The sequence below is a fragment of the Tursiops truncatus genome, chromosome 5 (assembly GCF_011762595.2).
Source record: "Tursiops truncatus isolate mTurTru1 chromosome 5, mTurTru1.mat.Y, whole genome shotgun sequence".
NCBI classification, from domain to species: Eukaryota; Metazoa; Chordata; class Mammalia; order Artiodactyla; family Delphinidae; genus Tursiops; species Tursiops truncatus.
This window is the reverse complement of record NC_047038.1, coordinates 106,430,116-106,502,204: the sequence shown is the minus strand read 5'-3', so window position 1 is coordinate 106,502,204 and position 72,089 is coordinate 106,430,116. Positions and strand designations below refer to the sequence as shown.

The window sequence follows — 72,089 nt, the reverse complement described above, 5'->3', positions numbered from 1 at the left end:
GGGTATTTTCTTCATGCAGCAGTACTTAGCAACGGCTTCATCCGTCCTGATTAGAGCTGCTATTAGTGAAATGATTCCTCAGCACCATGAGTCAGCTCAGATCCTGACAACTGTAACCATTCCAGATGGTGAGAACATCAGCGACGATAACGGTCCTACCTGTCAGTGTCTGCGGTACATTATTCTCGGAACCACGGAGACAGACGCAAGCTTGTAGCCTGCAGAGATTTACAAGGTGTGGCTGCAAAGTCACAACACCCACTGCACTAGCCACAGGTGGAAATCAGTATCTTTTTTGGTTTCTTTTCAGAGTCACAGCTCACCAGAGGGGCCTGAGCACAGCACCAACTGTGAGAATCAGAGAACAAAAAGACTCGTGCGACCCAGGAAAATGCCAAGGACGAAGTAAGAAACAGGCGCTCAGGCTGTCTCGGGGACCGTGCTGGGGACAGGAAGGCTGTTTCTGGGCTTCTTTCCTACTGTCACCTCAATAGACTCGCAGACCTTCGAGGAAAACACAGGCGTCCAATACGTACGTCTTTCGGTGTGAAGAAAAAAAGGCCCCACTGCTGTTGCTCACGGGGGCAGCAAAAAGCCCAACATCCTGGCATATCGGTTTTTCAGGGGAAGATATGCTGAGTCAAAGAGAAAGAAAATCAGTTTTTAGAATGCATGCAAATGACTTCACGAAGCTGTTTGAGTGAAGCAGGTCCCACCTCCCCGCCCCCACCCCCCTACCCGAATATCTGGTTTCTTTGGAGAGCTGTGAGCGTGTACTAAGCACAGCTAAATTTACTTTAACAATTTTCAGGCTTACGTTATAAAACATAGTCCTGGGCGAAGCCCCATCATCGCTATGGCTGAGCCAAGCGTTCGTTTCACAATCGGTTGTTTAAAGTCAATAATAGATCAAGCGAGCAACTGCTAAAGAGATGATGCATTGGCTTCATTCCGTGTTGTTACAGAGCCCAGCATCCGGAGTTAATATACACACGGAGATGTTGGCAGACGGCTCCTTTTGGTAATAATCTTCATTTTTATGAATGGCTCATTTATTTTTTATATGTTCCTCTTTAGCCCTGCCCTCATTTCTCCCCTCTGTACCAAGCCCGGCTCCCAGGACTCAAAGGTAGAAGAGGAGACATAGATCCATCTGCATTTTAATGGGGACAGTGAGCGGGCTGCTGCTGACTGCAGCTCCACAGCAGTGAAAAACAATGAGGAAAAAAATCAGGAAAACGAACGTGAAATTGGTCTCAGAAGCGCCAGTCAGCTGGTTATTTCCTGAACCTACACCCTGTGCATCTTTGTAGGTGTTCGCTTCAAATCCAGTGGGTGACTCATCGTTACAGCGCATTCTCTCCCAGCTGCTCACCTCCTGCAGGAGGAAACTTTATATGCACAAGGCGTTTTATCTCTTTCTTTTAATCACCCGAAGACTAAAGGAGCATAGTTACTCGGTCCGAAAAAAAAGTACAGCCCTCAAAGGAAAATGCATCAGACCTTTGCCTTGAAGGTGATTGGGGCCGGGTGTAGAGGGGCTCGCGGTGGCTCCAGGTTTTCTTGCAATTGCCTGTGTGTTTATATCAGAGCCCCCAAGGGTCTGATCATGGCTGTTGAGCTGTCCTGTATTTTTTCTGCCCACCAGGCTCTCTGCTTTCCCCAGATTTCTGAATGTTTACCGCCAAGGAGGGCATGAGGCTGCCCTCTGTTATTCTCCAGAGCACGGATTTCTCTTTGACTGGTCCCCCCTCTGCACAGCCCTCCTGCAGACCAAAGATGCAGATGGGCAAATTGAGAAAGGGATGGCTAAGCAGCTCTCTGGGGTCATGAGCTACAGCCAAGGGAGAGTTGAGACTCCTCAAAACATACAAGAAGTGGTAGGGCCAAGGGTAGGACTTTGGCTGCAGAATCGGACTGCCCTGCCTGGAATCCTGGGTCTTCTGCTTAGTAGCTGTGTGACCCTCAGTCTCTAGAAAGTGAACACAATCATAGTTCCTCTCGCAGGGGGTTGCTGAGAGGCTTAAATGACTTAGTGCAGGTAGATCACTTAGACTGTCACCTGGCACAAAGTGAGTTCTAGCCACGGTTGTTATTTCAACTATTGTACTAAGCAGTTCCCGCTTTAAATGCCCCAGAGCGCCCGATGGCGCCCATCACCCTAGATCAGCAATAAGGAGACCTCGTCGGGGGAAATGAAGCCTCTCCCCTCCGCCTCTCAGAGCCTTCGTGAAGGGAGCTGGTCTCTGAAGGTGATTGCTCCTGGGTGCTGATGGAGCCGTGCTTGTGTTTTCCTCCGGGTGAAAAACTGAAAAGATCTCCTCTCCCAGGACTCACGGTTGGTCATGCCTCACTTGTGTTGGTATCTCATCAAGTCCTGGGGGGCTCACTGGACACTGTGGGGGGCTGTCAAAGCAGACCTGCTGCCGGAGCACTCACACTTTGAAGCAGTGTGGGAACAGTTGGATAATGTAAAAGGCAGCCTCTGATCAGGCCTCCCCATCGTATGGTGGGGATGGGAGCGCCCGGGTGCTCAGGGCAGAAAAAGATCAGGCAAACAGCTCGGCCCTGGAACCGTAACACCTGCCCTACAGACCGCTCTTCTCAGGGCTAACAGGCTCCTCTCTTCCCTTTTCTTTCTCTTCCTCCTCTTCTTCTTCTTCGAGAATTTATTTGAAATATGTTTCCGAGGAAGACCCAGCATATTGAGGTGGTATCCAATATGACGTCACAGTGGATTTCACAGTGTGGTCCTCAGATTCCTGCTGGAAAATGATCTGGTGTGCTCATTAAAGCTGCTGAGGGGCTTCCCTGGTGGCGCAGTGGTTGGGAGTCCACCTGCCGATGCAGGCGACGCGGGTTCGTGCCCCGGTCCGGGAGGATCCCACATGCTGCAGAGCGGCTGGGCCTGTGAGCCATGGCCGCTGAGCCTGCGCGTCCAGAGCCTGTGCTCCGCAACGGGAGAGGCCACGACAGTGAGAGGCCCGCGTACTGCAAAAAAAAAAAAAAAAAAAAGCTGCTGATTCCCAGGACTATGAATTTTTAAGAAACTGCTCAGATGCTTTTTATGCACAGTTTAGTGTGAGAACTGGTGACTTGGAAATGGTTTAATCTAGTGTCTTGATATTGCAGATGGGGAAACTGAGGCCAGGGAAGGGAAGCAGCTGTCCCAAAGTCACCCAGCTAGCTAGTGGTAGTTGCAGAAGTCCGTAGGAGAGGAAACTCGGGGGTGTTCTCACCGCAGAGAGGACGTCAGGCTCTCCGGATGAGAGACCTTCCCAGACAAGCAAATACAGAGTTCTGTTTCCTCTCCAGCTGGCATCCAGTCCTGGCCACAGCCATAGGAGACTTATTGCCATATTTTACAACAGACGTAAATTCTGTGTTTCCAAATAAAACTCAAATCCAGTATATGCCCAATGAAAATAAATTAATTTTAATGAGGATCTCACAGTGTTTATGGATTTTGCATGTTTCATTTAGTAGTTTTATGCTATTTTTCCTTGAGTGTTGATATTGAATTGATGAAGTGTTTTTTTTTAAGATAGGAAAGAAAAGACCATAAATATAACTGTATTTCCCAGCCTTTTATTAGACGAGAAGTACTAATGCTAACACAAAACTATGTAAAGTAGCAAAGAGTGGATCATGACAGAGTTGGGAAATGTCAGGGATAAAGGGGGAAGGTGGGGAAAACATAGCTACAATACAGGTGTCTGTATCTTACCTCCAAGTCATGATGCTTTAGAGACTTGGGCATTTGTCATCAGATTGGAAGTAATTCAAGGCCAGAGTCTGTGACTGTTGTCTTCTTTATACTGTCCTGCAACACTAAGCTCAGCCTCATGGAAACACTCAAAATATGTTGCCCGATGAATGGAAGAGGGAGTTGAGGTGAAGGTGAAGTAGTGGGAGAGGAGATATGTGAAGGTGAGAAAGGAAAATGAAATCAAGGCGTGGAGGAAGCCTTTATAGGATTGGTGTGTTTGGAAGGGGATCGGTGTCACAGAGAAGAGTGGCATGGTTTGGCAGGCAGGCCACAATGAGTCCAAGGAAGCAGAGATGCTAGTAGGACAGATGCGGAGAACTGGAGTGATGGAATTTAAGGCTGAGGCCCGTGAGGAGCTACCTATCCAGCCTTACATTGAAAGCATCTCAGATGGCTGGCTGGCTGTTCTCATTTCATTCATTCATGTTTTATTTATTCACCAATTCATTCAATGACTCCAAAAAAGATTTGTTGCTTTCTAATAACACCGATAATAATGACTACCAATTGTGGACTGCCTACTGTGTGCCATTCCCCCTTCACACAGCAGAGGAGCTGGGGTTCAGAGAAGCTGGGTGACTAGCCCAAGGTCACACAGCTGGGATTCAAATCCAAGCCTGCTCCCTGCCAGCTCTCCTCTGAGTCACTATAAAGTTGTTTAAAGTGAGCCCTTATTCAGGCAGGTTCAGGTGCAGCTGCTACGAACGCTTCCCGCTGACTCTTCCCTCACTTCCTCCAGAGGCTCTGGCTCCGCCCAGCTCTGCCTCCTACTTGCTGTGTGATGTTGGCCAAGTCCCTTCGTCTCTAGGGGTCGTCTCTTCATCAGCAAAATGTGGGGACTGACTAGGTGATTCCCAAACTTCCTTGTTGCTCTAGCATTCCACGCGTCTGTTACTGGACCCTCATGCATCTCAGCTGGGCGAACATTTATGAAACATCACATTCCTCTCATGACCTCCACGGTCTCCTCTAGGCTGTTGCTTATTGTGGTAGAATCAGCCCTCACCCATCTGATACACATTATTCTTAGTAGAAGAATCCTTGACTTTCTTCAATGTAGCAGTGCGCGCATCTCAAAGGCTACATTCCCAGCTTTACTTAAAGCAAGAGGCACCTCTTGCCTAAGCTTTGGCCAATGAGATGGAAGTGGGTCGGGCTTTCAGGGGAGTCCATTTCACCTCCCTCTTCTTCCTTCCTGCTGCCAGAAAGACAGCTTTGATGACTGGAGCCCCAGCAGCCACCTGGGGACAAAGGCAACTCTGAGGATTGAATGGTGCCACAGAAAAGAGAGGGAGAGTGTGGGCTCAGGGGACCATGACCCACCAGACCAGCCCTGGACTTCCTACCTCCAGACTTCTTTTAGGGGAGAGAAAAGTAAGCCTTTACAAATTTAAGTCTCTGTCTTTAGATTTTATTTTGCTATGTGCCCGCAAACTCTCACAGATATACCTACAAACTCTTCATTCTTTCTCTCTTTCCCTCTAGCTGTAATAGTTCCCTTAAGTTGTAGTGTTAAATTTGCTACATCCTGCTGGACAAATTCATGACCTGCTGGCCCCTCCAAATCAATATGTACAATGCCGGCTTCATAATCATCCCTAGAAACTTTTTCTCCTGTTCCCTTTTGCGGTAAGTGGCAGGGCCACTTTTTCTGTCACTAGTGTTCAAAAGCCTCCATTCCTCTTAATCAGTTATCAAATCCTATCGTTTCTCCACTCATTGATCTAATGTTTTGAGGGCATATTATCTCAAGAGATGCTTGGCACTGGGGTACGATGGTAAGCCAAACAGATATTAATCTATTCTCGTGATGCTTACAATCAAGGGCAAACATTTATCTGTTCTCATGACGCTTATAATCAAGGCAGGCATCAGTTGGAAAAATAAAACACAAACAAGCAAGTGTTACACACACAGAAAAAGGTGCTGAGGACACACAGTGAGGGCCAGGGAAGGCTTTGACTGAGCTGAAACTCAAAGGATGAGTGGGACCTTGGGTATGGGGGCCCAAGGAAGGAAGGGCAGAGGACAGTCCATGAGCTGAAAGAAGGCTGTTGGCTGAAGCACCAGGAGCCTTGAGGGATCCAAGAGGCAAAGGCAGGGTGCAGGCATATCAATGACTGTTTTTTTTTTTTTTTTTTCGGTACGCGGGCCTCTCACTGTCGTGGCCTCTCACTGTCGTGGCCTCTCCCGTTGCGGAGCACAGGCTCCGGACGCGCAGGCTCAGCGGCCATGGCTCACGGGCCCAGCTGCTCCGCGGCATGTGGGATCTTCCCGGACCGGGGAATGAACCCGCGTCCCCTGCATCGGCAGGCAGACTCTCAACCACTGCGCCACCAGGGAAGCCCTGCCAGCATTTATTAAACACCCATTGTGTCTAAGTTATTACATATTCCAAAGGCTACCTGTATGATAATGTATGAGATGTATAATAATACACTGAAGATGCAAAAAGTACTTTTAAACGAAAATGAAAAATAATTTGATAAATAGAAAAGAGGACTTTACTAGGACATTTTAAAAATTCTGGAATTAGTATAGATATTACTGCCTGATAGGTAAAATTGTGTGATGTTAATTTAGCAAGTTAGTAGTCATAAATTCAAAGTCATAGTTTGCTATGTATTGATTAAAATGTTATAGCACAGACATAATCTTGGCACTGCCCGGCAGTAAACAAATGTATCCTGTGGAGATTCAATATCTCATGTGTAAATATTATTAGATCTATATTTAATGTATCAAAACTTATTATAGATTTTCATATTCACTGCTATTACATTTTAATAAACTTTTTTTTTTTTTAGTTTGGAATAAACTTCAATTTCCAGAAAAGTTGCAAAGATAGTACAAAGAGTTTCCATATGTACTTCATCTAGTGATAGTACCATAATCATGATATATTTGTCAAACCAAGAAATTATCATTGACTGCAATGTCATTTTCTTGAATGACCATCTGTAAAAACCTCCTGTCCTTCAAGACCCTGCCGCAAGTCAACTCTTTCCCTGAGGTGTTGCCGGCTTTCCCATCCCAAAGCCATCTTTGCTCCTGTGTCTCTGAGCTCTGTACCTGCTCCTTACCAGGAACTTGTCACTCTCTGCCTTTGGGCACAAGCCTTATCACCCAAAACACCTTGATGGGAGGATCCTAGCTTCTCTTCTGCACCCAACAGGTCTCACTGTGCCCCATTGAGAGCAAGGGGCTCAGCAAATGGCAACTGAAGGAACAGATGAATGAAACTCAAATAAGCTTGCAAACAGCATCCAGGGTCACACTTTGCAAACTTTCTCTGAAGTCAAGAAAAATGGCACATCTGCACGGCGACCCTGGTGAGATGCAGGCTGATTTCGGAAACAGATGATCTGGGTTCAAATTCCAGCTCTACCACATACTACCTGTATGACCATGAGCATCTTACCTCACCTCTCTGTGCCTCAGTTGCCTCATCTGTAAAATGGGGATAATAATATCCCTATCTGGTGAGGTAAGTGAGTTAACTCACATGGACACTTAGGAAAGTGCCTTATTACAGAGGAATTACTCAATAAAATCGTCATCATCGCCCTGTCACGATGACTTAGAAGGACTCTCCCTTTGTGAGAAATGCCTTCTGTGACCCAGTGACCTACAAAATGGCACCTGGGGCCAGAGCCCTGGGCTCCCCACAAGCTGTTCATCGGGGGCGCCTCCCAGCAACTCTGTAACTTGACGAAATAAACCTGGCAGGTCTTTCATCTTGTTTCATAGACTTCCAGTTTGTGCTGTTTCGGCCTGTGGACTGAACTCCTGAAGGGCAGAGACCATGAGAGCACCAGCCAGTACTATACAATCGTTAACACACACCAGGCACTCACTGTTCAGAGCATTCACCAAAAAAATCTCATGAGGCAACTAGGACACAGAGAGGTCAGGTGACCTGTCCAGGGGCACACAGCCAGCATGTCCACCCAGGTCATCTGGCTCCAGGGGCTCTGGGCTTTACCAGGCCCCTCCACCTCCCTTCTGCGTCTCTAACACCTGGAGCATAATAGGCACTCAATACATGTGTGCTGAATGAAGGAATCCCAGTGGAAGGGAAGCCTTCCAGTATTTTCTCTATACAGGATTTCTGACTGGCTTCCTCTCTCACTGACCCTTTTTTTAAACTCTCCAATAGCAGCTGGAGAGTGAGCCTGCCCTTTTCAGGAAACCCTGCTCGGCTGCTCGAGGGAGTCACCCGCGATCGCCCCACCAAGGTCCACCCCCAGCCCTCTTCTCACTTCCTCTTTCTTAGAAAGAGGATTTTAACTGGAGTTTATTTTCAATAACTTTTTACTCTATCAAAGTTGTGTGTATTCATTGTGGAAATTTTGGCTGCTGCAAAAGTGCATGAGAAAGAGAATTTTTTTTTTTTTTTTTTTTTTTTTGCGGTACGCGGGCCTCTCACTGTCGTGGCCTCTCTCGTTGCGGAGCACAGGCGCCGGACGCGCAGGCTCAGCGGCCATGGCTCACGGGCCCAGCCGCTCCGCGGCACGTGGGATCTTCCCGGACCGGGGCACGAACCCGCGTCGCCTGCATCGGCAGGCGGACTCTCAACCACTGCGCCACCAGAGAAGCCCGAGAAAAAGAATTTTAAATGGAGAATATTTTTGCTCTTTATTCAAAATCTTCTTCAATGTTAAATGATCCTTAGGGCAAGAAAATGAAAAGAACCCTAGTGATTAGATATTATGCATTATGGGGAGAGAACATCTTTCCCGGTCTGCCTCAGTCTTGTTTAGCTTCTCAGGGTCCTGACGATCGCCTTAGCCTCCCCTGCTCCTGTCCTGAACAGTAACTTCATCCACAGGGTCTATACAGAGTTCCAGAAAATGCCCTGCTTCTCCCATAGTCTCCAAGGAGAGAGAGGCGAACTGCCTGGCTTACAGGAGAGCATGTAGAAAAATCTATATATTCTGCCTTATGGAGCAAGTTTTTGAAGGTCTCTTACCTTTTTCTTTTTTTCAGTATCCTTTTTCCTACCTACAAAAAAAATGGTCCTGGTCATGTACACCTAAATATAGTCAGTCAGCTTTGCAACTAAGTTTCAAAAGACATTTATGCTGCAAGAATATCAGACCTAAAATTAGGATTTTTCTATGTTTTGGTTCCTAATAGTTCTGCCTTGGTTAATGAAAACTTACCCACTCTGTTCTTTTTTTAGAAACTTATACTACAAAGGTAATAGATGTTTACTGCAGAACATTTAGAAAAGACTTTAAATGCACAAAGAAGGATGTGAAAAGCATCGGTAAATCCACCATCCTGAGAACCTGGATGGTTCTGGAGCTCTGACTCTCTGCATGGGTAAATGAGTGGAATGGAAAAGAAAAGCATACCTAGTAGTAAATAACTGTGTACTTGGCTGGGCCCGAATGCCCTTCATCTGGTTGCCACGCTCTGATTCCCCTTGGAAACTGCTTCCCCCGCATCCTCTTCTCCTCCACCAACCAACTAACCAACCAACCAACTAGTCAACCACCCACCTACCCATCCACCCATCCACCCAAGCAACCAGTGCATGCGCAGACTTCAGCTTGTGGCCAGAGAAAGAAATGTCCATGGCAGTCAGTCCCAATCCCCATTTTCACGGGGTTAGACATAAAACCCAGGTGGTCTAAAATACTTCCTTCTGGGGGACTTTTCTTAATTTGATGCAAGGAAAGAGATTCCCTTCTACTCTGATGGACAAGATGGAAAGATGAGCTCCCTGGAGCTACTAGCTGCAATCGTTATAGCCCTGTGGAGAAAGTTGGTCTCAGAATGAAGGATAGAGAGAAAACTGGAAGCCTGGTTGTGTTGCAGTCCCCGGGCTGGCGTCCCTCTTTCCAGACACTCCTGGCACTGGCTGTCTTCCTGCCTTTCCCCAGTTTGGGTCCAGGAGTCCCTAAGTTTCTTGGTCTGAGCCAGTTTGAGTGGGACATTTTCTTACTGGAAACAACAGTCTTGTTTAAACAAACACACCAACATTTAAGAAAAAAAATAAATTAGGAGAAGTATGTTTATTAAGGGTAATTTTTTTGTTTATTCAAAGGAAAGCATTGGGCCTTGCCCTGTCCACACCTCATGTCACCGCTCTGGATCTGGCCAGAGACATAGGTGGCCCGCCCCCTCCCTCAGGTGGCCCTGTCAGCTCTGACAGGAGTCGGGTATGTGCCCTGTGCTGTGGGGACACTAGTCCTAGCCCAGGGTCTGCTGTTCATGCTGTCTCCCTGGAGCTGGGGTCCCTCACCTGACAGGGAGGGTGTGCAACTCTGGCGAAGAGAAAGCATTAGCTCTTCGGTGTCTTTCCCGCCCTCCCACCATTAGGCCAGGCTGACCACCACTCCCTGTGCATCCAGGGGCCAATAGAGGCAGGCTGTGGACATCTCGGCTCCACTGTGGAATCACCCAGAGCCCCGCATCCCACTCCCATCCCTTTCTAGCCCACTTCTAACTCCTGCCTCTAATCTGTGTGCCAGGCTTTGACTCCTCTCCTGCCTTTTTTTTTTTTTTTTTTCTTGCGGTACGCGGGCCTCTCACTGTTGTGGCCTCTCCTCTCCGGTTGCGGAGCACAGGCTCCGGACGCGCAGGCTCAGTGGCCATGGCTCATGGGCCCAGCCGCTCCGCGGCACGTGGGATCTTCCCGGACCGGGGCACGAACCGGCATCCCCTGCATCGGCAGGCGGACTCTCAACCACTGCGCCACCAGGGAAGCCCTCTCCTGCCCTTTTTTGATCTTCACAACGAATCCTGGTTTCTCCTGTTTAACCAGAGAACTCCCTAAGAATTTTTTCTCACATTCTCCCCCAACCCCCAGCCCACTAAGTTCTCCTTGCTCACTTCCCAGCCCCACTGAGAACACAAATCCTGACATTAATCCCTGTGGCTGCTTCCTCAGGTATATCTATCCCAACTCCCTGAAGATGGAAGTTGGGTGGCATAAGCACAGAGGAAGAATGGAGGTCCATCTGGAATGAACAGCGGCGGGGATACGTCCACACCAGGTAAAAAGTCATCAGTCACCACTTGGAACAAGATGGAGACATTTCTGTCCAGATTCATGGAAGTGTGAAATAAATGGGTCTCCTACTTTACTATCTCGCCCTGTCAACTGGCTTGGCTGCCTTCACCGACATCCGGCGCTGGCTGGAGAACATCTCGGCAAGAACGTATAGCACCTCTTATCTAGTTAATCTGTCTTCCTGCCCAGAGAAGAAACAACCCGTATCTTGTGCTTGTATCATCACCTTAAATAGATTATTTACTCTTTGATTAATAAAACCTGTATTTCTTTTCTCCATGGACCCTCCAGAGGGCAAAGAAGAGACGCCCAGAGCTGAGGCAGAAAGAACTGTGGAGAGGATCTTAATGATCTGCTGGGCTCCTTCCCCAGGATTCCTTCACCCTCCAAATTGGGGCCACTTTATCTCCTCCAGCTCCACTTGCTTGTTAGTTCAGTTATGATTGTTCTCTGCCTCCTTCCAGAATAGATTTAAGGTAGCTAAAAATAAAACACACATACAATAGGACAATTTCAAATAAAGATAAAAAGTGATATCAGAATCTGCTAGATGGAAGGTGAGAAAAAACACAAACTGGGAAACTTGGAGAGAAAATGGTGATGGAAATTGAGTAATTCTTTGGGTTTTGCTCTCTCTGCTGATAAAGACTGACTAGGTACCAGAGTAAGGGTAGTACCGTGACTCTTAGCTCAGTAGGCGATTGGTTTTTCCATGATTATTGAGCATCTACTAGTGCAAAACACCGTTTGGGGTACACTTGCCTGAGACTTTTCCACTCCTATCCTCAAGGTGCTCACAGCCAATCCGGTCCCGTCATAACCTTATGTACTGACAATAGTCATACATTTCTATGTGTCTGACCCACCCACAATCTGTTCTGTGCCACGGCTCATGCCTCATGAAGTGGGTGAAACCAGTTCTACCACCTACCAAAAATTATTGGACCAGGGATGTATATCTAAGCCAAAGACAGCCATAGGGGCACTGGTTTCAAGAGATGTCATATATTCCTGAGGACACTTGATGTGAGACCACCTAACATATTTCCTCTGTAATGCTTAGGGCTACACCAATTTGGGCAGATCGTATTTTCCAAAGATGCCTACAGCATATCTCTTATCTCACTTGTCTTCTCACAATGTGACCTTGGCAACCCTCCCACTGAGGGGTAGAGTGTATGTCCTCTCCGCCTTGAACTCTTTACTGTCTCAGAGTATGACGGAAGTGATGGAATGTGACTTCTGAGTCCAGCTTAGTTGCGGCATGCATGTGGGATCTAGTTCCCTGAACAGGGATCGAACGCGGGCCCCCTGCATTGGGAGTGTGGAGTCTTAACCACTGCACCACCAGGGAAGTCCCGATGCTTGGCTATTCTGAAAGCCGGGATGACTGTGATTGTGAAAGAGGTGATATTTCATGCTATTTTAAATTCTTTCAAATTCTAACATCAACACCCATTCTTAAATTGATTTTATTTGTTTATTTTTGGCTGCATCGGGTCTGCTTTGCTGCGCGCAGGCATTCTCTAGTTGCGGCGAGCAGGGGCTACTCTTTGTTGCAGTGCGCAGGCTTCTCATTGTGGTGGCTTCTCTTGTTGTGGAGCACGGACTGTAGGTGCGTGGGCTTCAGTAGTTGTGGCACGTGGGCTCAGAAGTTGTGGCTCACAGGCTTAGTTGCTCTGCGAAATGTGGGATCTTCCCAGACCAGGGCTTGAACCCATGTCCCGGGCATTGGCAGGCAGATTCTTAACCACTCCGCCACCAGGGAAGCCCCCAACACCCGTTCTTGAGAGTATCTGGGCACGTCTCTCCATTGCAACCTTCAAAAGCATACCTGCTATCCTGCTGACCTCAGCTTCAGCAAGTGGGAACTTCATTTTTTTTCCCAGATGACCAAACCCTTACCAGTACCCGGGTCCAGAAACTAGGCTTTTTCCTTTTCACCCCTATTCTAAGACCTGGCCTTTTTTCTCAGCATGATACACCATTTCCACTGGCTCTGGGGTCTTGCCTTTACTGCCATGCTGCAGCTTCTGTTATTTATCTCAGGCAGTGCCCATCTTCAGGCCTCCTTGACAATGATTAACACCTTCTGAAACATTTTCCTATTGCTTATAGTGGGGGGAGGCAGTGTCAAACAGCGGTCTAAAGAATGTGCTTTGCAGTTAGGGAGACCTGAAAAGTATACTGTGAGCATTAGAATGAGATGACATATTGTTTATCACCTATGGCCAGGATTGCTACTCCATCAAATGCCCAATATTCTTTCACTGCTTTGTGAAACAGAACTCTCACTGTTGGGTGTGATAGGTTCCACCCATAGAGACTACACTTCCCTGCTGCCTTCCAGATGGGCTGGCCAACGAGATGCAGGCCGAGGTGTTTCATTGGGCTGGTGGGGAAAAGTGGCTGACCTAGTTTGGAGCCTCACCCTCGCCCTGGTTCCCTCACTCCCCTTCTTGTGAATATCATGCTGGAGCTGGGGCAACCATCTTCGATCACATGCTGACCCCGTGGATGGAAGCTCAGCACTGATGGACATGGGGGAGAGTCAGCAGAAGCCCGGGTCCCAGATGACCATGGAGTTACGATACCAACTTACCTCTCTACTCCTTCATGTGTGAGAGAAAAACCATCTTTTCAAAAACAATTTTATTAGAGGCTGAACTTAATCCATATCTGATACACATAATAAATGCTAGTCGAAATTATTGTTCTCTCTAAGCATCATTTCCCTAACTCTGTGAAACTGTGGAAACTGTGTGCTCTTTGGGGCCAAGTCATCTCCAGGCAGATCGGTCCCATCACTTCAGTTGCTCGGTCATTCCAGTTAAACTAAGAAGGAAATCCACACTGCAGCAGACTCTAGAGGCCTATCGATGCCATAACTGACCAGGTTTACTTTATTTATTTAAACAGTTGGTACTATTTAAAATATATATATATATATATATATATATATATATATATTCTTTTAATTTGGCTGCACCGGGTCTTAGTTGCAGCATGCAGGATCATTGTTGCCACATGCGGGATCTTTAGTTGCGGCATGTGAACTCTTAGTTGCGGCATGTGGGATCTAGTTCCTTGACCAGGGATCAAACCCGGGCCTCCTGCATTGGGAGTGTTGTCTCTTAGCAACTGGACCACCAGAGAAGTACCTGACTAGTTGTACTTTAATTGGGACCATGAGGAGGAATCTTTCCGCTCATCATTTGTCAATGTACTGACTACTTTTAGTGACCTGCAAGAATGCATCCCCATTCAAAGAAGTCTTCGTGTTTTCTACGGCACGAACCTACCAGTCGACCTTGCTGTAATTGTTACAATGTCAAGGTGTGGAAAATGAGATTAGAATTAAAGGCATGAAGAAAAGTGAGTAATCAGGAAAAAGAGAAGGTTTTATCTCTAAGATTTTTCCATTTTGACTAAAAATATTTTAAAAAATTACATTCCCATAGACAATTAAAATTTTATTCCTCAACTTAAAAACACTTTGTAAGAAAGAAAAAGACAAGAATGGGTAATAATACCTTTTTGATATGCAGATAATCCAATTAATTTTTCGTCTCGACCATTTTGCATAAAGCAGGTTCAATTCGATGAGAATTTTTTGCATTGATATTGCTTCGTTTATTTTAAAGGTGTATATGGATCAAAAGAGTATGACTATGAAGGTAACAATCCTTTTTAATAGTCATGGAAGTTAAGTTAAAAGGATTTTCCTTTAGAAAGATGCATAATTCACCTCTTTATACTAAGTCATCAACATTTTAGTAAACAAATGTCTTATTTTCAAATAAACATTTATTCTAAATATTGGTATACATTAATTACCTGCATATTAACGTAGAAGGTATTCTTTTCTCCTATCTTGTAGAGCTTTTACAATTAAATTTAGAAATGCTTTTCAGTCTATCACTGCTGAATGAGCAATTTGGCGTATAAACATATACCAAAAACCATGCAGCTGAGAATAGAATTTTATATATATATATATATATATATATATATATATATATATATACACATGTATACCTGACATTTATGAAGCCATAAGTCATAAAGAAAAAATATTATTATATATATCATTCTCAGCATGCAAGGTAGGAGAAAAAACCTGAAACCTTCAATCACTCTTAAAACTTTGATAGTTTTGCAAATCAGTTGCAGTCATCAGCAATGGGACCACTTCTTGTATGAGGCTTACAAGGTAGAATTTATACGTTGGTGGGACAAAAGCCAAGTGATAAATATGACATCTGATGATCTTAGTGACCTCCTGAGGAAATACTTTACATTGCTTGAAAAATAAGACCATCTAACACAGTATTTTTTTTACATTAATCTCACTTTTAACTTTAAAAGCAAGATATACACATACTAAATTATTGCTGATCTATCAGATTGTTTTTTAACTTGTTGAATCACTACAATTCTTGTTCTTTCTGAAAGCTGACATTTATTAAACATGCAGTTTTCCCATGTTCCTTATGTTATTTATAATTTCAGGGGTTTCACCTAAGTCAGACTAATACAGTGATTACTCTCAACTGATCTTCTTTTCTTTTTTTAACATCTTTGTTGGAGTATAACTGCTTTACAATGTTGTGTTAGTTTCTGCTGTATAAAAAAGTGAATCAGCTATACGTATACATATATCCCCATATCTCCTCCCTCTTGCGTCTCCATCCCACACTCCCTATCCCACCCCTTTAGGTGGTCACAAAGCACCAAGCTGATCTCCCTGTGCTATGCGGCTGCTTCCCCCAGCTATCTATTTTATATTTGGTAGTATATATAAGTACATGCCACTCTCTCACTTCGTCATACCTTGCGCTTCCCCCTTCCCGTGTCCTCAAGCCCATTCTCCACATCTGCGTCTTTATTCCTGTCCTGCCCCTAGGTTCTTCAGAACCATTTTTTTTTTTTTGGTTCCATATGTGTTAGCATACAGCATTTATTTTTCTCTTTCTGACTTACTTCACTCTGTATGACAGCCTCTAGGTCCATCCACCTCACTACAAATAACTCAATTTTGTTTCTTTTTATGGCTGTAATATAATATTGTATATATATATATATATATATATATATATATACACAATGTTCTATTTATATATGTGCCACATCTTCTTTATCCATTCATCTGTCGATGGATACTTAGGTTGCTTCCATGTCCTGGCTATTGTAAACAGAGCTGCAATGAACATTGCGGTACATGACTCTGAATTATGGTTTTCTCAGGGTATATACCCAGTAGTGGGATTGCTGGGTCGTATGGTAGTTCTATTTTTAGTTTTTTAAGGAACCTCCATATTGTTCTCCATAGTGGCTTTTACATTGGTAAGAGTTGGTGGCTTTTACATTCCCACCAACAGTGCAAGAGGGTTCCCTTTTCTCCACACCCTCTCCAGCATTTATTGTTTTTAGAGTTTTTGATGATGGCCATTCTGACTGGTGTGAGGTGCTACCTCATTGTAGTTTTGATTTGCATTTCTCTAATGATTAGTGATGTTGAGCATCCTTTCATGTGTTTGTTGGCCATCTGTATATCTTCTTTAGAGAAATGTCTATTTGGGTCTTCTGCCCATTTTTGGATTGGGTTGTTTGTTTTTTTGATATTGAGTTGCATAAGTTGCTTGTATGTTTTGGAGATTAATCCTTTGTCAGTTGCTTCATTTGCAAATATTTTCTACCATTCTGAGGGTTGTCTTTTGGTCTTGTTTATGGTTTCCTTTGCTGTGCAAAAGGTTTTAAGTTTCATTAGGTCCCATTTGTTTATTTTTGTTTTTATTTCCATTTCTCTAGGAGGTGGGTCAAAAGGGACCTTGCTGTGATTTATGTCATAGAGTGTTCTGCCTATGTTTTCCTCTAAGATGTTATAGTGTCTGGCCTTACATTTAGGTCTTTAATCCATTTTGAGTTTATTTTTGTGTATTGTGTTAGGAAGTGTTCTAATTTCATTCTTTTACATGTAGCTGTCCAGTTTTCCCAGTACCACTTATTGAAGAGTCTGTCTTTTCTACACTGTATATCCTTGCCTCCTTTATCAAAAATAAGGTGACCATATGTGCGTGGGTTTATCTCTGGGCTTTCTATCCTGTTCCATTGATCTATATTTCTGTTTTTGTGCCAGTACCATACTGTCTTGATTACTGTAGTTTTGTAGTATAGTCCAAAGTCATGGAGCCTGATTCCTCCAGCTCTGTTTTTCTTTCTCAAGATTGCTTTGGCTCTTTGGGGTCTTCTGTGTTTCCACACAAATTGTGAAAATTTTTGGTCTACTTCTGTGAAAAATGCCATTGGTAGTTTAATAAGGATTGCATTAAATCTGTAGATTACTTTGGGTAGTAAAGTCATTTTCATAATGTTGATTCTTCCAATCCAAGATCATGGTATATATCTCCATCTGTTGGTATCATCTTTAATTCCTTTCATCAGTGTCTTATAGTTTTCTGCATACAGATCTTTTGTCTCCTTAGGTAGGTTTATTCCTAGGTATTTTATTCTTTTTGTTGCAATGGTAAATGGGGGTGTTTCCTTAAATTCTCTTTCAGATTTTTCATCATTAGTGTATAAGAATGCAAGAGATTTCTGTGCATTAATTTTGTACCCTGCTACTTTACCAAATTCATTGATTAGCTCTAGTAGTTTTCTGGTTACATCTTTAGGATTCTCTATGTATAGTATCATGTCATCTGCAAACTGTGACAGCTTTATTTCTTCTTTTCTGATTTGGATTCCTTTTACTTCTCTGATTGCTGTGTGTAAAACTTCCAAAACTGTGTTGAATAATAGTGGTGAGAGTGGAAAACCTGGTCTTGTTCCTGATCTTAGTGGAAATGGTTTCAGTTTTTCACCATTGAGAATGATGTTGGCCGTGGGTTTGTCGTATATGGCCTTTATTATGTTGAGGAAAGTTCCCTCTATGCCTACTTTCTGGAGGGTTTTTTAACATAAGTGGGTGTTGAATTTTGTCAAAAGCTTTTCCTGCATCTATGGAGATGGTCATATGGTTTTTCTCCTTCAATCTGTTAATGTAGTTTATCACATTGATTGATTTGCGTATATTAAAGAATCCTTGCATTCCTGGGATAAACCCCACTTGATCATGGTATATGACCCTTTAAATGTGCTTTTGGATTTTGTTTGCTAGTATTTTGTTGAGGATTTTTGCATCAATGTTCATCAGTGATATTGGCCTGTAGTTTTCTTTCTTTGTGACATCTTTGTCTGGTTTTGGTATCCGAGTGATGGTGGCCTCATAGAATGAAATTGGGAGTGTTCCTTCCTCTGATTTATTTTGGAAGAGTTTGAGAAGGATAGGTGTTAGCTTCTCTAAATGTTTGATCAATTTCTCCTGTGAAGCCATCTCGTCCTGTGCTTTTGTTTGTTGGAAGATTTTTAATCACAGTCTCAATTTCAGTACTTGTGATTGGTCTGTTCATATTTTCTATTTCTTCCTGGTTCAGTCTCTGAAGATTGTACTTTTCTAAGAATTTGTCCATTTCTTCCAGGTTGTCCATTTTATTGGCATAGAGTTGCTTGTAGTAATCTCTCATGATCCTTTGTATTTCTGCAGTGTCCGTTGTTACTTCTCCTTTTTCCATTCTAATTCTATTGATCCGAGTCTTCTCCCTTTTTTTCTTGATGAGTCTGGCTAATGGTTTGTCAACTTTGTTTATCTTCTCAAATAACCAGCTTTTAGTTTTAGTGATCTTTGCTATCGTTTCCTTCATTTCTGTTTCATTTATTTCTGATCTGATCTTTCTGATTTCTTTCCTTCTGCTAACTTTTTTTTGTTGTTGTTGTTCTTTCTCTAATTGCTTTAGGTGTAAGGTTAGGTTGTTTATTTGAGATGTTTCTTGTTTCTTGAGGTAGGATTGTGTTGCTATAAACTTCCCTCTTAGAACTGCTTTTCCTGTATCCCATAGGTTTGGGGTCGTCGTGTTTTCATTGTCATTTGTTTCTAGGTATTTTTTTGATTTCCTCTTTGATTTCTTCAGTGATCTCTTGGTTATTAAGTAGTGTACTGTTTAGCCTCCTCGTGTTTGTATTTTTTACAGACTTTTTCCTGTAACTGATATCTAGTCTCATAGCATTGTGGTTGGAAATGATACTTGATACGATTTCAATATTCTTAAATTTACCAAGGCTTGATTTATGATCCAAGAGATAATCTATCCTGGAGAATGTTCCATGAGCACTTGGGAAGAAAGTGTATTCTGTTGTTTTTGGATGGAATGTCCTATAAATATCAATTAAGTCCATCTTGTTTCATGTATCATTTAAAGCTTGTGTTTCCTTATTTATTTTCATTTTGGATGATCTGTCCATTGGTGAAAGTGGGGTGTTAAACTCCCCTACTATGATTGTGTTACTGTCGATTTCCCCTTTCATGGCTGTTAGCATTTGCCATAGGTATTGAGGTGCTCCTACGTTGGGTGCATAAATATTTACAATTGTTATATCTTCTTCTTGGATTGATCCCTTGATCATTATGTAGTGTCCTTCTTTGTCTCTTTTAATAGTCTTTATTTTAAAGTCTATTTTGTCTGATATGAGAACTGCTACTCCAGCTTTCTTTTGATTTCCATTTGCACAGAATATCTTTTTCCATCTCCTCACATTCAGTCTGTATGTGTCCCTAGGTCTGAAGTGGGTCTCTTGTAGACAGCATCTATATAGGTCTTGTTTTTGTATCCATTCAGCCAGTCTACATCTTTTGGCTGGAGCATTTAATCCATCTACGTTTAAGGTAGTTATCAATATATATGTTCCTATTACCATTTCCTTAACTGTTTTGGGTTTGTTATTGCAGGTCTTTTCCTTCTCTTCTGTTTCCTGCCTAGAGAAGTTCCTTTAGCATTTGTTATAAAGCTGGCTTGTGGTGCTGAATTCTCTTAGCTTTTGCTTGCCTGTAAAGCTGTTAATTTCTCTGTCAGATCTGAATGAGATCCTTGCTGTGTAGAGTAATCTTGGTTGTAGGTTTTTCCCTTTTATCACTTTAAATATGTCCTGCCACTCCCTTCTGGCTTTCACCGTTTCTGCTGAAAGATCAGTTATTAATCTTATGGAGATTCCCTTGTATGTTATTTGTTGTTTTTCCCTTGCTGTTTTTAATATGTTTTCTTTGTATTTAAGTTTTGATAGTTTGATTAGTATGTGTCTTGGTGTGTTTCTCCTTGGATTTATCCTATATGGGACTCTCTGTGCTTCCTGGACTTGACTACTTCTTTCCCCATATTAGGAAAGTTTTCAACTATAGTCTCTTCAAATATTTTCTCAGTCCCTTTCTTTTTCTCTTCTTCTTCTGGCACCCCTATAATTCGAATGTTGGGGCATTTAATGTTGTCCCAGAGGTCTCTAAGACTGTCCTCAATTCTTTTCATTCTTTTTTCTTTATTCTGCTCTGTGGTATTTATTTTCACTATTTTATCTTCCAGGTCACTTATTCGTTCTTCTGCCTCAGTTATTCTGCTATTGATTCCTTCTAGAGAATTTTAAATTTCATTTATTGTGCTGTTCATGATTGCTTGTTTACTCTTTAGTTCTTCTAGGTTCTTGTTAAATGTTTCTTGTATAATCTCCATTCTATTTCCAAGATTTTGTATCATCTTTACTATCATTACTCTGAATCCTTTTTCAGGTACACTGCCTATTTCCTCTTCATTTTTGGGTCTGGTGGGTTTTACCTTGCTTCTTCATCTGCTGTGTGTTTCTCTGTCTTCTCATTTTGCTTAACTTACTGTGTTTGGGGTCTCCTTTTCACAGCCTGCAGGTTCCCGTTGTTTTTGGTGTCTGTCCCCAGTGGTTAAGGTTGGTTCAGTGGGTTGTGCAGGCTTCCTGGTGGAGGGGACTGGTGCCTGTGTTCTGGTGGATGAGGCTGGATCTTGTCTTTCTGGTGGGGAGGACCGCGTCTGGTGGTGTGTTTTGGGGTGTCTGTGAACTTATTATGTTTTTAGGCAGCCTCTCTGATAATGGGCATGGTTTTGTTCCTGTCTCACTAGTTGTTTGGCATAGGGTGTCCAGCACTCTAGCTTCCTGGTTGTTGAGTGGAGCTGGGTCTTAACGTTGAGATGGAGATCTCTGGGAGAGCTTTTGCCATTTGATATTACATGGAGCTGGGAGGTCTCTTGTGGACCAACGTCCAGTACTCAGCTCTCCCACCTCAGAGGCACAGGCCTGACACCCGGCCGGAGCACCAAAACCCTGTCAGCCACATGGCTCAGAAGAAAAGGGAGAAAAAAAGAAAGAAAAAAAATAAAATAAAAAGAAATAAACTTATTAATTTTTTTAATTATTAAAAATTAAAAAAATTTAAAGTAATTTTAAAAAAAGAAAGAAAAAGAAGAGAGCAACCAGACCAAAAAAAAAAATCCGCCACCAATGATAACAAGCACTAAAAACTATACTAAAAAATAAATAAATAAATAAATGGACAGACAGAACCCTAGGACAAATGGTAAAAGCAAATCTATACAGACAAAATCACACAAAGAAGCATACATATACACACTCACAAAAAGAGAAAAAGTTAAAAAATATATATCTATATATTAAAAAAAAAAGAAGAGAGCAACCAAATCAATAAACAAATCTACCAACGATAATAAACTCTAAATACTAAACTAAGATAAACATAAACCCAGAAACCAGTCAGTCACATACAGCAAACCCCAAGTCTACAGTTGCTCCTGAAGTCCACTGCCTCAGTTTTGGGATGATTCGTTGTCTATTCAGGTATTCCACAGATGCAGGGTACATCAAGGTGATTGTGGAGATTTAATCTGCTACTTCTGAGGCTGCTGGAGAGATTTCCCTTTCTCTTCTTTGTTTGCACAGCTCCTGGGGTTCAGCTTTGGCTTGGCCCCGCCCCTGTGTGCAGGTCGCATGAGGGCGTCTGTTCTTCGCTCAGACAGGATGGGGTTAAAGGAGCAGCTGATTCGGGGTCTCTGGCTCACTCAGGCCGGGGCGAGTGAGGGGTTATGGATGTGGGGCGAGCCTGCAGCGGCCGAGGCCAACATGACGCTGCACCAGCCTGAGGCGCGCTGTGTGTTCCCCCGGGGAAGTTGTCCCTGGATCACGGGACCCTGGCAGTGGCGGGCTGCACAGGCTCCAGGGAGGGGAGGTGTGGAGAGTGACCTGTGCTCGCACACAGGCTTCTTGGTGGTGGCAGCAGCAGCCTTAGCGTCTCATGCCCGTCTCTGGGGTCCGCGCTGATAGCCGCGGCTCGCGCCCGTCTCTGGAGCTCCTTTAGACTGTTCTCTGAATCCCCTCTCCTCGCGCACCAGGAAACAAAGAGGGAAGAACAAGTCTCTTGCCTCTTTGGCAGATCCAGACTTTTCCCTGTACTCCCTCATAGCTAGCTGTGGTGCACTAACTCCCTTCAGGCTGTGTTCACACCGCCAACCCCAGTCCTCTCCCTGCACTCCAACCTCTCCCTGAAGTCTGAGCCTCAGCTCCCAGCCCCGCCCCTCCCCGGCGGGTGAACAGACAAGCCTCTCGGGGTGGTGAGTGCCGGTCGGCACCGATCCTCAATGCGGGAATCTTCCGCTTTGCCCTCCGCACCCCTGTTGCTGTGCTCTCCTCCACGGCTCTGAAGCTTCCCCCCTCCGCCACCCGCAGTCTCCGCCCGCGAAGGGGCTCCTAGTGTGTGGAAACCTTTCCTCCTCCACAGCTCCCTCCCACTGGTGCAGGTCCCGTCCCTATCCTTTTGTTTCTGTTTATTCGTTTTTCTTTTGCCCTACCCAGGTACGTGGGGAGTTTCTTGCCTTTGGGGAAGTCTGAGGTGTTCTTCCAGCGTTCAGTAGGTGTTCTGTAGGAGTCGTTCCACATGTAGATATATTTCTGATGTATCTGTGGGGAGGAAGGTGATCTCTATGTCTTACTCGTCCGCTGTCTTGAATGTTCAGTCAACTGATCTTTACACTGGAAAAGATGTCACCTACTGTTTGTAGTATCTAGAGATCATTATCTTATTCCTTTCCATGCAGACCAAAGAAGTGAAAAATGTGATGAATAGGCTTTTTGTAAAAGTCTAGTTATTTATTTATAACCTACCAAAGGTCAATGATAATAATATGATGGCAATGAAGGAGGATGATTAACTGAGCCTTCTGCACCTGGAGACCAATTGGCACAGGACCCCATCCACCTTTGGTTGTCTTAAGCAGTTCAACATATATTTCTAATCTTGTACAGCAATGAGATTAAAGTCCTTATGTTACTGTAAGTACTTTGGTTTAAGAATTTAACTTCTTAAAATATCATTTCAGAAAGGGCTTAGAGTATCCATAGAGGTGATTTAAAAAGTTTTATTTTATATAATTGTATGGATTGCTGTCTCATGAACATGACGTATTATTCAGAAAAGATAAGAGGGCAAAAAACAATACAAACCCCACCAGATATCTACAAAAGGACTAAGAGGAAAATAAGATTTGGCTACTAGACAAGACAGTATCAAGGCAAGGTGAAAGAGCTGTTCAAAAAAATTAATAATTCAGGCAATTGGGTGTTTGGTTTTAGCAATTATTAATAAGCAATTTGACTACTTCCACACCATACTAATATACGGTGATCTTTTGGTTATTGTAAGAGCAAAGAAATGTAATCTATGAATGAAGCTACTCTGGACCACCTATTGTAGATATTAAATAGACAGGCCAGAATTCATCCTGAGTGTGAAAAAGCAGCATGTGTAAATTTAATTCAGTAGAAAATGTCAATGTTTTCCTCACAGTGAGAATTTCAGCCATGTCTCCCCAGTGTGAGCCATGTCTTATTGCTCTACTATATTCAGAATATGTACTAATTCTGACAGAAGTTGAAACTAATGTGTACACTTTATGTTTACTCAACATAAGGGCCTTCTTACAGAGATGGTGAAAACTGATAGTTTAAACAATCAAAACAAATGAATAGACAAAAGTATTTTTTAAAGCACCCGTTTACATTGCTAGAGCTACAAGGGTGATCAGAAGCATCTGTCACCCCATGGATGTCAAGATTGATCCATGCTATGTGTTCGCTGTTTGGATGACAATGACCTTCCCAGAGAGAGGAGTCACATCGCTGAGTTAAGACTGAGATTTTCACATATTTATTACAACAAGTTTCCTGAGGAGTTCAACAAGGCAATGTTGCTAACTTAGCTTACTTAATATGTACAAAAATACGATAAAATTTACACATTTGAAAATATTCTAAAGTCAGATTTTTCTCTGATTGGCTACCCAATTAGGGCAAATTATTAAGATTTTTACGAACAGTAATCTGAAACATAAAAATTAAGATTAGGTTTAAATACAATTCTTGGAATGATCATAATCTATGATGCCTCTTGACTGGACAGTAATAAAAAGATACAGAGCACTGAACTTTGGCTGTTTTGACTCATACTAATGTCATATATCTTGCCAGAGTAAACTCTTTTTTTAAAGTGCTTCGCACATGATGCAACTATAGAGGTTAGTACATTTTTCAGATATAAACACAATGACATACTGCTGAAGCTTGCTTCTTCTGGAATTTGAAGTCATTTCAAATATTGAATGAGAATATATGTACCATATCATAAAATATCACTTCATCAAAGTGAGACTCCAAGACCTCCTATCCTTCTCTGAACCGCTGAAGTCCATTATTTGATAGGGTTGGATGACGCTTACGGGCCTAAAAGTTCAGCAAAAATCTTAGCTACCTAGAGAAAGAAGAGACTCTTTACAGAGTCAAAGTGTGGATGAGAAACAAGGTAACAAAACAGCCAGAAACGATGATTTGGAAAGTAGCGATTTTGGCATAAATATCTTGAGAGTCACTCTGGACCACAAGTTGAATATGAATATGCAAAACGGCAAGGAAAACAAAAATGCCATATCAGGATGTGCTAAAGAGAATACAACAGACAGCTCTGTTGTGCTTCTGTACCATGAAGACTGTCTTTTGCCAAAGCTCTTTGCAACCCCGGGATGGCATAAGAGCAGTGGTTAAACACAGCCAGATAGTTCTATCTTTCACGGCGGTGGAAAGACCTCCCTGGCTTGGAATTCTGCCTTTAAAATTGTGGGCATAGTTCAGAAGGCAAGTGCTGGTTAAAGGGATTCTGAAAAAAAGGACTGTTTTCGTTTTGCATTAAGGCAGCCTTTCAAACACAAGACCCCAAATAACAGCAGCAAATATTTGGTGAACCTCAACCCCTCCTCTGTTTATATGCGGGGAGTAAGCTACAGTTCTCATTCTTGGTTTCTTTCCTGGAATAAAACATTAGGTGCCGTGGAAGAGCTGAGGGCTCCTAATTTGCTAGATTGCTTTAAAGGTCAGAATTGGAAAATTAAGGATTAAATGGTGATTGATTTTACGTGAGTGGGAGTGATAACTAGGCCCTTCTGCATTTTGCACCATTGCTTCTAGCAGGAGGATGTCAACAAATATCACGTAGAATGTCATCTCTGATGACCGGTGGTGGCCTCCTGGGAGCTGCGTTGAGGACACGAGCCCTGGTCAGGCTGGCAGGAAAGATCCTGAGTATGAGGAAGGGTACCTGCCTCGGGCACAGACAGAGCCTATTGCTGGTCTGTTTGTTCCAAACAACCTTAAAGATCTCAGAGACACAGAAGGCGGCAGAGGAGGCCCAGATGAACACATCTATCCATACATCACACGCGAGGGAGTTGAGGTGAGGGCAGGGATGAGCCATGGGGAAATGTGAACAAGTAGCTGATTTTCTCTGAGAAGGAAAACAGGTGCTCTTTCACTGAGAATTCCATTCCTCCCTCACCTGGCCAACTCAGGGTCAACACGTCCCCAAACAGCATCCCTTCAGGACTGTGGGCTCTCACACTGTGTCTCATGGCAGGTGGAAATGAGCTTACCCACCCCCTGGGATGGGGTCCACATTGAAACACTTGCTTTGTTTGCTGTCTATTCCATGACATAACTCACCTTGAGCAAAGTTCCCACTGAATGTAATTGACCTATCAGAGAACTTAACTCATGAGAAGAAATTATCCAAAGCTAGCTAGGTCGCAAGGTGACCCAGAAGGAAACCATAGACAGCTTCCTGATTTGTACCCTGAGGAATGAAGCAGAAAGGTAACAAGGACTTGAGAGCGGGCCAGGGTGATGGTACAGTCATCTAGAGGTTGGCTGGGTGGAGGAAACACCCACTGATAAACGCTGACTGCATCTTATGGTTCCTCCACCCTCAGCGATGGATGGCAGCCACGCCTTTGCCCAGCACTTCTCAATCGAGCATTCTTCCAAGTACAGGTGATGCACTGGGCGTTGGAAGAGTGGGCGCTGGAAGCAACAGCAAAAGGTTCTTGTGTTTACATTGATTTGAAATTAATTAAATTCGGATCCTCTTCATCCTCTGCTGGCAGGCCCAGCAGGCTCCCTCCGGGGCTGCTTTCTCTTGGAAAACATTAGCACCATTCAGTTTCAGGATTCATTGTCACTGCAAAAAACAGAACAATAGTATATTTCCAAGAAGCTACTGAGAGCTGGTCACTCGGCTATGGAGGTGACTCAGGATAACATAGCAGTCAGGGAGCCGACGGTGTCCAGATAACAATTTCTGAAACAAAGGTCAGTTCAGTTTGGATTTTATATCTGAACCCTGAGGAGGAAATCTAGGAAAGCCAAGAAATAATCCCTAGCTCTGGTTGTAATATCTTCCCCAGGGCTGATGTGGAGAGAACCAGATGGAGCCGGGGTTCCCCCTTTAAAGAAATCGGATCCCATTCTCTATGGATAGATGCCAAACCGCCTTTTCTTTTTCCTTAAAAAAAAAAATTTCGATATGTTATTTTCTCTCAAGGGTTTGTGGTCCTGGCATGTTTTCAAAAGCCCATTTTTTTTCCCAGGCACAGAGGATCTGGAAGTGCCTTCTCAGTGTCATTTAGAATTCAATCATCAGGCATCTTCAGGTGTGAGTAGACATAAATTATGGGCACGGTGTGTGGACATAACCATGCTAGCGGGCTAATTTCTGCTTTTGTTTCTCACTTGGCTCTCTCAGCCACAGGTCTGGCTCTATAGCTCTTTCCCAGTGAGACCATGTCTCCACCCAAGTCTCGTGGAAAGCAACTACTTGACCTCCCGCACCTCCACCCACTTTTTAAAAATGTTGTGTCCTTTCACCCAAATTCTAGCATGTCTCCACTTGAAGTGACCTGTGTTTCCAAGGAAGTGCCTGAATAACGATCATCAACAGGACCTGGTGTCTCCTTAGCTCAGAGGCTCGTAGAGGCTGCAATAGACCATGTTTTTCTGACTCCTACTTCAGTTCTCGCCTGCTCAGTGACACACCAGGTGTTTCCAAAAGGTCTCTGAAACAACTTGATAGATGATAGAGAGCCAGCTAGCTAGCTAGATGATAGAGAGCTAGCTAGCTAGCTAGATGATAGAGAGCTAGCTAGCTAGCTAGATGATAGAGAGCCAGCTAGCTAGATGATAGAGAGCCAGCTAGCTAGATGATAGAGAGCTAGCTAGCTAGCTAGATGATAGAGAGCTAGCTAGCTAGATGATAGAGAGCCAGCTAGCTAGATGATAGAGAGCTAGCTAGCTAGCTAGATGATAGAGAGCTAGCTAGCTAGCTAGATGATAGAGAGCTAGCTAGCTAGCTAGCTAGATCTAGCCAAGAAAGAGGAGGAGAGACATTGTGTATGTGTTTGTGTGTCTGTGTCTGTGTTGTGAAGACAGGGGGAAGAAGCTGTGACCAGGAAGGCTGACCAATGGGAAAGAAAGGGGAAAGCAGACATGGACAAAAGGACAACTTCTATAGGAAAACTTATTTAATGGAAACCTGACTGCAAATGAAGACATTCTTTATCTGAAGAACGAACGTAACAACCCGTTTCATAAGTCACACTGAACAGCTCTTAAACTGGGCAAGGAGGCTTCCTTTCTTGGAAATTGGGTGGTAGCAAGATAATATTTCTGAGATCCAGGAGTTCATCTCTATGGAGCATAAGTCCCTGAAGTGCATGTTTTCCTTCTGTGGCCTTATCTTGACATTTCAGCTACTCTAAGCAGACCAAAATACAAGGCTGTACAGCAATGGGCACAGTCCCTCGTTTGTCCACAACGTTAATCTGTGTCCAGCAGTTAAAATAGAAGTGATTTTTAAAGTTAATTATTATAAGACCAATCCATATTCATTGTTGAAAAAATACAAAATACAAATAAGCCAAATAAAAATACTAACAACCTCACTACAGTTAACATTTTGGTATTTATTCTTCCAAACTTTTTTCTGTGATAATGATATATATTCTTTTTGTACAAAAATGGAATTATGTTATGCATATTGTTCTGTAATCTGCTTTTCTCACTCTCATTCATATATAGACCTCTTTTCTGGCTAATAAATATACCATATCTTTTTAATTGGCTATAGAGCACACCATTGTCTCGCATTGTCTCACCAAGAACACTATTTTTAGGCATATCCTTATTGTTAAACATTTAAGCTATTTCCAATTTATAATTTTTATTTATTATAAAAATTGCTACATTTTTGCATGCTTCCAGTTGTTACCTTTGCATAAATATCTAGACGAGGAATTGCTAGGTTAAAATGTATGCAATTTTAAAGCTTGACCAGCCCATTGTCCAATTATCCCCCTTCCCTAGAAATTTACCTTCTCTTGACACTTTCCTTTAGGGAAATATCCTTTCCCCAACATTCTAATACTGGATATTATTATTTTTAGCTTTTGTGAATTCAATAGGTGAAAATAATCTAATATTTACCTTAACATATTCTTGGGTTACTTTTTTTTGTTACTAGGAAGACTAAAGTTTTTTTCAAAGCTCTGTTGGTAATTTTAATTTCTTCTTTTGCCAAAATACTTATTAATATTCTTTGCCCATATGGGACATTATCTTTTTATTGATTTATGTATTAATAATAATTCCTTGTTCATCATACATATCGCATATACTTTCCCCCAATTTGTCATTTTCCTCCTAATTTTATATTGTGTTTTTGGAAGTATAAAAAATTTGAGTTTTTAATGTAGTTAAGTCTATCCTTTTCTGATACGGTTTCTGACTGTGTGTCATGTTTTCAACCAGACCTCACCTTACAGTTATAATATTTATCTTTAATTTTTCTGGATTTTCTTTCTTTCTTTTTCACATATAAACTTATCTGGAGTCTATTTTAATCTAAAGTGTGAGGTCGAGTTCTAAATTTTCCCTCCCAATGTTAGTCAGTTGTTTTAAGACTATTTACTGAATAATCCACTTGCTATGAATTGCTACTTTTATAATATATTAAATGTTTACATATACTTGAGGCTGTTTTGAATATACTATTCTATGCCAGTAATACTTATTTGGTTCTGGGTATGCACAGTTTTAATTATTGGAGCATGTTCCCTGCAAATCCACCTCCCCACACACAATTGTTCTTTTTCCTTCTTTTAGAATTACCCTATCTGCGCACAATTATTCTCCCAGATGAAATGCTCACTGGGATCTTTAAAAGACTAAGTTGAATTTAAAAGGATAATTTTCACACTGTTGAGTCTTTCATTCAGAAACACAGTACGTCTCTCTCCATTTGTTTATATCTTTGATATCCCTCCATAAAAATTTGAACAATTTCTTTTTATATTATCCATACATTTTTTGATTAAGTTTTTGCCTAGGTATTTCTCTTCTTGGGCTGCTTCTATGGTTGAGCCAAATGCTGGCTTGTGCTCATGGTGGCTTTTTGAGCCCAGGGTCAGGTGGGCAGAGCTTAAATCAGGGCTCAGCCACTTTCTCGCTGTGTGACCTCGAGCAGGTTAACATTTCTTAGCCCATCTCATCTGCAAAACATGCATAATAATACCATGTGCCTTAGAAGGCTGTTGGAAAAAAATCAATGAGAAAATGTAGGCGAAGCTCTCTGCCACGGGCCCGACCTCCAGACACATGAACGGCCATTCTGATTTTGCTAGATTCTATGCTAGTAAATGTTCAGTTAAACACAAGCTTGAACATTGCTTCAAATATCCACAGCCTTTAAGAAACCATCTTCCAAAACAAACTTTCAGTTTCTGAGGACAGTGTAACCTCAATGCGGTTTGTTTAGAACACTCTACAAACATTATGAAGGCTTAAAGTGTGACACTGCCCACCAACCAGAACCCATTCATTTAAAGCATCAAAGAGCACAGGACCTCATGCATGATATGTGTGGAATTTATGTGCTTATAGATCTGGCCACTGACAACGTGCCAGGCCCGCCACACTAGAGACAGTCCCAGTGTGGGTACAAGTTGCTTCAGCAGTGGGTCAGCAGGTCATTCCTAGTGTCGCAACTCTCACACGCGATTTTCACTGGTGGTGTGATGGCCAACGTGCCTCTTAGTAAGTCAGCAACCCGGGACCTGGCTCCCCACCCGTGCCCGAGCCTGGAGGCATTATTCTCCCTCACGCTCGTTCCTTTATTGAGTTAGATGTGTTCCCTGCTATCTTTTTGGCTATTTATCATCTCTGTGAAATGATCGAATCAGCCCTGATGTTTCCAGCTCTGGCAAATGCTAGAATTCCCTGTTAAAAATATCTTGGCAAACTGCCACAGAATTGCAACAAATAAAATCAGTGATCCCGCTTCAAACCTCTGTTGCTTGCCTTGATGTTAATTCGTACGGCTTTGGTCACTTATCTGTGACAGCAGCATGAGTGAGTGATTTTTCTCAGAGGGTTATATGTAGATATTTTAAGAATGTGGGGTAGCTTTCCAAAAAGCTGTATAGTAACAAGCCTCCAAACTGTAAAAAACCAATTGAATTGATTAAAAAGCATCATCTGATGATTTTAAGAAAGCATTTAAGTGGAACACCACCAGTTAAATGAGGAGGTGCAATTTTAACACCTGGTTTCATAACTGCCCCTTGGTTGCGGTCAGGATCAGATAAGCCATCTTTGTCCTTCTGACCAGTTTACCTTGTAACAATCCCTCTTTCTGACCACAGCTAATGTTGCCTGCCTCCCAAGATGTAATAAACCTATGCTAAACCTTTCTCTAATGATGATGCTCTCTAACTTGGTTTGGGGAGGAGTGCAAAGTTCAGTTTAGCACAAAGTCACGGAACAGTTAGATCATGCTCTCTTCCGCGTCATCAGTAGAACGTCCCTTCTCCTTCCCGTAAGAGGCCTGCCCAGGTGGAATTATAGAGACGAGAATCTGGCTGCCATCAGAGCCAGGCCCAGAATTGGTGCAAGACACATAGATCATGCCCACGGTGTAGACACAATCTGGGCTAGTATTCAAACGAGGCTGTGGTGTATTGAATTTAGTGCATCTTCTCTCACCCACCACAGACAGGCATAGACACACACATACACACACACCCCTACATGTTAACCATGTCATTTGAGGTTAGCATCCTGCAGGATTATAAACTGTTACTTTGTATCCCTCATGATACTTAGCTCGGATTTGAGGGAAATCAGTTGGCACTTAATATACTTAATATTTAATACTTGTTGACTTTTAAATGACTAGAGGGACTGGAGAGAAAAAGAGGAAGGAAACTCATAAAGTAATTGGAAGCGGCCACAGAGATTTACTGGAGTGGAGAGGCCAGAACGGTTCACACAAAACTGCTGTTTTCTTGCAATTCATGGTTCAGTCTTGTCAATGTCTGCACTGCATCAGCCACCGAAGACTTTCATAGTTGGCCTCATGGTGGATGGCTTTCTTGCTACTAAGGGTTCTTTTTAAAAGTTTCTAATTTGTCTTTTCATTTATGGAATATCTCTTTTATTTTAACTAATTAGTCAAAGAAAATGAAAATCCAATTTTAAACTCTTCTCTAGATTGAGCTTCATCAAAAACTTGCTGTGCAAACTTGGACAAATCACTTAACCTCTCTGATTTCCAGGTTTACTCAGATGGATTGTTTCATTTTTAGCTGGTTGTCTTGGCATGATGTGGACAATGCCAGGCACATATTAGGCACTCAATAAGTATATTTGAAAAATTACACTGACGATCATACTTTCTCCAAAAAAACACAAAGAGAAGGGAAGAAACAGGGAGAAATTCAAAAAATTCTCTATTAAGCTAACCTGCATTTTCCTGAAAAATACTAAAGTGATACATTTTTATATTATTGAGCTCAGACATGAATCATAAAATGAACAATGGAGGGCTTCCCTGGTGGCGCATTAGTTGAGAATCTGCCTTCTGATGCAGGGGACATGGGTTCGAGCCCTGGTCTGGGAAGATCCCACATGCCGCGGAGCAACTAGGCCCGTGAGCCACAATTACTGAGCCTGCGCGTCTGGAGCCTGTGCTCCGCAACAAGAGATGCCGCGATAGTGAGAGGCCCACGCACAGCGATGAAGAGCGGCCCCTGCTTGTCACAACCAGAGAAAGCCCTCGCACAGAAACGAAAACCCAACACAGCAAAAATAAATAAATTAATAAAAATACATTGGTGTCTGAGTCTCACACCCGAGATTCTTAAAAAAAAAAAAAAAAGAACAATGGAATTATTACAAAAGCAGAACAGGTATACTGTTACTTACCTTCTTTGACTTGGTTAATTTCCTAGGTAGTAGTAGCTAGGTATCTGGTATCTAGAATAAGTGTCTTATTATTGTTGTTATTACTGTACTTTCAAATTTATAAATTGACTTGGATGAAATCTAATTCTCCCCCAATCTTTCCCAATGCTGTTACTCAACATAAAATCATCACTGTGGCCAACAGGCATAAAGGGAAAGAAGACGTGCGCTTGGCTAATATTTGCAATTCCTTTTCTGTGGTTATTCACCTAAGCTTGCAGAGGCAGAAACACCACGCTTTCAGGAAATTGCCTAGTTATAAAGGCCTCAGGAAGAAGGAAGAGACTGCCCAGACTGTAAGCACCAAGATGAAAGGAATTCCATCTTGTTTTTGCCACTGTCGAGTGGCATTAGAGAAGGTATTGTAAGGATGGGGGTAGACAATAAGGGAGTGAATTCTTTCAAGACAATTTAAACAATAATAAAACCAACTCAATGGATCTGTTTTTTGTTATCAACACACGCTGGCAAGGCTGAACAATGTCGGTGATGAAATTCTCTTCAACTCTAGGGCAGACCTCAGCTCCACCCTGCCCACCCCTTGGACACTGTTCCACTGACACTGTTCCCGGTACCCCATACGTTGCCTGGCACATAACATGTACGAATTATAGGGAAAAATGCTAAGGTGGGAAATAAGGATATAGAATTCCCCTTCCCCCACCATTCCTTTGCTGTCTTTTCCCACTGATTTTTTTGAAAACATGAAAACCATACTTTAAACTTCCCATGGTACTTTGCACATCCCTGGCCCTTATTAAAATCCTGTGCTAAATTTCAGATTCCACAGCTCGAGGAAAATGTCCACTCAGTGAGGACAAGGCAAAGTAATGAGGAACTGCTGGCTAATGGGATGTGTGGGAAAAGTCTGGAAAGACCTGAGATTATGAACCTGAACAAGAGAAGGTGAAGGGTTGACGTCTGCACACAATGTAGTGCATTAAGTGTAGGCTGGTGACCAGATCACCTCGTTGTCCCAGGATCAGAGTGGACTTTATGGATAACAGAGGCTCTATGTCACAGTGTCTTTCTAGCATCAAGAAGTAAATGGATTCCAGAAGTCTTAGTTCCCCATCCTCCTGCTAGTCCAAGCAGGATGGGGAAGTGTGTTTTCCACTACGTTCAATCTGCAGTGACTGTTATATACTTTCTGAAGCATTAGAGTCACCCGTATACTGCTTAGACGGTAGAGGAAGGATGATTCACAGAGGTCAAAACCACTGGGGAACTTTGGACTAATGATGTGTCAAAATAGGTTAACCGATTGTAACGAAGGTCCCGCTCTGGTGGGGGGTGTCAACAGCAGAGAGGGTTGTGCATGTGGGAGCCAGGGGTATGGGGGACTTCTATGTACTTTCTGCTCAATTTTGCTGTGAATCTAAAACTGCTCTAAAATAGAAAATCTTTAAAAAAAAAAAAAGTCAGTTGGAGTGGATGGGGAGAATTATTGCCAGAGCATAAAAGAATTCATTTCATTTGTGTGGTGATTTAAAACTTACAAAGTTTTTTTCTCTCTTGGGATCCTGTGAAACTAGAAGGACAGGTGGCATTATATCCATTTTACAAGATGAGGAAACTGAAGCTTACAGAGTTTTTAGTGAATAAAAATTAAATTTGCTCTGCAATATCATGATACCCTTTGAAGTAATCAGACAGTGTCATCAGCACCAAAGATTGGGGACTTGCCACTCTTGGTTCTATAACCCTGGTCCTGGCTTCATCAAGAGGGAATGAGGTGACAGCTTGACAGTTGTCCTGTGAATTAAAACCAGACCAACAGAGGAATGTAGACATTCCCTTTAAAATCAATAATTTAGCATGAAGCAGCTCTCCGAACAGGTTAAGGCTTTTCGCCTTAGAAGCGGAAATGTGGTAGCGCTTACTTCAGAGACCAGCCTCTCGGTATTTCAAAAACATGATTTCTAAGACGCTTTTAGCACCATACAATTCTCTAACGTTAAGCTTCTTCTATGTTGCCAATAATTTCAAGGAACAAGAGCAGGTATATAAACACCAATGACATCTCACATCTTTTGAGGGTGCACATCAGAGACGCAGTAATAAGATATTTATAAGGTTTTGGGGGGTGATCTGAGCCCTAAACTGGACACACATAGATGTTCATTTTTAGGTAAAAATGCAAAGGAAATAATTCCTTCGTAATGTCCTCTGTGATACTCCCACGAGCATTCTTTTTTTTCTTTCATCTTCTTGTTAATGTCTGATATCTCCTTTAAATAGGATAGACTCTTTTCTGAACCAGTGGTGAATTCTAACATGCAAGTACCCGCAGAGGTAACAATGACTGACATCTACAATAAGGTGCATATCCTGCATCAGAGCGGAGGCTCACCTCAGTAAGATTATGGTGGCACGACTTCTCAAGTAAGGCTTAGGGGAGGAAGCAGAACAAGGGTCTGGAAGACAGACATCTGACTGCCCCAATCATTGTCTAATAATCAGTCTTTCCTTGCATCGCTCTGGCTTCAGGAACTGCTTATGACAAGTGACTGCGCTCTGGAAACATTTAAGGGGACTTAAGGTGCAGGGCCTCTGGGTAACTTGGAAGGAGAGACGGTGGGTGGTCTTTATCCTGCTTTGAAAATGTATTCTGTTTATTCCGACAGAAGTGTAATATCTCAGTTACAGGCTCAGTCAAGTTCCCTACTCGTTGGTCATCTCGGAGTCACCCCATCAGCAATTCTGTGCCCCCCAAATCACAGCAGTGCTCTGTGGAGCAAGTCCCTGACTTACTGAATCATCAATCCTATTTCCTGCGAGCATGTCCCAGGTCCTGACCAAAGGATTCTCTGATCAAAAACACCCAGACACGGTAATTTCTATCCTCACAAAAGATAATATAATTTAAACAAGACTGTGGAAGGCTAAAGGACGCACAGGCCCCAGTGCGCTAAAATTTTCTATTAAGCAGAGCCACCTAGTGGTAGAATGGAGTATGGGTTTTAAAAAAATTCTCATTTAATTTCTCTCATATAACAATCCAATTCAGGCGGGGTTTTCTTTTGTTTTGTTTATGTTCATTTTACTCACTCTTGTTTACAGTTACCCCTTTGAGATTGTCACCTCCATCTGTTTTCCTTACCAAACATCTACTCATCCAAGGTCAACAAACCTACAGTTTGTCATAATCAGCAAGTTTTAGGACTAAAACAGAAGCCGACTCAACAGTGTCTCTTTAGAAGGGCAAAAAAATGTCACTACTAATTTATTTCTAAAGATAAAGAGTCACTAGGATATTTAATTTGTACCTTTCTATTTTCCATAACTCCCACTTTCGTTTCTCCATACACCCATGAAAACTGTCACATAAAATTTATAGGCACAGGGACTTTCCTGGTGGTCCAGTGGTAAAGAATCCACCTTCCAATGCAGGGGACATGGGTTCCATCCCTGGTCAGGGAACTAAGATCCCACATGTCGCGGGGTAGCTAAGCCCGTACGCCACAACTACTGAGCTGGCGCCCTGAACTACAGAAGAGAAAACCCGCACACCACAACTAGAGAGAAGCCCGCGTACCACAACAGAGAGCCCATATGCCTGCAACTAAGACCCGACGCGGCCAAAAATAATAAAATAAATAAATGAATAATAAAGAAATCTTAAAAAAAATTTATAGGCACAGAGAAGGTGAGCAAAAGTCCTCAACTGTGGTCTCCAATCTCCCCCTCCCAACCATATATAATCTGTGGTAGAAATTAGAAGTACCTTGGGTTGCTGTGGTTTGGTTCCTTTTCTTCCTCTAAAGTAGGTAAACACTCATAGTTGGCTAGGACAGAATAAAAGCAAGCTCATTGTTAGTCACTAAAATTCTGTTTTTTATCTACAAAACTCGTGCAGTTGAGTATCACATTTCTCTGATCTGTATGGTTAGTTGTGCAGAAATGGCCTCACCAGGGAGTTTCAGAGGTTAAAAGATTAATGACGGCAAGGCTCTTGAAATGGAAAAAGCACTAACAGCACAGATACAAGACTTCAACGTGCCTCTGGCCCCGTTGGAAAGGGCACAATTCATCACTGCTTGGTTATTCAGTCCCTGAGGAACACCACTGGGGCTCCAAAGGCTAGAATCTGCATGGATCAGAGTAGACACAGGAATAAAACGGCTTCACCCAAGGTCCTGATGTGTCTGCAGAATGATTTCAGTCTGGAGGCACAACAGGAAAGAAGCAGGTAAAGTGGGGAACAGTCGACCTTGTTAAAGTCATCAGAATTCTCTCCTATTACACGACTGCTGTTTCCAAGGGGGAGAAAAATCCACTGGATCTATCACCTGTGTCAAAGCCACTCTCTGCTTTAGCTGTCAAATGGAAATGCCTTCTTCCAGATTTCTGGTTTTAGTGAGTGTAACAGGATCATGATTTTATATTACAATTATCTGAGTCACAAAAGGAAATACACCAAAATATTAAGAGAGATTGGTTCTGTGTGGTGGAACACTATTCTTCTTTTTTTTTTTTTTTTGCATTTTCCAAATTCTACTGTGTACGTATATTATTTTTATAAACTAAAAACAACAAGATGAAACTACTTTAAGGACTATCTCAATGACCCACCCCATCCTCAAATGCTTTACAGAACCATTCTTCCCTCAATACTGGACTATGAAAAACTGTTCAAAATTGTACAATTTAGTTAAATGGTTCTCATCTTCTGGAAAGCTCATCTTGATGAGCCTCTGGTACAAAAATTCTCACACCAAGCCTCTGGATTTGAGAACTCCATTGTAGATTGTTGAATCTGACAGCTCCCAGGGTATTTGCTTTAAGATAAATGTTAAAAATACAAGTGATAGGATAATATAAATAGTAGATTGTAGTAGTTTAGCATGAGCATTAAAATAATTTATTGATTTTTTAAAGGAATCAAAAATAGAAAAAACAGCTGTCATCATTTTTACATCTAAATGTTGATTTAATGAAAAGTAAGGGATATATACTACAATTACTGCCAGATATCAATTGGAAACTAAGTTATAATTGGATATTTATATTACTATCTCTATTAGTGCTGTCCAGTAGAACTTTCTACAGTGAAGGGAGTGTTCTAGATTTGCACTGTCTGATATAATAGCTGTTAGCCACAGGTGGCTACTGAGCCCTCAAGATGTGGCTGGAATGAGTAAGGAACAAAATTTTAAATTTCATTTAATTTTTAAAATTTTAAATTAAATAGACATATATGGCTAGTGCCTACTAGACAGACAGATCTATGTAAACCATATTTGATAAAGTTTTATATTTATATACAGATTAAAATCACAGATCTCTAGATTCTATAATATATCAGATAATGCCAGATGGTAACTTTTTCCAGATAGTTTGGTTTCAAGAGATTTCCTTGCTCGAAAATAAGATCATTTTCAAGAAGAAAAAGACCATTTGAAAAACTTGTGCAAAAATACAAAAGAGGGCTTCCCTGGTGGCGCGGTGGTTGAGAGTCCGCCTGCCGATGCAGGGGACGTGGGTTCGTGCCCCGGTCCGGGAAGATCCCATATGCCGCGGAGCGACTGGGCCCGTGAGCCATGGCCGCTGAGCCTGCGCGTCTGGAGCCTGTGCTCCGCAACGGGAGAGGCCACAACAGTGAGAGGCCCGCGTACCGCAAAAAAAAAAAAAAAAAAAAAAAATACAAAAGAGTAGCAACCATTGATGCAATAATTAAACTGCATATTTAAGGATGGCAGACACCCTGCTTACTTCGTGCATGTGCCAGATGTAATGTGGGTGGGCTCACAGGGTCCCTCTAGGACTCATGGCATAGTTACAAATTGGGGGCAGCCTTCTCTTACCACAGAGCACAAAAAAACCCACCTTAGGTTATTCCACACCACATACCATTTCTATTCATGCTGTTCATCCACTTATCAAGCTCTTCCATTTCTATTTCCATCACAGAGGGTGTGTCTTCCTCAAAAATAGGGCTGGAGAGAGAAAATAAAGAGCTTGTTGGAAAAAACAAAACAAAAACCAAAACCAACATGTGTGATGTGCTGAATTTCGTTTGAGGAGCGCCTAGGATGTTGACCGTTGGCTGTGAGGAAGGCGAACTTGATTCAGTGCCTTACACTCCAGGGTAGGCTGGGGGTTTGCCCTATTCAAGAGGACCAAACTCTAATAGGAAAAAAGGCAAAAACGAAAATAAACCGTCATCCATTACTGATGATGGGCTGAAAGGCAGCCCAGGAGACTCTGCTCCTCCGGAAGGTACCAAGCCCGAGACTCCTCCGGGGAGTTGCCACATTTAGCATTTTAGCCTTGCTCAATTTCACTTCCCTTTCTTTGGGGGTTTTTGATCAGTGCTCCACGTCCAGAGGCCACGGTCAACAGGCTACTTTCATCACCTCGCCCTTCCATTCCCAGGCTTTCCTGCCTTGAAGAAATGGAGCCCTTGTGCTAAAAAATCCACCGTCCTCCCTAGCCGGGGCTCAGCGCGCAGTTCAGGGGAGAAGCCCAGGTTAATGTCGGTGGGGTTGGGGGAGGGGACCACCTGCTCTGAGCGCTGCGCTGCGTAGGCGCCACCCTGCAGAGGAAGCCAGCCTAGTGTCCAAATAACCGGGCTGGCGGGGGTGGTGACAGAGGTGGTGGTGACATCGCCCCAGGCCACTCCTCCGGGTGTCATCCTCTTTTCCTCTCTCTCCTCCACCCCCTCCCGCCACCTCCATTCCTCTTCTCGCCCCCTCTCCCCACCACGCACTGCTTCTCAACATACAAACCTCAGGCTTCTACCAGGGCTCCCCTCCCTTAATAACCAGCTAAAGTCTCTTCCCTGGAGATAAAATTTTTAATCAGAATAAATGAACGGATGTCCTTGAAATACACCCAGCGTCAGCATACTCAACCAACAATGCATTTGGAATCAGTAGCAGTCAGAAAAAAAGTTCTTTTCTGAACAAAGGACCCTGCCCTCCTCTCAGATCTCCCCTGGGGTGAGGTGTGGGCACTCGGGCACATCCTCCTGGGGCTGGGGAAGCCAAAGGTCCCCGGAAGGGGTGTCAAACCCAAAACTATTGAAAAGCCGGCTCTCTAATCTGTTCATCCCCTGACATCCTGGCCTATCCCGAGCTGGACTGGAGGCAGTGGGGAACTTACAGTTTCATGTTTTCACTTCCCAGGTCATCTAAAAGAGAGTAAATATAAAAGTCGTGTTAACTTTCAGTGTGTGTAACAACTTTTTATTTCCAACAGCTGAAATCTCCTCTACAAAGAGAGGAAATTACTTCAAGTAGATAACGTTTTGAAAGGAGCAGTAGTTAACCTCTATGTCAAACAAGGGCAGACTGCCATATTGAAATGAGGTCCCATCCACGTGAAATCTGTTCTTTTAGATCTGGTGGCCCTCTGAGAGCGCTCACTTCACAGTGGATGTCCATCCCTCTTGACTATTTTTATCCATAGGAAGAGGAAAACAGTGGTAAGATGGAGAAAGGAGGAGTTGAAAAGAGGGCTTGTTCCTGGGCCCCCAGATGTGCCAGTTCAAACCACTGCTGTCTCATCTCCTTGCAACACACTGTCCCTTTGTCCCGGAGTAGGACGTGGGTTATCAATCACCGGCTCCCCCTGGAACTCTCCTCTCGCCCTGCTCTTTGTGTGGGTGGATCTCTCACAACCTTCTGGTCTCAGTGCAACCAAGTCCCCCCTAAAACAGAAGGTCCCCTACCAAGTTTATGATTAATCTCTCTATCCAAATCTTCATTCCCCTTCTTGTTCCCTCTGACCTCAGTCCTGTGCTAACTGAACACTAACCAACCAGAGTCAGATGACTAAAACTGCTGTTATCGATAACATCGTTAATGGACTAAAATTGCTGTTGTAGATCTCATCATTAAAGCACAAACTCAGGTTGTTTCTCCAGGGCAAGTGGTGCTCACAGACCCCCAGCCATGGACCACCTCGTCAGAGAATCGTAAACCAGAAACGTCCTGACTCCCAGAATCACGATTAAGAAATGTCACAGAGGGCTTCCCTGGTGGCGCAGTGGTTGAGAGTCCGCCTGACGATGCAGGGGACACGGGTTCGTGCCCCGGTCTGGGAAGATCCCACATGCCGCGGAGCAGCTGGGCCCGTGAGCCATGGCCACTGATCCTCCGCGTCCGGAGCCTGTGCTCCGCAACGGAAGAAGCCACAACAGTGAGAGGCCCATGTACCACAAAAAAAAAAAGAAAGAAAGAAAGAAAAAGAAATGTCACAAGACGATGATTAATCGCAGCTTCTTTGTTCTTCTTTAAAAACACCCCTAACTCAGTGATCAAGTTGGACTGGATCTGAGGCTTGTCTCCCACCCCTTTGCTTGGCGCCCTGCAAAAAATCCTTCCTTTGCTGCAAACTCTGGCTTCCTTTGCTCTTTCAGAGCCTGGCTTCCTGCACCCTGGGCACTCGAGCCCTTTTCCCAGTTACATCAGCTTATACTCTTTCCTCAGAGAGGCCTCCCCTACCTCCTCTGTCTGAAGTAAGGCCCATCTTTCCTACTGCTTCCCAGCTCAGATCCTCGTGTGCTCCTCCATAGTGTCTGCCACAATTTGTCATTGATCAGTTTCTCTGTTTAACTCTTTTTTGTCTGTCACTCCCACTAGACCCTAGCTGCCAAAGGGCGGGGATCATGTCTGCCTTGTTCATGGTGGCATCCCCCAGCCCTACCCCATCCAGCTTGCACGGTACCTGACAAACACCCCGTAAATATTTATTGAATAAATGAATAGGTCTTAATCTGGATTGTCCAGCCCTGGGGTTAAATGTGTGCCCAATGTTTTGGATTTAACATTCTCATAGTAGTGAAACTTCCAACAAGCCTGCTTTTTGTTGCTGTTAGTTGAAGTGAGTCAGGTAACAGTTTGCAAAATGGCTTGAATGCTGACCAGACTCCAGATGAACACGGGCAAGAATTAGAGCCCAGGGCTCAGACTCTGTTTTGTTTGGCAGGGGAACCAATGCACCCAGAGAAACGAGGCAATGATGGCCAGCGAGTGGATAGCACAGCCCCACTGCACCTTCTATGATGTGAAAACCACTGGGAAGGAAACCGCTTTGTAGAGGTCCACTGAATAGTCAAATGGTCTCGATCCTTAGCCATCAGAGGCCGCCTTTGTCTGGCAGGCAGAGGTGCAGGTCCTCAGCGAGGGAACACAACCAGCAGGCACCTGGAACTGAGCTCCTGGCAGCTGGGAGCTGCTGTAATTTCCTGTGGGTTGGCAAGCTTTAATGGCACAGCTAACCCAGGAAAGTTGGGCACAGATGTCAGTTTCATGCCATCACTGCTTCCCTTCGAGGGGCTGTAGGTTGTGTCCTCCTGCCTCTCGGTAGGAATCTGAAGCTTCCTGCAGGTGCCTGACTCCTCAGACACTCCAGTTGGGGAAAGGGGAGTATGTTCATCTCATTTTATATCCATGCATTTTTCATCTAAAATGTACAGGCTATTTCCTTAAGGGATTTTACTATAAATAAAGCCCCTATACAGCTGAACCTCCCTACAGGTGACCCATAAAAATGCCCCTGTTTTGTCCCTCCCGCCTTCCCCTCCCTCTTTCCCTGCTTAATAACCCCTTACAGCCCCACCGTGCGGGGGTGGGGGGGGATTTATCTTTCTAATCTGGGTGCCCGCAGGCTTCGCGGTGAGTCAAAGCTAGCCCTGCATGCGGATGATAGAAAAGTTTTAAAACCCATTACAAAAGTGCTCCAGATGCACCAAACGCGAAGCTCCTGTAATCAGTATTCAAAGAGAGCAAAAAGCCTCCTGTGGCCTCGTCTCCCCTGCTCCACGGCCATTACCCCTGCCCCAGTCGCCATGGCAACGGGAAAACATCTGGGAGAGCGCCCAGGAGCCGAGCATTAAACTGGGAGGGAGACCAATTACCCGTCCTCAGCGATCAGGCCCTGCCCGCTCCACTCCACCTGGCTTCTGTCTCTTTATTAATAGCCACCTACTCCTTCTGCACCGGGAGGCAGACGCAGGTCTCACACAACCCACGACCCGCACTTGATTCCATTTTCCCTCCCACAGCCCTGCCACTTCCTGTCAGCCTCCACACTCCCTCCGCCTCCTTCAGTTCCCCCCTGACACCCACTTAGCCCCACGAAGCCCCCTGCCGGCTAGACTCCGGGTGCACTTGACGGTAGGATTGCAGGGTAGAGGTGGGGACAGGGGACTCAGCAGGACACCGGCTCTCTTATCTGGTTTCTGTGCTGAACAGTGAGCGAGAGAGTCTTTCTGGAGCTTGAGCCCAGCCAGGTGTCCTGTAGTTAAAGCCTGTTTAAAGGGATGCTTTACTGCCAGCTGTTTCCCCTGCAGCTCTTTCCCAGAGATGCAGCACATCAGGACACCTAATAAATGTTAAATAATAACAACTGCAAATCTAATGCCTGCAAGTCTAGGGAAAAGGACAATAGCACATTAAGTCACTACACAGCCTTCTCTTTCCTGGACAAGGAACGGACAGGCCCAAAGAAAAAAGGTAATTTCCAAACAGGTGAAGTGTTCTTTCTACAAATATTGGCCAAGTGCTCCCCAGTTGTCAAATTTAAAGACATTTCTTGGTGTGGAAGAATAGAGCAGGCTCTATTCACCTGAGGACAGAAACAACGTGTCTATTCCTAACCTGAGACATCACCCATGCCCTCCCACAAAACATTCCTTTGGGAACTTTCCAAGCAAAATGCTGGTCTGACGCAGTATGACAGTTTTATTTTTCCTGGAAAAATAAATTAAAAATATATTTAAATCAAATTCCGTTAATTTAAATATATTCTCCTTTTATTGACTTGCATTATAATGCTAAATATGAATGGGGGGACTTCAGTGGGCAGTGGTTGTGAACCTTTTCTCTGTCAGTCTGTCTGAAGAGAGAGTCATCAGTTAACCATCTGAATCTATATTAAAGGAGTGGCAAGTAAAAGAAAATATTCCAATAAAGCGCTCCTTACCAAAAACTTTGGTGATAAGCAGTTGCTTTGAAATTCTAAGTTTTCCATTTGTGTTTTCTTAAAGTGAGGCATATTTAAAGTAAAAACGATATGCCAATTTGTATTAAGAATAATGTGCAAATTTACTTTTACCTCTGAGAATAAGTGTTCTCTAAAAAATGTTCTCACGTTCTGTCATCAACTCATTCCTGTAACACATTTATTGAGCAGCTAATATATGTGTTGGGTTAGGCATTCCGTTAGATGAAAGGGATAATAATAATTAGCTGACACAATATGCCGGGCACTGTTTTTTCTAAGTGCTTTAAACAGATGAATCCACTTAATTCACGCAACAGCTGTATGAGGTAGGTGCTGAGTTTGCCCATTTGACAGATGAGGAAACTGAAGCAGAGGTCATAGAGCTAGGAAAGGCAAAAGCCAACTAGGCAGAGTATTCCAAAGTCTGTCCTCGCCACACTGTTCAACAAGATAAATAAGACAAGTTCTTAGTTCTCTCGGACCTTAAAGAGAACATAACCTCGTAAGAAAGAGAGACCAAAAAAAGGCAAGTCACCAACTTATGCCAGTGTAAATACTGTGCACAATAAGTGTGAACAGTCAAGAGGTGGTGATTCATTTTGCCTGGGGTGTGATTACTCAGCTGTTCATAAAATCTTTAGAACTGGGCATTGAAGAAGGGGGTGGCAGTTTGCCAAGCAACCAAGAAGGAAATTCCAGACAGAAGACATAGCATCAGTCAGGCATGGAGGCATCAGGAAAGGGAACAGCAAATACTGCCTGGACCGTGTCTGAGGTCAGTTCTCACTTGTGAATGGCTTTTGAATTTTGAGATTCTCCAAATAAAATTCAGTGAAAAGTCCCTTTCTGGATTTAGAGCCTCAGAGCATGACCATTTGACTAGTCAACCCCGACCTCTCCCTGACCCCATGACTACATTAGGTAAGATCAGCTACAGGTTAGGGTTTGGGCAGGAAATTCTTACTTTCCCTACTTAAAAAAAAAAACGGGTCCAGGCAGCTCTGTTTGCTTTTTCTCTTTCTCTAGCTTACAAAGGAGCTCCCACGTGATGACTGTTATTAGGTCACCCTGAAATTGCAAGCAGTGGAAAAACATATGTATATCTTCTACTTTCTTGGAATCTATTACCCTGCCATGAAAGGTAATGCTCTTCTCTGCTTCCTTCCCGACTCGCATTTGCCCTACCTGCTGGCATAATGGAAAATGACCATTTACAGCTCCACGAGAGCTTAAAGCCTCTCCTGGTACTAGGATGGTGAGGGGGCCCGCAGGCCAAGGGCATGATCTCAAAGCCAGAGGTGCCCTGTTAGTGGATGTGAAGTACACAGAGTGAGTTTTGTATGCACATATAAATATGTATCTTATCACCCTTGAGTGACTTTTGGAATCCCTAAAGGCTTCAACTTGAAAATCTAATTGGGGCTTCCCTGGTGGCACAGTGGTTGAGAGTCCGCCTGCTGACGCAGGGAACACGGGTTCGTGCCCCGCGGCCGCTGAGCCTGCGCGTCCAGAGCCTGCGCGTCCAGAGCCTGTGCTCCGCAACGGGAGAGGGCACAACAGTGAGAGGCCCGCGTACCCCAAAAACAAACAAACAAACAAAAAAATCTAATTGGAGTCACTTTTACCGGCACAAGCCAAAAGAAACCAAGTCTGCTTTGGACTCAGAACTATCCCGACACCTAGTATTTGATAGTCCTGGCATTGGAAGTGAATCCTCTCAGAGTGTATCTCTGACCCCGGGGATGTTCTATCAGATTAGTTTTCCATTGATGATAGTTATCTTTAGCCAATCAGGGATTTCATTCTAAAAGTTAGCATAGATTTAATAGGAATAAGAACCATGCTTCACTCAGGCCTTTTCAAGATTAAATGGGGATGGGGCATAGGGCAGAAAACAGTATCTGTGACAAAGCACAGATGGAAGAATCCTCTTCTTGTGGCGGTGAGCCCAAGGACTCCAGCCTTCCCACCCTGTCCGCAATCTGACCCACATCTTCACCAGCCTAACTGTTTCCTCCAATGGTCGGGAAATGTTACGTTGACCTATTGGCCAAAATTACACAGGGCCCTCATCTAGATTAGATACAGAGATGGCAGCTGTGTATTTTAATTTTCAATTTAGGCTGAAAGCATTCTCTCTCTCTCTTTTTTTTTAAATAGGAAGGAATATGACATTTGTAAACTCTGGAAAACTTCATTGAAACAAGTCATTCATCACGTATTATTTTACGTAGTTGCTTCACTTAAAAACCTCTCGGTTTCTTTTCCCACACCATCCCAACTCCAGGCAGGTGTTAGGATAATACTTACTTGTCTGTAAAGCACTCTGAGATCCTCGGCTAGAAGGCTCTGTGTGGAAGCAAAAAGTATTGTGTTTTATCATTTATTCATTAACATATGAGGCAGTTGTCTGGAAATGGGAACAGGCAAAATATTTACCTTGTTTATTCCTTTTTCTTTTACGGTATATTACAAAGAGTATCACGGGTAAAAGTAGGACGGCCAATAAAATCACTGGGATCAACCCCATTAATATAAACTGTAATTGGCCTGCATCTTCACTAATAAGGGTAGGATTCATACTGACAGTGAATATTTCTGTGGTCACCACAGCAAATATGCTCGGAACCGTAGCCTCTTCATCACTGCTTCCCAATTCTGTTGACAGTTCTGTTTCTTCCATTTCTGTGGGAACACACACAAAATTGAGATTGTCATGGAGACAAAGTTAATATGGTATGTTTTCAATGATTTGAAATTTATCCGACATGCATCCACTGATAAACTTGATCCGCTGGCTTTGGTCTTCCAGTTCAGTGTGACACAGAATACTATTGATCGAACATAAATGGAGCTCAACCGGGGAGTATATTGAACGTGGATCAGAGCCCAGAGATAAACCTCCCACAAAGGCTGGCAGTTTAGATGCACTTAAGCCAAGGGCGTTGAGAAGCTTTGTTGTGTCAAGGGCGATATTCCAGGATATCCTATAGGGTATTTTAATAACATTTCTGAATAAATCTAAATTCCCTTTTACTGAGAGTTAAGCACTTGCCACGTAACACTTTTAGGTAAAAGGATTGCACTGTGTCCTCATTTTTTTCTTTTTAATAAAAGTTTACCTACCAATGGAAAAGAATTCTTTGAAATCAGGGTGACTGATCAGATGTCAGTGTAGGCCTCAGTTCTGCAGAGAACTAAGTCGTCTCTGAAATGATCCTACAGAAATCCTCTTGGACTCTAAATAAAAATATAATGTGTATCTCATTTGTACAGTGAAATTCTCAAGGGGAAGTTCCCTTAGAAACTAAGGAAACTACACCAGTATTTAAATTTATTGAATAACATGCATCTTTAGAACTTTCCCTATTAATAAGCTATATGCATGTTTATTCTGTTGGGACTTCAGATTGTGTTCGGAAACATCCATGGTTCATCACAGGATAGGAAAAGACTAGTAGCTAGATGATTATTTGAAAAATCTTTCCTCACCTGGCTCTGTAGTGACCATGGTCAGGAGAGCCCAGGTTTTCTTCCCATCGTGGTACAGTGTTGCCTATCATTCAGGTGGGGTCCAATGAGAAAACCAGCATATGAGCTGAGGCTACAGACAACTTATCCAATGGGATAATTTATGTGAAAGTTCTTTCTAAGGTGAAAGTTACTCTGCAAAGGAAGATGTCCACTTCCTGAAGCCATGTTCAGGCACATTAGGCCACCACCCAGAGGGTGACCGACTGGGCATGGCAGGGTCAATTCAGTCCTTAGCTCTCCACATGACTGCATGACAATGATTTATAAAAGTATTCCTTTGATCACAGTCTAACTTTTCAGTTATATAAACACTTCAATTTCTCCGAAGGCCAGGGGATCCACTTGGTAATCATATCTGTCAATGCCACCCCAAACCCTCAGAATCAATTACAAACTGCAGAGTCTAAGTAACTGGTATTCTTCTCGTGTATTTACTGAAAGCAGGATTAAAAAATATCTACCACTTATTGACCTCTGCCTTCAGGGTTAAGTGACTTTGCCCTATATTTATGTCTTTGAAATAAGGTAAGTCAATAACGTATTCACACATTTTTAAAAGCTTTGATATATCACATATCACTCTGGACCAGGAAAAGATATTTGTCCACCAGGACATCTCCTCCTTAAAATCACCCTGCTTGCAGAACTACTGGGACCAAACAGCATTCTTCACTGGTAACCCAGGCCAGCAAAGACTGGATACATTTGGGGGGGACAGGTGGGCAGTGGGAGCAGTGGCACACACACAAATGCAGTTGGTGACAATGGCCCTATTCCTTGAAGTCAGTGCTGATGGACCTTCCTCCAATAACCAGACCTCCTTTTTATTTCTTCTGTTTATTTACTTCTGCTACTGCTATAGCTGCTGCTATGATTTCAAGTTACCTTTTCAGATAACTTACTAAGAGCCAAGCCCTGTGCTCTGCCTTGTACCCAGATTATCTCATTTTGTCCCCACCATTTTTTCAGATAGAAACCGGGCAGGGAGCTTATACAACTAGCACACAACCACAAAGCTGTCACAGGGGAGTGAAGATTTAAACCCAGGAGGGGTGATTGCAGAACCTGAGCTTGGAACCTCACACAATATTTTCCTTCCCATCAGGCAGGAATGGAATGATTACAAATCATGAAGTGGTAACCAAGAGAGGGAAACTTGTGTTCTTGCCCCTCAGCCTACAGGAAGGTGGATTTCTGGCACAAAGGCAATGAGGGGCTCTCATTGGCCTCTTGCTAAGCTCCTCAGCCCAGGCAGCTGTGAGCAGAGCTGCCCAGAACAACAGGATCTTTCCAGCCTCTCCACGGAAGGCGAACAATTTCCCAGTAGAATACTCAGAGCTCTGAGTCACACTTGACCTGTTGCCCCAGAAGAGGAGAAAATGGGAAAGGAAATAAGCTAGCAAGAATAATGAGGGTGTTTGGACAATCAGGCATGAAAGAGAAATGGAGAGAAGCACACAGATGGTCCCGGGTTGTGCACATTTATTTCTCAGCACAAGGGACAATGCTGGTCACAGGTGGCTCTTAGTGGCATTTTGGAGTGAAAAGGACTGGAAATTTTCTCCACAATATCCCTCTTACACACACCCTAACATATGTTTTCCATGTTAACCATCATTTACTCTCTCTGATTCTCTAGTGACTATTTAAATAAATGAGAGTCAAGGGTTCTCTGTGTGTGTTTTATTTTTCTTTATTCTGCAAGCCTTCATCTCCAGACGCTCCTGTGACATCCTTCCTCACATCCCTCCGTTCCCAAACAAGACCATAATAGCTCCAAATAACAAATAACCGTCATTTATCAGATGCTGATAGTACATGCTAGGTACTAGGATAAACATGCACCATCTAACTATCTTCACAACAAGTTCATTGTTCACAGTACAAATAAAGAAACTGAGTCTCAAATATCACAGTGTGATATTTACACTGTCGGCTCTACTGATACACAGAGTTCTTTTTAAATTTTATTGAAGTACAGTTGATTTGCAATGTTGTTCATTTCTGCTGTACAGCAAAGTGACTCAGATATATATGTATAGATAGATAGATAGATAGATAGATAGATATACACACACACATATAATATATATATATATTCTTTTCATATTCTTTTCCATTATGGTTTATCACAGGATATTCAGTATAGTTCCTTGTGCTATACAGTGACCTGGGAAGAACCTCTCTCGCCTCCAACCCTCCCTTTCCTTTTGTTGTTTATCCATCCTATATATAATAGTTTGCATCTGCTAATCCCAAGATCCCAATACTTCCCTCCCCCACTCTCCTCCCCCTTGGCAACCACAAGTCTGTTTTCTATGTCTGTGAGTCTGTTTCTGTTTTGTAGATAAGTCCATCTGTGCCGTATTTTAGATTCCACATACAAGTGATATCATGTGATATTTGTCTTTTTCTGACTTATTTCGCTTAATATGATAATCTCTACATCCATCTATGTTGCTGCAAATGGCATTTCATTCTTTTTTATGGCTGAGTAGTATTCCATTGTGTATATATGCCGCATCGTCTTTATCTATTCATCCGTTGATGGACGTTGAGGTTGCTTCCACATCTTGGCTATTGTGAATAGTGCTGCTGTGAACATAGGCGTGCATGTGATATGTAGGGTTTTGAAGCTGCGTTCCCCTGAGCATAGGTGCCAGTGACAGTGAGGGTTCTAGTCACTTAGTGGTTATGGAAATTTGGGCTCAATGTTCTAATCTGTACAACTAAGGAATGAGACCCAAGATCCCATCTATTTCCACATCTCTATGTTGATTCTAAAGCATTTATCTTGTTTTTAATTAGACTTTTTGAACAGGCACTACACACATGGCACTAAGCTCAGAGAGGACATTTCACTACACCCTTTCCCAGCCACTCAGTTTTCCTCCCCAGAGGTAACCACTGTTTCTGCCAGAAAACTCTCTGCATGTACAAGTGTAAGTATCATTTCCTGTTTCCTTTTTTTAACACAAATCGTAGCAAAATTTATATACTGTACTGACCCTTGCTTTTTTCACTTAAAATTAGATCTTGAAGATTATTCCTTGTCTGTATACAGAGAGCTGCCTTTTCCTTCCATTATTTGTATATATCACAACCTATTCCTATTGATGGGGACTTAGGTTATTTCTTTTGTATTTGTAGGTTATTTCTTTTGTGTTTCCCATGATGCTGCCACAGTCGCCCCTGCACACCTGTCAGCTTGCACATCTGCAGTGTATCTCCAGACTAGGGAGAGGAGGTTGGGTGCAGCACCAAACTGCTCTTGGGGGTTCTGCCCTCACAACTGCTCCAAGACAACTCCAGCCAGTCCCAGCGCAATGAGAATCGGCAGAAACTGAGTTGGAGAAGGGCTGGGTACGCAGAGGGTCTGTGATGGAAAAGTTGAAAATGTTGGGGATCAGCCCAAGAGTCTGTGCCAAGAGCATCAAATGTCATCAAAGGGTGAGCCGGAAAACCAGGGCGGGCCAGGCATCTCTAACCAGGAGTGAGTCGCCAGGGGGACAGGAATCCCAGCTGTGAAAATGCTGTGTGTTCCACAAAGGCCCACGCTCATGCCTGGCGTTGGTAGTTTGCTATTTCCTCCGTCCTCTGCCCACTCTGTTTCCCCATCTCTAGACTGATCTATTCGCTGTTGCCCAGGAGACTAATCTTTCCGGTATAACTTCTTCATTTTGTCTTCTTATCTAAATGTGGACATATTTCATGGAAAAAGGGGTGCAGCCAGGGGTTGGGGGGTGGTACAACCGAAGAAGCTGCAGAAATAGAAAGAGGACCAAGCGTGAGAGTGGAGAGATGGGCGGCAGCCAGCGAAGTGCACAAGAGAAGAAGCAGAAGAAAGAAGGAGGACCATTGTCGAAAGCAGAAGGGCTGTGTGAAGGGCAGCGGGCGTGGCTTTGAACCCCGCCTGCACTGGTGTAGGGGCTTGAGGGCGGGTCTGCCGGGACCCCTCTTCCCTCCAGGGGCTTTAGTCACGCTCTCTCCAGTGACCCCAGTGCAAACCTCCCGGGATTCTCCCTTTCACTCTCTCTCTCTCTGCTCAGATAATGGAGCATTAATAGCAGATAATGGGAGTGGTCATGTGAGCGATGAAATTAAGCTGCAATACTTCCCTTTACTTTTAATCCTAAAATCCTAAAATGGCCAGATAATTAACTGCACAGTGTAGAGAGTCACTTAGAAACGACTGTTGACCATATCCATGCAAACACAGCTGGGGTGCGTATTTCATACATCTGGTGGGGACCCTGGGAGGGATCCTCATAAGTGGGAAAAGAGGGAAAATGCTTGAGGTGAGCCTGGCAGCCCAGCAACTGGGTGGGCACCTCGCCCCTTTGTCACCACTCTGAGCATCGTCCCCCAGTGGAAGTGACTCTGTTTCTCGGTGAAGCAGACTAGCTGACTTCTCCTTTTGAAAATGGAACAAATGTGCGACCCAGCTCTAGTCCTTAAAGTTAAAATAAAAGTCTTATATAGCAACTGCAAGGTTGCCACACTGATATTACAATGTAAAATAAAACAATGAGGAGAGAATGTGATTAAACTCAGAATATCGGGAAGCATGTTGGACCTCAATCAGACGCTCCATTCTTTCACTTGTTATGTCGACTCCATACACAGACTGTTGAAACTATCTTATAATTCAGGCAGTGAAACGAAGAAAACACGGCAGGCGTCAGGTATTCAAATGCTGTCCTGCTCAGTGGAGAAACTGGATTTAATATGGATTTCAAGATGCTCAAGAAACCAAACCCAAGAGGCCTGCCCACTTTCCATTCCCCCGTACCTCTGTCTACAGCAAAGAGATTCATGTTAGAAGGAAGAGATCAAACCAAACCAAGAAGTCCTCCAGTGCTTTTCAGCCCTGGCCGTACATTAGAGTCACCTGGGGCCCTTTCCAGCCTCCCAATGCCCAGGGCACACACCCAAACCATTACATCCGAACACCTGGGGTGAACCCAGGCCTCAGTATCTTGTACAGAGTCCAGTGTGCAGCCAAGGCTGAGAACCAGTGCTCCAGACCCTGCCCACTCCTGGCCCTCCCCTGTCTACCCCTCTTTCTCTCTGTTCCTTCTTGGTGAACTGGAGGAGAATCAGGCCAGGGATTTGGATCCCAGCTCCCAGCAGCTGCCCACTCTATCACAAGAACACAATCGTTTAAAAATCATCACTGAAGGGGCTTCCCTGGTGGCGCAGTGGTTGAGAGTCCGCCTGCCGATGCAGGGGACACAGGTTCGTGCCCCGGTCCAGGAAGATCCCACATGCCGCGGAGCGGCTGGGCCCGTGAGCCATGGCCGCTGAGCCTGCGCGTCCGGAGCCTGTGCTCCGCAACGGGAGAGGCCGCAACAGTGAGAGGTCCGCGTACCGCAAAAAAAAAAAAAAAATCATCACTGAAGTCTTGAACCCCTGAGAGCCTCTGGCCAGGATATATTGAGAGACAGCTGTGACAATCGTGCCTTATTATTCGAATAAGTTTGAATAAGGGACTTATCAATAACAGAGATTGTGCTGGAACTTAAAAACCACGTCTCCAGCAAAGGTCACTGCTGGCAGAGAGGCTTGGAGGTCTGAACCAGCAGTCCACCCACATTGGTGTGTTCCAGAATCATCGGGAGGGCTCATCCCACACACATGGCTGGGCGCCACCCCCAGAGCTTCAGATTTAGCAGGTCTGGGATGAGGCCAAGAGCTTTCACTTCTAACAAAATGCTGATGCTGCTGGTCTGGGGGCCATACCTGGAGAACCATGGGTTTGAGTGGCCCAAACAATCTCATGGAGTTGTGTTCAATTATCAGTCATACCTATTGCTGTTCACGGCACTTACTGTGCACCAGCATCATCTGGTATTTTAAGCTCCACCCAGATCAGTTACTTGAGGACATCCGAGGTTGTGGCCCTGAGCAACGGAATGTTTTTAAAGCTCCCTAGGTGAGTCCATTAAGTATTTATGCTGGGTTGAAAATTACTGAGTTAAATCATAATTCAATTGACTTTAATTTGCTGTTATTCATGAAGATAGTCCTATTAGCTTTAAAGATGACTGGGGAATCCTACACAGAAAGAAGCCTTTGGGAGAAAAATTAATAAGGTGTATTTTGGCATTGAAATTGGAAGGAAAGAGTAAAACTGTCACTATTTGCAGATCACATGACACTTTATATAGAAAACCCTAAAGTCTCCACCCCCAGACTATTAGAACTAATAAATGAATTCAGCAAAGTTGCAGGATACAAGATTAATATACAGAAATCTGTTACATTTCTATACATTAATAGTGAACTATCAGAAAGAGAAAGTTTTTAAAAATGCTGTTTAAAATTGCATCAGAAAGAAGAAAATACCTCAGAATAAGCTTAACCAAGGAGGTGAAAGACCTATACTCTGAAAACTATAACACATTGATGAGGGAAATTGAAGATGATACAAAGAAATGGGAAGATATCCCATGCTCTTGGATTGGAAGAATCAATACTGCCTAAAGCAATCTACAGGTTTAATGCAATCCCTCTCAAAATACCCATGACATTTTTCACAGAACTGGAACAACTAATCCTACAATTCATATGGAACCATAAAAGACCCAGAATTGCCAAAGCAATCCTGAAGAGAAAGAACAAAGCTGGAAGCACAACCCTCCCAGACTTCAGACTATACTACAAAGCCAGAATAATAGAAACATGGTATTGGAACAAAAACAGACACGTAGATCAGTGGAAGAGAATAGAGAGCCTAGCAATAAACCCAAGCACCTATGGTCAATCAATCTAAGAGGAGACAGGAATATACAATGGAGAAAAGATAGTCTCTTCAATAAATGGTGCTGGGAAAACTGGACAGCTACATGTAAAAGAATGAAATTAAAACATCCCCTCACATCATATACAAAAGTAAAGTCAAAATGGTTTAAAGACCTAAATGTAAGACCTGAAACCATAAAAGTCCTAGGAGAGAACACAGGCAGAATACTGTTTGACATAAATTGTAGCAATATATTTTTAGATCTGTCTCCTAATACAAAAGAAATAAAAGCAAAAATAAACAAATGGGACCTAATTACAAAAAGCTTTTGCACAGCAAAGGAAACCATCTACAAAACGAAAACACAACCTACGGAATGGGAGAAAATATTTGAAAATGATATGGATGACAAGTGGTTAATATCCAAAATACATAAACAGCTCATACAACTCAATATCAAAAGACAAATAACCCAGTCCAAAAATGGGCAGAGGACCTGAACAGACATTTTTCCAAAGAAGACATAGACATGGCCAACAGGCACATGAAAAGATACTCAGTATCACTATTAGAGAAATGCAAATCAAAATCACAATGAGATATCACCTCACACCTGTCAGATGGCCATCATCAAAAAGTCTACAAATAACAAATGTTGAAGAGGGTGTAGAGAAAAGGGAACCCTCCTACACTATTGGTGAGAATGTAAATTGGTACAGTCACTGTGGAAAACAGTCTGGAGGTTCCTCAAAAAACTAAAAATAGGGCTTCCCTGGTGGCACAGTGGTTGAAAGTCCGCCTGCCGATGCAGGGTACACGGGTTCGTGCCCCGGTCCGGGAGGATCCCACATGCCGCAGAGTGGCTAGGCCCATGAGCCATGGCCGCTGAGCCTGCGTGTCCGGAGCCTGTGCTCCACAATGGGAGAGGCCGCAACAGTGAGAGGTCCGTGTACCGCAAAAAAAAAAAAAAAAAAAATCTAAAAATAGAACTACCACATGATCCAGCAAGTCCACTCCTGGGTATGTATCCAGAAAAAATGAAAATCCTAATTCAAAAAGATACATGTACCCCAATCTTCACAGCAGCACTATTTACAATAGCCAAGATAGGGAAGCAACCCAAGTGTCCATCAACAGATAAATGGATAAAGAAGATGTGGTAAATATTGGGGGGGCCAAAAGTTTCATTCAGTTTTTTCCTCAAGATGGCTCCAGCAGCACTTGGTTGTCTTTAACTTCATTCAAAACAGTTTTGTTAGATTGTATAGTGACAGCTGTCATATCAGCATGCATTTTAAAAAAGACTTACCAAAATTGGTGAATTTTTGTGTAGCCATTTTAATATTGAAGATGGAAGAAAAAAAGCAACATTTTCAGCATATTATGCTTTATTATTTCAAGAAAGGGAAAAACGCAACTGAAACGCACAAAAAGATTTGTGCGGTGTATGCAGAAAGTGCTGTGACTGATCAAACGTGTCAAAAGTGGTTTGCAAAGTTTCATGCCAGAGATTTGTTGCTGGACGATGCTCCACAGTTGGGTAAACCAGCTGAAGTTGATAGTGATCAAATCAAAACAATGATTAACAACAATCAACGTTATACCACGCAGGAGATAGCTGATATACTCAAAATATCCAAATCAAGCATTGAAAATCATTTGCACCAGCTTGGTTATGTGAATTCCTTTGATGTTTGGGTTCCACATAAGTTAAGCGAAGAAAACCTTCTTGACCATATTTCCGCATGCGATTCTCTACTGAAAAGTAATGAAAACGTTCTGTTTTTAAAACAAATTGTGATGGGCGATGAAAAGTGGATACTGAACAATAACGTGGAACGGAAGAGATCGTGGGGCAAGCGAAATGAACCACCACGAACCACACCAAAGGCCAATCTTCATCCAAAGAAGGTGATGTTGTGTGTATAGAGGGACTGGAAGGGAGTCCTCTATTATGAACTCCTTCTGGAAAACCAAATGATTAATTCCAGTAAGTGCTACTCCCAATTAGACCAACTGAAAGCAGCACTCGATGAAAAGCGTCCAGAATTAGTCAATAGAAAAGGCAAAATCTTCCATCAGGATAATGCAAGACCGCATGTTTGTTTGATGACCAGGTGAAAACTGTCACAGCTTGGCTGGGAAGTTCTGATTCATCCACCTATTCATCAGACATTGCACCTTCGAATTTCCATTTATTTCAGTCTTTACAAAATTCTTTGAATGGAAAAAATTTCAGTTCCCTGAAAGACTGTAAAAGGCACCAGGAACAGTTCTTTGCTCAAAAAGATAAAAAGTTTTGGGAAGATGGAATTATGAAGTTGCCTGAAAAATGGCAGAAAGTAGTGGAACAAAAGGGTGAATACATTGTTTAATAAAGTTCTTGGTGAAAATGAAAAATGTGTCTTTTATTTTTACTTAAAAAACTGAAGGCAGTTTTTGGCCCACCCAATATATACAATGGAGTACTACTCAGCCATAAAAAAGAATGAAATTCTGCCATTTGCAGCAACATGGAATCACCTAGGCAATATTATGCTTGGTGAATATAAGTCAAACAAAGACAAATACTGTATGAGATCACTTATATGTGGAACCTAAAAAATAATACAAATGAATCTATATGAAAAACAGAAACAGACTCACAGATACAGAAAACAAACTAGTGGTTACCAGCAAGGTGAAGGAAGGGGGGAGGGGCAAATTAGGAATATGGGACTAAGAGATGAAAACCACTATGTATAAAACAGATAAGCAGCAAAGATATATTGTACAACATGGGGAATTACAGCCATTATCTTGTAATAACTTGTAATGGAGAATAATTATAAAAATACTGAATCATTATGCTGTACACCTGAAACTAATATAATAATGTAAATCAACTATACTTTAACAACAACAACAACAAAAATAGGTGCATGTACCTGTCAAGCAGTCTATCTCTTCAACTCTGACATTTTTTTTTTGCGGTATGTGGGCCTCTCACTGTTATGGCCTCTCCCGTTGCGGAGCACAGGCTCCGGACGCACAGGCTCAGCGGCCATGGCTCACAGGCCCAGCCGCTCCGCAGCATGTGGGATCTTCCCGGACCGGGGCACGAACCCGGTCCCCTGCATCGGCAGGTGGACTCTCAACCACTGCACCACCAGGGAAGCCCTGACATCTTTTTACAAAAATCAGTTGTTCAGTATCTGTGACATCTGACTGTGATGTGGCCAGGGGTAAAACGGGAATACAACAGGAACAAACAAACCAGACTCCCCAGGCCCAAGCTGGGCTGCAGGAGGATGACTGTGCTGATGCAGGGGGTACTAACGCCGAGTGGATGGACCACCTCCTCGGTGCTGGGGTGCTGGCGTGGACCAGACGGTGCCACTGGAACACCATCCTGCATAAGGCACAGGGAGAGCTCTGAAGGGTTCTGCCCTTTCTCTAGTTTACTTGGTTTTGAAACAGTACTATGAGCTGTTAATTACCTGAAATGATTTCCTCCTTGTACTATTTGCTTATTGTCTGTGTCCTCCTTTGTTCTGCTCTGTATCTATCTCCAGCCCCGGGAACCGTGTCTGCTGTATGGTTGCTGTTCACTGAACAGCTATTTAGGAAAAAGGCCAGATGAGCCGAGGTAAAGTGCTAGACAGGCCTCTCGCCTTTTTATCAAGAGACTGATATCTTTCTCCCTCAATCAACCTAACCCCCTTCCAGGAACACACACAGTGTGTTCTTAGTCACAGAGAGAAAAGGGATCTATGGTGGTTGTCTCAAAAACTTATCTGAATTTTAAAGAAAACACTGGGAAATGAGAGGAATTGTTTAGTGAAAAGATAAGAATCTCTAACGATGAAATTTCACGTTTCTAGCTTTTTGGGTTTTCTTTTCGTTTGCTGGTTTTGGTTTTGGTTTTGGAATCAGGTGTGTCACAGGGTTCCTCACGTGTATAGTCCAGGCACCTGAACTCTCTCTGGGGTGCAGGACTAGTGGGGGTGGACTGTTATTTCCTCTGTAAGCTCTGTTGTACTAGGCATCTGACCATCTTTATTAAGTGAATATGTTCACTTAGTATGTTTTTTCTGACATTATAAATAGTTGGGTGAACAGGCTCAGTGCAAAATCAGCGAAGGTTAGTGGCAGATTGTAAGCACCGAAGGGCAGTCTAGGTAAAGTAATGCCTGTGTTTCGTACACCCTTTCCCTTCAGCCATCAGACGACGAAAGGTGACAATGCCTTATGTAGAAAGATCACTAAGAAATGCCTCTTTTGCTTATTTTGAGCAGGGTCATCTGATAAAAGGCTTTCATACAATAGTCTGCTCTGGAAAGCACCTGTGAAGCACCATTGCCTTGAGAAGCACCCTGCAATTGCAATTTACTATCAGATTACAACATGCCTATCATATGATATCACTCATATGTGGAATCTAATTTTTAAAAATGATACAAACGAACTTATTTACAAAACAGAAACAGACGTACAGATATTGAAAACAAACTTATGGTTACCAAAGGGGAAACGTGGTGGGGAGGGAGAAATCAGGAGATTGGGATTAACATACACACACTACTATATATGAAGTAGATAACCAACAAGGACCTACTGTATAGCACAGGGAACTCTACTCAATACTCTGTAATAACATATATGGGAAAAGAATCTTAAAAAGACTGGATATATGTTTATGTATAACTGAATCACTTTGCTGTACACCTGAAATTGACACAACATTTTAAATCAACTATACTCCAATAACATTAAAAAAAAAAGAAAAGAAAGGAAAACATGTCCTACCATGGAGGCCCACATGCTCAGATGCATTTTTCATTTTATACTTTTTATTTGGTGTATTTTTCAGAGAAAGCTTGCTTGTTTCGAAGCAGACTTGCCCAGACCCTAAGGCTGTCTCTGGTTTGAAGTTACTCACCTGGAGAAACTGCATTTTTGACCATCTGAGTACTTTTTCAAACACTGGAATCCTATCCTGGCCTGTCAGTACCTGGCAGTTTTAAGAAATGTATATATTTTTATGACACAGAATACACTTTTAACATTTAAATTTTCTTCCTACCATCAGTGGGATGATAGATACAAAAGTACTTTATTTTTTTTAATTTTTATTTTATATTGGAGTATAGTTGATTTACAGTGTTGTGTTAGTTTCAGGTGTACAGCAAAGTGGTTCAGTTATACATACATATACATCTATTCTTTTTCAGATTCTTTCCCATATAGGTTATTACAGAGTACTGAGTACAGTTCCCTGTGCTATACAGTAGGTCCTTGTTGATTATTTTATATATAGTAGTGTGAAAAATACTTTAAAATGAAAAAAGAAAGATTATTAAGTGATAGAAAAGTATTCAGGTTAGTAATGATAATTACTACTTTTATTATATTTCTACCTCTCTTTTGAAGCCAATTTCAAAATTACAATGTAAAAGAGTAACGTGAAAACAAATGTTCCTCGACCTGCCCTGCCCTCCCTGGCTGCTGTGTCAGCCTCCCTCTGGGTGGATAAATGAGGGGAACTCTGGTGCAGGTCACACAGGTCTCTGTGCTGGCCTGGCCTCCTTGCTCAGGTCAGCACAAGCTCAGTGTTACCAGAAGCCACTGCAGGAGAGACAAACCAAAACCTAAATGGTAGATGCATACTTGTGATCATCAGAGAAGAGGAAGGCAGGGGAAGGAGATGTGGGGCCCAGGAGCTGCAGGAGGGAAGGGGGGAGGGTATAACCAAAAGTTCTCCGTGCCAGCCTTTGGGGCAGCAGAAGGCCAGAGTGTGTTTGCTGTTGGAAGTTGTCTTACAGGAGGCTCAAGAAGGAAGCAAGTTCGTGAGGTCTTCCAAGTGGCATCTGAGTGGAGAAAACGGTGGATGGGATTTTCTAGGGTCAGCAGAGCCACTTAGCAGGTCTCTAAGGCTGGCCTGGCTTGTGATCCTATTCTACCTCCAAAGAGAATCAATCCTGCCCTTGCATCCAAGATCCTTGCCCATCCATCCAAGTCCTCAGAATTTCAGTATCGCAGCTTGAGCTTCTGGGCTATTCTCACTCTCTTTTGTCAACCTCTTTTCTGCATTTATTAATACAATCCCATGACTTTTTTCCCAGTTAGTTTTTTAAAAATTTATTTATTTATTTGTTTTATTTTTGTCTGTGTGGGGTCTTGATTGCTGCGTACGGGCTTTCTCTAGTTGCGGTGAGCTGAGCGGGGGCTACTCTTGGTTGCAGTGTGCGGGCTTCTCATTGCAGTGGCTTTCCTTGTTGCGGAGCACGGGCTCTAGGCGCATGGACTTCAGTAGTTGTGGTGCACAGGCTCAGCTGCTCTGTGGCACATGGGATCTTCCCGGACCAGGGATCGAACCCGTGTCCCCTGCATTGGCAGGCGGATTCTTAACCACTGCGCCACCATGGAAGTCCCTCTCATTTAGTTTTTGATGTGACAAATTACATGAATAGATTCTCTAAAGTTGATCCACTCTTGGATTCCTAGTTTTAGTCTACTTAATCACCAGGGGTTGGTTGGTTTGTTTGTTTATTTTTTAGTGATAATTCCTTGTTATTTGAATGACTGATCTAGGACTCAACTTAGATATTCTAATATTTGTTAACTGGCTACATAGCCAAAATGTGTCTGGTCTTAGTGAGGCACCAATACAGCAATGGTCTTTGCCTGCCAAAAGATCATCATAATCATAAATAGAGTTACTAGATAAAATACAGGACACCTGTTAAATTTGAATATCAGGTAAACAACAAATAATGTTTTAGTATAAATGTGTCCCATGCAATATTTTATGTATACTTACATTAAATTGCATGGGATGTACAATAGTTATACTAAGAAATTTTTGTTTATTGGAAATTTACATTTATCTGAGTGTTTTATATTATTTGCTGAATCTGGCCATCTGAATCATAGACAAATAAATAAGCATAATTTTTAGAAAAGAAGAAATAGATGTTAAAATTAATAAACAGTGTTGTCAGGGGAAAAAAATGTCAACAAACCCTCCTAACAAGTAGACTCCTGTTTCTGAATGCCACAGTGGGGTGGGGAAATAAGAAATAATAAAGATTGTTTTGATTCATATAAAATAAAGAAACATAGAAAAAATTCAGATTGCACCAAAAAAACTAGATTCGCTGGTTTTGTTTTAAGGAAGCAAACGCAAAACACCACAACCCATGAGATCCTGCTGGGGTGGATAGCTCTCCTTTCCAACCACCTCCTCTAATTTCTCAGGAAATGCTTCTATGCTGTCTTAGGCACCAGAGGCAGACTTTTCTATTCTCTTTATGTTACATAACTTTTTTTTTCAAGTTTTCAAATCAGCTCTTACTGGCTTGAAATTTCATGTCTATGAAACTAATATTCCCCTTTTTTTTTTTTCAAAAATACTTCCCCAGGGACTTCCCTGGTGGTTTAGTGGTAAGGACTCTGTGCTTCCATCGCAGGGGGCACATGTTCGATCCCTGGTCAGGGAACTAAGATCCAGCATGCCGCGGGGCACGGCCAAATGAATAAATACAAAAATAAATATGTAAAAAAAAAAAGTACTTCCCCAAAATGTCTGTAACTACCTGGCTTTTCTGCGAATTGTCATGCTGCTCAATGCCTATCTACTGGGTCTGAACTTCCTCTATATTCTGAGAGGGAGACGGACAGAAGGCTCTCTCGGAACTACTCATAGGTACAGCCACATAGCTTTCTCTACAGGAGAGGGAGCTATAGCCGTTCCCTGTTTGGTTTGAGGAGCCAGAACTGAACTATTCACACACAAAATGATTTGGGAGACTTTTAACATTTCAGAACAAAATAAAACTGGATTAACAAAAAGTCATATTTATCCAGGTATCACCACAGTTTCATTGCATTATTGAAATGATTATAATTTTGTCACAAACACAAGTAAGTCTTGGGCTATAGAATAAATTTCATGTCATTCATTCCTTTAGTCAGTGAGTTGTGTGCCTGTCATGTACCAGGAACTATTCTAGAGACGTAAGGGTGAATGAGACCAGGCCCCAACCTCCCTGGGAAGTGACTGGTAAGTAGGGACAATGGCATACAAATCAATAATTACATTACAGTTTCATAAAAGCCATAATATGTTTGGGCACAGAGCATCATGAGGATATGGGAGGGGAAGGCATTCATTGCATCCGGGGTGGAGGATTCAGGAGAACTTCCCAGAGGAGGTGACCACTGAGTTGAATCTCAGGAGTTCGTCAAGCAACGATGGCAAGGAAGGCACTGCAGCTGAAGCACAGCTATAGAAAGCTCCGTGGCCCGACAGAGGTTGGCACATTCAAGTACTTATATCATAGGATGCATGGTGGGAAGTGTCTAGTAGGAAAGGAACACAGCACAAGCTTACAAGGGGCCTCGTAATGAGGCTGAGGGGGCTGGAATCTATCCGAAGGAAATGAAAAACCACTGAAGGGGTGAAAACAAGAGAAAAATAATCACAGTTTTGTTAGAGAACCATCACTCTGGAGGTTATGTGAAATTGGGTTGGCAAAAAGACTAGTTAAGAAGTTAATGAAGTAACCTAGGTGAGAGCTAAGAAGGGCCTAAACCAGTAGGGAGCAGAGAAAGAGTTCCGTTTTGGCCAAGCTGAGCCCAGGGCTCCTGGGACGTCTCCAAGGAAGACCGATGATGAATATGTAGGGCTGGAGCTAAACAGACATCCCTGATTGGAGTGATTTGGGGAACCATCAGCCTAGGAGGGAGAAAAAAACGATGAAAGTGTGTCACGACCCTGAGATGACGTAAGGAGTGAGAAAAGAAAAGATAAATACAAAAGGAACAGGTGGAAGAGAAAGATTCATAACTCCAAACGGGAAAGGAACAATCAGAGTCCTAGGAGACCAAGAAGAAAATGGCATCATAAGACCCAAGGAAGAGGAGGGTTTCAATAATTGATTATGTTAAGTGCTACAGAGAAAAACAGAAGATAAAGATGGAAATGGGTCCTTCGGGTTCGGCTATTAGAAGGCACTGGTGACCCAGACAGAGCAATTTGAGTGCGGTGCTTGACATGGCAGCCAGATCGCAGGGGCTTGAGAAGTGAACGGAGAGTGAAAATGAAGATGTGTTGGCTGTCTTTCAAAGAGACTGGGAGTTATAGAAAAGAAAGAGGGAGGAGAGCTCGCGGGGACTCAGGAGAGCTGGAAAAGAGCTCACAGGCTCTCTCACTTTTCATTATGAACGTATACCTACCAAAGGGAATAGAGACGAATGTAACAAATAACAGGGGACCCACCCTAATTATCTTCTATTTCCCCATAATGACTAGAGCAGAGGTTGGCAAACTTTTTCCTAACAGGCCAGAGAGTAACTGTTTTAGAGCTCGTGGGCCAAGAGGCAAAATACAGGCTATTATCTGTTTTTATATAACCATTAAAAATATAAAAACCATTCTTAGCTCAAGCGTTGGAAAAAAGCAGGAAGCTGGCTGAGTTTGGCCCATGATTCTTGGTTTGCTGACCCTGGACCACCATGTATTTTTCTGAAAGAAACATAACATTGTAAACACAGCTGAAGCCCTCCTTCCCCCAATCTCTTTCAAGTTACCCGCTCTCCTCAATTAACACGGATCAGTCCCACACTTTCCAAATACACCCGTGTCCCTAAGCAATAGAAGCAGAATTTGGAGTGTTTTAAAAACTTTAAATAAATGTAATTATTCTGTAATTATTAATCTTCCACTGGTTTTTTGGTCAACATTACATTTGAGACTGATTTATCTTAATACATTTGGCTGTAGTTCATTAAGTGTACCTGCTCTATGATATCTAATTGTGACTATACCAAGTTTCATGTATTTTTCTTTTGTTAATAGATATTTAGATTGTTTCTATTTTTACAAACAATGCTACAGTCCACATCCTTGGCCATGACTCTTTGCGGTCGTACATTTGTGAGTGATCTCACAGTGAACTGTTGTAGTTGTAGGGTATGAACATCTCCAGTTGACTAAATATTTCCAGATTGTTCTCCAGAATGGTTGTATCGAAAAAAGTTCCTTTTCCAATAACCTCATATAGTTAGTAACCTGAAAAATTCGCCCAGTATGCAGCACCTAGAAATACTGGATGAAATAGAAGAAACAACTTCTTAAATGTATAAAGAAATAACAAAAAAGCAAGGAAATCCCAAGGGCCCAGAAAATATGGAGAAAGAAAAAAAAAAAACTTGTAGAGGAAATTTAAATTCAGAGCCATACCTACCCACCTATGGGGACTTGCCCGAATCCCACAGGATATGAGAAGCTATATAGTACTCTCAGGCATTCCTGTCCACCTACTGGGTCAAAAGTGAAAGCGAAAACACCAGTTCATGGCTTTAAAAAAGAAAGAAAGAAAAAAGAAAAGCAGCTACAATGATTCTGGCAAAGTTCAAAGTCAGCTGCACTTCCCCCAGGCTGACCTCACCATCATCCTGACACTGTGGACCCCTGACCCACGGCCTGGTTTTGAATTTGGTTTTGTCTACTTCGTTCTCCTTGGCAGTCACTTTGGTCTCTTGGGTCACCTGCTTCTGGTTACCGGCTTGCCTCCGCTGGCCTGCACCTCTAATGAGGTTTTGGTACCTCACACAGCTCTTGGAGGCTGGTCCCTGAGGTCTCCCTCTCCCCAACCCGAGGCTGGGGTTTCAGCCTGAGGTCCAAGCACCCGCTCTCCTCAAGCCCAGAGCACACCCCTATCTGAGTTTCTTCCAAACCTTATTTTGTGGTGACAGGACTGAGGCTGCCCTGGGAAAGTATTTACAGTAGCTTGGTGACAGGATCAGAAAATCTGGGGTTCTGTTAAATAGGGTGGGCCAAGCTCTGTGTGCTGGGTTTTGCCCTAATTCCCCCAAGATTTTCATCATGATGGGAGGTGACAGATACAAGAAGCAACAAGATCCGATCTACATAAACTTCAGATAAAAATTATCAAATAGTGAATAGTATGTTTAAAGACATAAAAGAAGGAATAAATAAGGAAAAATAAAACCAAGACTCTCTCTCTATATTGTACAATATTCTAGGATTTTCTAGAAATGAAAAATATGGTAACTTAAATTCAAAGCCCAATGCATGGGTTCAGCAGCAGGAGACACTAGAGGACTGCACGGATCTGCCCTCCCATGGGCGGCGCCTGGTTCCTGTTTCTCCACATCTTTGCCAACAGTTGAGGGTGGTGCAAACTATATACACAGGTAGGCAAATTGCAGGTTGCACTGTTTCTTTACAGAACTGAGCCTATCCCAGCCAAAGTCCTGCCCCCTCCTGGTTTCCTGGGTCAGCCTTTTAGACACAGAAGAACTTTAAGCCTTAATAAAACCCTCTCTGCTTGTTTGTTTGCTTTTTTTCTTTTCTTTTTGGCCCTGAGGGCTGTTTGGTCCTTGGGGTCAGTTCTTAGCTGGGCTCTCCCACGGCAGTGACTCTGCCTGACAGAAGGCTGGGCTTTCTCTCCCTGGTTCCCACACCCCAAAGCCTCTTACCCAGTGACTTCAACATTCTGTTTTTCCTGCTTCTGGTCTTCACTATGCTAATCCCCAGATTCTCTGTTGCTCACTCTGTACCTTTCAGCCTCTCCCTTCCCCTCCACAGGCCAAAGTTTAACCCAACTCCACTATCCCTTTTCCTGTCAGCCAGTCTCTGACCCAATCAAACAAATACAGCTCCTTTATGAACATGTGATAAACTTACAGCCCAGCCAAGAGTTTGTGTGATACACCTACACAGTCAGGAAGGCACCAGAGACATACTTTTCCAAACCTAAAACTAGACACAGAGCCTGAAAACCCAGAGGTAATACAGTGTATTGTTAGAGCGTGGACTCCTGAGGCTGAATCTTACTTAGATCCACTACTTAGCTGTGTGACCTTGGGCAAGTCAGTTAACCCCTCTGTGCCTGTTTTCTCATCTGTAAAATAGGAATAATAGTAGCCACTGTATAAGATTTGTTATGAGAATTAAATGAGTTGGTCCTGTGTTCAGAACAGGCATATACTGAACAGTATCTATGTTGGCCATCATCATTTTTACTACTTGAAATTGGGACTGTCCCAGGAAATAGCAGGTGGCAGTCACATTCACTGAAATAAGAACAGTATCAGAAAGTGCAGTTTCATCTTTGCAACCCGTATTTTCTTCTCTTCTTTCTCTCCTTCTGAAGGTTCGTCCAATAATTATATGATCCTTACTGTTCTGAAACAGCCCAGAAAAATCTCCTAGTCCTCTCTGTCAAATTCCATGTTTAGCTCTGGTCACCAAAACAGTTACAGAGGCCTTATTTCTGCCTTGTGACTTTTTGCTCTTTTTTCTACAGACCGTTCTGCTTTTAGCAGCTAATAAATCCCGTGCTTTTGGTATCTGGAAGTTGCTTTTAGCTTTCTGATAGTGTTAAGCTGACACTGAGAGGGCACAGGGTAAGGAATGAGGTGGCCCTTTATTCCACAGGCAGAATGTTGCCTTGAGTCTGAACTTTCTTAGCATCCTACACTGGCCAAGATACCTAGGCCCAGAGCTTTTTTTTAATTATTCTCATCTGTTTTGTCAAAATCCCAGAAAAGCTATTTTCTCATTTCTCTCACTTCTAAGTGGATTATTTCACTTGTGATAGTAATCAGTTCTGCACCAGACTCTCTATCTACATAAAGCAAAAAAGATGCTGACTCAACCATGATGATGCTGGTCTCAGGTAACTGCAGTTATTAAATAATGTTGCCTATTTGTGGTTAATAAAGGCTTGACTTGAGATAAACTTGGATTATGCTTGCAAAGGAGAATCAGGCTGTTCAGTAGATCGGATTCTTTTACCAAACATCTCTAAGGTATTTTTTGAAGAATTCAAAGAAATAGATACAACTGTGACACCTTTAAACGAACTCACATCCTAAAGTCTTAGGCACCATTAGCTCAAAAGGATATACCTTATTTAATTTTACAATATATATTCAGTCCTTAATTTAGAACAGCCTTTCCCTTGGCTAATCTCAAAGTAATAAGCTTTGATTATACAGCTGCTTGCAAGTGGGCAGTTTTGCATTTTCAGGCACTGGGAATGGAGACAGGTGAGTGTGTGGGATGATTCAGATAATCCCTGTGCCCCCCTGAAATGCAGCTTTTCATCTTCCACTTCTCCTGACATCTTAACACTACCTGCTCTCAGGAGATCATCAGTCTTTAGTGATCAGTCTCATATCCATTCTAGGACGATTTTAGTATTTATCAAGAATAACTGAGTTCCTAATTTATGTTGACCCCTTACAAGATTTGGGGAAATCAAAGGTGAACAAAAGGGGATTTTCTTTTCCCTGGAGGTACTCACAGCCTGGTGGGAGGCATGGACACAGACACAGTTGTGATTCCAGGTGGTTAGCTGGGTTTACAGAAGTTTAGGTCTCTGGGGGCATAACAGGCAGCGTGCTTGGGAAGGGGCAGTGAGAGAGACACCAAAGAAGAGGTAACATTCAGTCTGAGCATAGGCATAGGCATAGGCATTCATTCAGTAGAAAAAAAATGGAAATTGTCATCACTTGTGGCCAGAGCCCCAGAGGCCTGGAGCTTACACTCTGTACCGTGACTGAGGGGCTGCAGCTGGGGAGCAGAAGGGAGACAGAAGGAGATACCGTGGAAAGGAGGTTGCAGTGAGAGGCTAGGGGCCATCAATGAGGAGCCACCGGAGCTCTATCAGGGGAAGAGTCACTGATCAGATACGGGTCTCAGAGGGACACCTTTCACTGAGTCCTTTGCATCTCCTGAATTGCAGACACTTTGAGTCAATCATTTTCAGATGCTCAAGAAACTACTCAGGCAGGTTAAATGTCATTCTCAGGAGCGTGTTTGAGGCAAGTGTGGTGGCTGTGAGAGTTAAAAGAGGTGAAGAGGGGTGGCTGGGCCCTGCTCCCGTGGGTGCTGAGGGACGCCCCTCAGGGAGAGGAATATGGTCCAGAGGTCCGGGCAGGGGGCGTGGTCGATCCCCTGCGGGGAGAGGGGAGACCCTGGAGCCTAAATCAGGAGAGCCGACTGTCGGTGGGTCTCACCTCCCTCCACCTCAGTTTCTTCATCTGCACCCCCAGAACAGCTGTACACTCAGTCTAGCTGCACCCCCAGTACAGCTCTATACTAGCAGCAGGCAGTGTTCACTAACAGGAACCACAGGCAACTAGCTTACTTACCCAAGGGCAAATCCACACAACTGTAAGAGGCAATGGAGGGTGATTGGACTTGTTGTCAGGGTATAAATCAACGGCTGCTCTTAGCTCATAATTATGAGATTTAATATTTTGTCTTTTCTGGTACCTTTGATTCACTACAGTCACATTACTTTTTTTTTTTGTCACATTACTTTTTAAAACAAAGCTTCATTTGTCGCAATCAATGCAAAGAAAATCTCTCCCAAAGTAACAAGATCAAAGGAAAGCAGATGAAAGACTTAATAAGTTACAGTGGATGCCTGGTAATTCCTCAGATAATTTCCTGTTTACTTTTTTTTTAATTTAATTACGGTGTTTCTTTAGTCCACTTTCCAGTAGTAAATGTCCATACCCCAGTTTTCCAGGAATTGTTGGAACCAGCAGACTTCTCAGCCCACATTATTAAAAGTAAATTCGTAATTTCTCTGTTTCAGCTGATTGAAACGTTCTTTTACAGGAACTGCCAAAGAGTTGATCATTTTCTTAATATGCCCATTAAAGCCGGTAAATGACTGGGACCGGTAAATTACATCTTAGAAAACAAAGACTGCGGGAAGGGGGTAAATTCAGTGAGTGAGCTGGAGCTGGATTAGCCGGCTGCAAACGAAGCCAAGTCCCTCCTCCCTCCTTCCCCCCAAAAAAGACAGTTCGACTTTTCTCCACTTTTTTCACAGGAAGGCTTAGATTTTTCTGGGTGTTACCCTCCCCGGCAGAGTTCTGTAGCCTCGGCACGAGACAAGCGTTCATTATCCTCCTCGCCTGGAGTGGAAAGCCTAGGGGTGCTTACCCTGCGCCTGGCGGGTGGGGAGGAACGCGATGACCAGGGCGAAGATGAGGGCGGCGCGGCGAGCCTCGGGATACGCGCGCCCCGGCATCGTGATGCTGCGCGCAGTTTCAGCCCCGCAGAAACGTAAACGTTTCCTGTTTCCTGCTTGTTTGGGTCGGTGCTGACTTGAAGCAGAGGTGTTTGCCTGTTTTTTAGGAAGTGATGTAATTCGGCAGGAGCCTGTCAGACCAGCAAGAATTGCCAAAGAGAAGTTGCTCTTCAAGCACCGATTTAGTTAACACGCCTCTCAAGCCCTTTTCTGTCCCAGCCCCGCATGGGCCTCCGTCTTTTGACATTGTCCCCGTGGAAGCAGTGTCCGTTGCTCAGATGTCATTCAGAAACTGGGACTGGGGGTCGGTTCTCGATTTGTGATTTTATTGATCCTCAGACTCCAGGTCAGCCTCCGGGGCTGCCTGGAGTCTAGAGCAGCGCTCTCCGGTAGAACTTGCTGACGTGATGGGAATGTTCTGAATCTGAGAGGTCCAATACAGTAGCCATTAGCCACATAGGCTGCTGAGTACTCGAAATAGGGCTAGTGAGAAGTGAATTGTTAGTTTTTATTTTTCTTAATGTAAATTTAAGTAACTCCATGTGGCTAGTGGCTACCATATTGGACACCAGACAGTAGGGACACCTGTGCTGTCAGGAAATGGCCATCCCACTTCTCTCTGGCCAGGCACATGCTCCTCCTTGGGCCCTGAATGCCCTGCCCCCCACAGCTCATCAGAAGGGAAAGGACAATGCTACACCCATGCCTGAAGGGTGTGCTCTTCTTCTCCAGAGAGAAATCATCTTTTTAGGTTTGGTTGGTTTATCTTTTTTCATTATAAAGACTTTAATTTTTAGAGCAGTTTTCAGTTCACAGCAAAATTAAGAGGAAAGCACAGAGATTTTCCATGTACCCCCAGTCCCCAAACATGCACAGCCTCCCCCATTATCAATACCCCCTGCAGAGTGGTACATTTGTTACCATGGATAAACTTACATGGATACATCATAACCACCCCAAGTCCACAGTCCACATTAGAATTCACTCTTGGCGTTGTATATGCTGTGGGTTTGGACAAAGGTATAGTAATGATATGTATATATCATTGTATATACATATATACATATATACATATATCATATGTATATATGTATAATCATCATTATAGTATTATACTGAGTAGTTTCCCTGCCCTAAAACTCCTCTGTGCTCCACCCATTCATGCATCCCTCCCCACCACCACTGCTGATGACTACTGATCTTTTTACTGTCACCACAGTTTTGCCTTTTCCAAAATGACAGATAGTTAGACTCATGAAGTACGTAGCCTTTTCGGACTGGCTTCTTTCAGTTAGTGAAATGCATTTAAGTTTCCTCCATGTCTCTTCCTGGCTTGAGAGCTCATTTCTTTTTAGTGCTGAATAATATTCCATTGTCTGGATGGACCACAGTTTATTTATCCATTCACCTACTGAAGGACATCGAGGTTGCTTCCATGTTTTGGCGATGAGGAACAAAGCTGCTAGAAGCATCCGTGTACGGCTATTTGTGTAGACATAAATTTTCAACTCCTTTGGGAAAATACCAAGGAGCTCGACTGCTGGATCTATGATAAGAGATAAATGATCTTTTAAGGGGCCTATTTCCAAAGCAGAATATGTTCTCAGGGGGGAAAAAAATTCTGTATTTTACCTTTCTTCCTTCTTGAATGACTATTTTCTCAGAGGTTGTTAACAACAAACAAAATAGAACTGAGTTGGATTAGAATGGGGGTGGAAATCCTACCCAATTGAAACAATACAGGAAGGAGGTGATAGTTCATAGCAGTGTTTGGGGCGATTAGAATAGGTTAGGTTTTCTGTGTCCTATTGAAGTCCCCTTGGTTTAGGTCTAGGTCCTAAACACTGCAGAATGGAATTTCATCATAAATGTTGAGTATTTATCTCACAAATATCATAAGACCGTTTTGAGAAATAAAGTTTATAGAAAAACCACAAAAAAAGAATGGAATTTCATAATCATGTTTGTTATGGTGCCAAGAGAGACAGGCAGACAGAGAGAGGCATCAGACACCCATCTCATCTCTAACCCTTTGCCGGCAGCCTATCGTGAGTCACCAGCTTCTGGTCCATACCATCTTCACTGATCCAACTGCTGTGAGCACACGAGGTGACTGGATTCTTCAGCCCCTGACATGGCCATTAATTTTTTGTTTAGTGAATTTACTGCTCTTCACTGTCATTAGTCACCGCTTCTCTCAGTTCTTATCCACAGAAATAGGTTGACCATTCATGTACTAATCCGTGTTAATGGATTTACAGTCTGCATTTCGATATTTAAACTGGCAGTTAAGTCAATTCCTGATAAAATATGCTTTTGCGCTCTAGGTGACAATACAGAACAAACAGCAGAAGAAAAGAGTTCAAAACTGGATGATCGATTTGAAAACAATGGAGGAAGTCCTGTTAATCAGACTATCGATGAGCAAATGAAAAGACCACTGGCTCCAAGACCCTCTAGTGCTAAGTTTGAGGGCGATCACCCCTGCACTAGCAGGCACTTCTCCCGTGGCAACGCATGTGTGCCAGAGAGAAGACCCAGGGCTTGGGAGAGCTCTTCATTTTGCCATTTACGCTCTATTAAAACAATCTTGGATCCCAGGCTTGAGGCATGTGTTTGGCAACAGCAAGGTGTGAGCCTTGGTTTCTTTGATTTTTCTTTGATTTTAAAATACAGCTTGCTGGAGGCTTTGCAGAGTCAGGCGTCTGCGGCTGGAGCACAGACCTCCGTGGAGCCCACACCCTGCCAGCCAGTGTCTCAGTCTCTCTAAGGGTGCCCGGTGTTGCTTCTGAGCAGACAACACTACATCACTTAGAATGATGTGCAAAATAAGCCGCAGAGAAAGCCTGCATCACCCTGTACTTTTCTCTTGACTCCTGTGCGCTCTAAGACCCTTCGAGTGATAAGCTGATCTCCAGGGGAAGAAAATTACCATCATTGATCAGAAAATTGTGGCACCTCTGTGATCTCTTTGCTGCAGTTAAATCCCAGGGTGACTGTGCACTAGGTAAAGGGCTGTTTACCTTTGTTTGTTCTAATTTTACCCACCATTCATTTTGGCAGTGGCCACCTGGCCTCAGATTAAATCCTGATACACTCGTGGCAGGAAGTCAGGGCCCCAGTCACAGCTGTGAGGCAGCGGGGAGCCTCAGAGAGAATGGCAGGCACACGGGCCAGGGGTGAGGTCAGCGGTGCCTGCCTTTGGCTCTCAGTGCAGGTAGGAGGAGGGGAGGTAAGGAGGTAGGGTGCCTAGGAGGTGCCCTGAGGCCCCCTCCTGCTCAGGAGGGCAGGAAGAGAAGCCCGTTATTGGTTGGAGGTGCTCTTTACGACTTTCACACAAGAGCCTGGCTTTTACAATCAACTCTCATCCAACTCCTCCTCCCTTCCCTTCTGCCCCTCCTCCTCAGCCCTAAAGGAAGAGAG

General features: G+C 43.1%; 1 protein-coding gene across 3 annotated transcripts; it reads right to left on the bottom strand.

The window, feature by feature from the left end:
• Window positions 1–21,333: 21,333 nt before the first annotated feature.
• Window positions 21,334–68,738, bottom strand: TMEM154 (transmembrane protein 154). 3 transcript variants are annotated; one of them, XM_073805491.1, is made up of 8 exons: window positions 68,579–68,700; window positions 46,452–46,565; window positions 45,765–46,010; window positions 45,636–45,674; window positions 39,480–39,507; window positions 38,226–38,311; window positions 36,100–36,160; window positions 21,334–22,655 (listed from the first exon to the last, which is right to left on the bottom strand). In XM_073805491.1, the coding sequence occupies exons 3-8, from the start codon at window positions 46,006–46,008 to the stop codon at window positions 22,523–22,525; spliced, it is 591 nt and encodes a 196-aa protein (XP_073661592.1). In that variant the 5' UTR covers window positions 46,009–46,010; window positions 46,452–46,565; window positions 68,579–68,700; the 3' UTR covers window positions 21,334–22,522. The 3 variants fall into 3 exon arrangements, with proteins under 3 accessions (XP_073661592.1, XP_073661591.1, XP_004326936.2); XM_073805490.1 differs by lacking the exon at window positions 46,452–46,565 and having other exon boundaries at window positions 68,579–68,738; XM_004326888.4 differs by lacking the exons at window positions 21,334–22,655; window positions 46,452–46,565 and adding an exon at window positions 23,879–26,256 and having other exon boundaries at window positions 68,579–68,736.
• Between the last annotated feature and the right edge of the window lie 3,351 nt (window positions 68,739–72,089).

Coding starts and splice junctions, on each gene's coding strand:
- TMEM154 (XM_073805490.1), bottom strand. CDS start 68,666: ATGCCGGGGCGCGCGTATCCCGAGGCTCGCCGCGCCGCCCTCATCTTC. Junction 46,011..68,578: donor CCCCACCCGCCAGGCGCAGG/GTAAGCACCCCT, acceptor GTGTTCCCACAG/AAATGGAAGAAACAGAACTG. Junction 45,675..45,764: donor AAGAAAAAGGAATAAACAAG/GTAAATATTTTG, acceptor GCTTCCACACAG/AGCCTTCTAGCCGAGGATCT.